This window comes from Aplidium turbinatum, chromosome 3 (genome assembly GCF_918807975.1).
Source record: "Aplidium turbinatum chromosome 3, kaAplTurb1.1, whole genome shotgun sequence".
Classification (NCBI taxonomy): domain Eukaryota; kingdom Metazoa; phylum Chordata; class Ascidiacea; order Aplousobranchia; family Polyclinidae; genus Aplidium; species Aplidium turbinatum.
Window position 1 is genome coordinate 45993146 of NC_137474.1, and position 64603 is coordinate 46057748.

Consider the following 64603-nt stretch of genomic DNA (forward strand, 5'->3'; position numbering starts at 1 on the left):
ATCTTGTTTGAAATGCCGTAACTTCTCATTGGCGCGGGCCCAAATTGTTTTTCTAAGGTTCTAGTAGCATGTGCAAGAAATTAACAACAATTTACAAATATTTCCGCATATTTTTAGTTTACTTGGTCACAACATTAAATTTTTCCTGAAAGGGGGCGATGTGTCTTGATATTTTGTGGAAACTTGACTTTGACCCAAAGTTTATAAAAGTGCTGTGCCGAGGGCAAGTTGTGCCGGGAGCTTTATTTGACATCACGCGCTGCGCTTTACTAGTTTCGAGTCGGAATTCTGGAATCCACTTAATTTGTACAAGTGCCGCAGGCTTTTAGCGTAATTCTGCGTCTCGCTTAGAAATTTAGGGGATTGTAAGCACTGAACTTTTGTAAGATCGCCTAATCGCATTCTGGTTGGTGCTTCATACGCACTTAGATTTGCCGTTATGTTACGTTGTGTGGTTGTGTAGGCTACAGAGATTGCAATGCTTAGCCTACCTTGCAGTGGCATTTTTCTACTCAACAGTAAAGTCCTTTGTAAGTAACTATACAGCCATGATTTCTGACAGTCTTTTGTTCATTCTCATTCTTAGGAAGAACTCTTTATTTTTGAATTCAAGTTGGCAATGTAGTGTAACGTTACTGAGATTGCCGGTTGAATGCTTCTGTCTAAGGTGGCTGACAACGACACTAGATTGTTGGTATCAGGAAGTACATCTTGTATTACGCCACGTGTGAAGCGATCAAGGCGGATTCAGAAACGTCACGTCATTCCATCAGAAGTGTGTAGATTGAAAAGGAAGAAGATTACCACATCAGTCTGTTTTATAGGCGAGATCAGTCACCCTTGGCGAGTGCTGCCAGACGCAATGCTAAAAATATTAAAACTTGAAAGTAGGCTAAACAGTACAGAATTATGAGAACGTTGAACTGCACTGCAGAATATTGGTTGATGACGAATACAAGACAGCAGTCGGTACAGTAGGACGACAGAGTGTTGTGTTAATTTCTGGTGGTGTGACTGCTGTCAATCATTCCGGTGTTTTTCATTTGGTGTTCTTGTTGCCTGGGTTCTGTCGTTCAACGTCAACTTATTATGTTAGAATGGAATCAATAAACAAATCAATAGCGAAGACCATCGCATCCAGATCACTCCTCGCCATAACCGTGCCCAGAAGTGTTGTCGTCCCATCGACGACTGTATATGAGCGGGCATACTAACACGCGACGTGCCGCTACAAAAGAATTGGAATACATTTTTACAAAATAAGAATTATCGTAAACTAAAACACGTGCTGTGCTATTTAAATATATCATCAGACGCTGTTCAAACATCAGGAAGCAACGTTTAAATGTTTCAATCAAGTCATATGTAAAAACAACCCTTCTGCAAACGCTAAGCTGGTGAAATCAGTCAAGCAGAACATCATAAATCTATATATTTCCCGCTTTTTCCGATATTTAGCGCAAAAGTGGTGAAAATGTTTTGTTGTTTCAAAAGTCAAGAAATTTTACTTTTAGTGCACAAAAATATCAATGCAGGCAAGTTTGTAGGTAATGTGCATGCTGAATTTGAATGCCACATAGTACCGTATTTTACGGACCATAAGGCGCAATTTAAATCCTTTTTTTCCTCATTAATTGATTGTGCGCCTTATTTATCCTGTTTGATTGCAGACTCAATGCAGAGTTTCAAATCTATTACCGTATTTTACGGACCATAAGGTGCAAGTTAAATCCTTTTTTTTCTTCATAAATTGATCGTGCGCCTGATAGCCCGGTGCGCCTTATGAATGAACAAAAAACTAATCAAAGCAATTTATTGACAGTGCGCCTTATAATCGGGTGCGCTTTATGGTTCGTAAAATACGGCAGTAGTCATTGAGATTGCAAAATGCATTTTCTGATGTTACTCTTTTAGTTTATAAAGCTTTGGCAGTGAGTTTGCTTTTTTGAACAATGGACAGTCAAACAAAGTAAGTTTAACATAGGTAATGTATTACACACAAAACAAATAACTCAAACGTTTTCGACATGTACATTGTACATGTGTCCTTATCAGGAATTAAATCTGCAATACATAAAATGAAAAATTGTTAAGACAAATTTGACTTTGCACGATAACTATAACGACACTCTGGACTGAAAAGCACAAACTGAACAAATGATACAAGAAGGATTACGAGTAAATTATACGGTGGGAAACAGATTACATGAGGTGTAAAACTACAAGCATTAGACAAACAATTAGAACACACATAAAAGGAAGGATGAGCCACAGGCAAATAACTGCCGGCTGAGAGGTGGATTGTTACTTTTGATTCTTAGGCTTCCTAAGGCCATCCCCTTTGCTCTTTGAAAGTTGTGTATAAATTTATTCGTTTGCGTGACGTAAACCAGACATACATTGGTACCGTATGTCAGCCAGGCATTTGTTAACAAGGGCCGAGAAGCACTTGAACCCAAACTTAACAACCAAAAGTGCAATTAAAAAGCACATCGCCTCTTGTAAAATGTGCACTAACAATGTCTCAATCGACCAATTTAAAATCATCTTCCGAGGCAGATCTGATTTTCAGACTACGATCATAGATATTATATCTAATCTTTAGAAGGATGTTCATTTAAAAAAAAAAAAAAATTATATACACCTTTTAAACTCGTTGTATAAAAATATCAAATTTACACTTGAAAAATCATATGGTGCGATACTATCGCTTTTTTAGATGTTGAAATTGAAAGTAAACACAATTCTTTTGACACCTGGATTTGGTGAAAACCTACCAACACTGGCTTGCTTTTAATAGGCTATATAACGCTCTATGCCCTAGCAAATAGAATTCTGGTTTAATCATGTGTCTGTTATTGTGTTCGTTTGGTGTGTTCTGATGATTGGTTGTTTTAGAAAGAAATCAAGAAATTGAAAAACAGGTTTATTTAAATAGATATCCTTCTCACTTTTTCAATAAAGTCTTAAACACCTTCATGGCTGATGAACCAAAAGACACGCATGAAGAAGTAGATTTTAGTTATTTATTAGTAGGCTATATATCATCATCATCATCGGCCATGCCTGAATAAGGCGTCGGCTACCATGAGTCTCCACAACGATCGATTGTCCATAGTTCTAATTAGGTTTTCAAAAATACCTTTTCTATAAAAATAATCATGCTTTTATTTGAGCCCATTGCGATAACATACTGTACGACGTACGTGAAACTGCGATCACATATGCGATACAACAGACGACAGGAAGCAGCAAAGTGACATATAGTCTTCGAGTCAGCTGCTTCCCTTATTTTGGCTTGGAATTTCTAGGAAAAGATTCAACAAGTTTTGCAAAAAAACTACCGGTTAGCTAAACTTATAAAAAAGACATTTTCATCCTGTGTGACATTCATCCATCCAAAAACATTTAAAGTGCACCAATATTTTTAACTAAAGTCGTCTACCTCCTTTGCTCTTTCTTCGAATGTTGTGTATAAATTTAGTTGTTTGCGTGACGCCAACCAGACATACATTGGTATGTCAACCAGGCATTTGTTAACAAGGGCTGGGGAGCACTTGAATCCAAACTTAACAACCAAAAGTGCAATTAAAGAGCACATTGCCTTTTGTGAAACATGCACTGACTATGTAATGTATCGATCGACCAATTTAAAAATCATCTCTCGAGGCAGATCTGATTTTCAGACTAAGATCATGGAAGCCTTAAGAATCAAACGCACGGTAACAATTCATATTTCATTTGGCAGTTATTCGCCTGTGGCTCATCATTCCTTTTGTGTGTATTCTAATGGTTTATCCAATACCTGTAGTTTTACACCTCATGTGATCTGTTTCCCACCGTATAATTTACTCGTAATCATTGGTTCAGAACTTCAAAGTGTTGTTACAGTTATAGTGCAAGTCAAATTTATATATCTTACAATTTTTCATTTTATGTTTATGGTAGATTTAGTTCCTGATGAGAACACATGTATGTGTCGAAAACATGTGAGTTATTATTTTATTTGTTTTGTGTGTAATACATTATGTTAAACTCGCTAAAGTTACTTTGTTTTGCCTGTCTTTTGGTCTTATTTGTGGTTTTATTTTACTTTTTATGGTTTGGTTTGTGAAACTAATATAGACATTAATTTTATAGAAGAGCTTAGATTAGCGTATTTTGTTGCTTCTGTGAGATATCAAACCATGATGGGTGAGTTTTGTGAATTCAATTGTTTCTATCTTTGTTTACAAACTTGTCAAACAAACTTTTGTGATTTTTGCTAGTGAGTTAGCTTCTGTTGCTTTTCATTTGTAGATAAATGCTTGCATAACTTTTCTTCTCGGCATGATACCTACCACTCCTACCAGGGCTGTGGAGTCAAGAGTAGGGATGCACAATACAGAATACCTGGCTATTCTAGAATAGGGTGGAGTGAATTTCACTTAATGTTTTGGATTTTAATTTAACAGTTCTGCTGCTGGAAACGAGTTAGCTCGTGCAATTGTGATGTAATTTAACGTCACATGACGTCACAATGCCGCAAAAATCATAATGTGTTGCCAGTCTGGGGGCCTGACAGGTTGCTTCAATTTTCAACCAAAAAAAACGATTTTTAACCCATTTCCCCGCCAAATTCTTAAAATTAAATAAAAGTCAAAACACCAATCAGTGTGAACAAAGCTTGAAATTCAGCAATAACTTCGAAGTCTAGAGATTCTTAGACTGGGATCATGTTGCCAGGCAACTAGTATATTGATCAATGCACATAGGTCATGTAAAAGAGCTTAGTTTTTATGCAGCATAGTAATTGAAATATTCTATTATTTTTTAAGGTTTAGACTAATATACCTATTCATTTAGAGTCACTAGACTAGACTGCTTACTGGTACTAGCTAGAAGTCCTGTACGGTAGGCTATCTAACCCTAGTCGCTAAAAAAATCCAAGCAAGCATTTTCTTATGAATATAGGCCATGACTAATTGACTATGCTATGATGTCAACAAAACTTATGAATGTAATGTAAAGGCAAACCAAGCGTGGTAGCCTATAGGTTTCATCGAAAGGAAATATGTTTGCAATCGCCTAATTGGTTAAGTTAAACTTCGGTACCGTACAGTAGCCTAGCTATCGGCCAGCAAAAATTGTCATTTTTACATCGTTTCAACGTCGCCAGACGTTGAAATCGTGTAAAAAAGGAACTTTTGCTGACCAGGTATAGGTTGCAACTGAGAAATATTTACAAAAGCCATTCGATTTGTTCAAAGAACCGAATTAGCCTAACAGTTCGTATTTACATTGATTCAATGTTTGAATACGTTGAATCACTCGGCCTATTATTTTTCTTTACATTGATTTCACGTCTGAACAGGTTGATTCAATGCAAAAAAAACTGTTTTGCTGACTGGCGCGCTTGTAAATGCAATGGTCATTTCGACGATCAATTGCAACACCGATTTGCTCCAAAATTTCAAAGTGCGTTTCAACAGTTTGGCAACCCATTTTTTCATTACCATGGCAACAAGAGAAAAAGGAGAACTCCTCTCACTTTTTCAAAACGCTGGCAGCTAAAGTGTTAAGGTGTTGTAATGTTGTCTTTGGGCCTAAAAAACAACCCCGAACATAATTTTGGTTCTCCTACCCCTAAATTGACCCTCCTACCTGAAGTCGAAGGTCACGCAAGGTCAAAATTGCTCTATCTCCACTTCTACTGGTGCTAGAAATCTGTTTAATGGCTTAAAAGATTCAGAAGACCCATATTTCTATCTGTTCTAAGAGAACTTTTTCTTCTAAATTGCTAGTAGAATTTGACTAAACAGCAAAAATATAGTTTTTGTGGTATTTTTGCTTATACAACATTATAGTTAACGAACTTCAACAGCCAAATTAGTAAATTTCAGCAATTGGTTGGATTGTTGTTTGAGAATCACAAAGCACAGGAAAATACCGACCTGCAGAACAATTTGTGAATTATCATATAGACTCAGATGGAACCGCAATTATGACAGGTAAACACCATTGCAGCATTGCCACATTAGAAGAGTTGGTGCAAAGACCTTCGCAGTAGGTCATCTGTGTCCTGCATACTAACGAACTACCTCTCAGGCATGTCTTTAAGCACTAATTGGATGGAGTCTCTTTAAACTCCGACTCGTTTTCAGGCCCAATTGGCAAAGAGCTAAATGGTTTAATGTCTGATTGGCATGGGGTTAAGTTTAAGCCATTATCTTCTATTGAATTTCCTCAAACGCCAAAAGAAGTTATGGAAAGTTTGAATTCCGATCAATTTTATGCATACCAAATTTGTTTGGCTGTCATATTTGGAAAACTTGAGAATGACTTAGCACAGTTTGAAGTAGGTGGCTTGTCACATGCAAGATGGTTGACAATTGCATGTCGTCTTTTGAGATACTACACTTCCCAAACAAAGCCGAGCCAAAATTTTAGAATTCTGGTAGAATTTGTTTAAAAGTCTACCTCCTAAGTTGGTTTGATGTCAATAGCTTAACTCTAAATAAATAAAGTAGTTGTCAACTATTTTCGCATGCTCAAACAAATCAACCAATTTCCCTGGAAGCAAGCAAGAGACATTGCATCAAAAACTTTTATATGTAATGGCTTCTCAGCTTATCCCAAAAACATTCTTCTTTCAAAGATGGCTGACGCCTGACGATGATGATACAATTCGATCGCAAGCTGTCAATATTGTGCTATCGCTACACAGAAGCAAAGATGTTGAAATGACCCCAGATGATGAAAGTGCAAAGGCAAATTCTTTTGCAGGGAGGACAGTAACTGTTTGAAAATTCATCATACCGGAGATCAATATCAACGCCGAGTTCTACCACAACATGGTAAATTTTGATGAAATTCATGTCACAGAACCTACCGCAACCAAAGTCATGAATGATGATGCAATACAAAATTTCAAAACAAACAAGCTTGAACTTGATCACCCATGCCACAATCAAGCTGTAGAGCGTCATGTGAAGCTCGTAACAGAAGCCTTCATGCATGTGGCTAGGTTCGAAAGATGCCTGGGATGGTGTGATCCGCAAAAAGATCAAATCCCGGAAGTTGATGTCCTCTTTCAACACCAAAAAGCAATTTTACTGCTGAATACGATTGCATAATAACCACTTGTTTTTTCGTTATAGTTACCAGGGGCATAGCCGGAACCAAAATATGAGGGAGGCAAAATGTTTTGTGACATTTTTTGTGTGTTTAAAAGTGCAACTGGATTTTCATTTTCAAGCAATGGGATTTTCATTAAGTGCTGCTTGACTTGAAGACCTGTCGGTGGTCCCTTCGCAGCCTTCCCGTTGTTGCTGGTTAGTTCATGCTCAATTTAAATTTTGATTGTGTAATAATTATTATTGTACGTAGTGTGACTTGACAAAAATGTATCTCTCTTTCAATAATTTTCATGCCTTTCAACCATTGAAATGTCATCTTAAATGCATCAAAACATTAGTTTCATACTTAGTTCAAACTTCAGTTCCTCATCAATGCTGCAGATAACAATATTTCGATGTTCAATACACTTATTCTCAAACAACAATCCAACCAATTGCTGAAATTTACTATTTTGGCTGTTGAAGTTCGTTAACTATATTGTTGTATAATAGGGTGGTTCAAAAAAAATCAATTTTTGAAAATGATATGGGCTACCCTGCCAAAAGTTTCCATTTCCAGAAAAAATAACTTGTGTAAAATATTTTTGAAAAATATTAATGTTTAGGGGTGCCCCAAGCCCCCTAAAGTTTTGGCGATTTCGTCATATAAGCCTAAACTTAAAATGGCTGTGTTTTGAAAACGGTTCATGGTAACATACAAGTGTTTGGGTTCATTTTAATCAGCAAAGTGAGCTCTATGATTTGGCAAAGAGTAATAGTACTACAAAGTGAATTTTCAAATTTCCGATTTTCATGTTAAATTTTGTTATGTGTTCTAAAGTTGTATTATTGCTGTACAATAGTAAGCCTATAAGTCTATTGGTTATTACCAAAGTCCACACAAGGTCTTAGGTCATATTGGATCCTCCCGCTATGACGAAATGGGTGTTAGCTGTTTAAAACAGGGATTTCATGGCTACCAACCACTCACTGTTGTCCAATTAAGGTGTTCTTTGATGCTTGAGGAAAGCGTTTGCGATGCTGAGACACAAGCTGCAAAAGGAACTGCAACTGGTCTTCACCTTTGGTCAAATGTCCAGAAAATGTTTTGCAAGGGCAACATTTCTTTCAGCATGGTCATTAGTGACAATCAGTGATCTAAAGAAATCTTTGGTCATCTGATAATCACTGTTTCCATCCCATTCTGCAACTGGAAGGTGGAGAAAGGCATATGGGATTTTCAATTTCTTGAACAGCAGCTGTGTGTTGGCTGTAGCAAATGTTGCCGATGTTTTGGTGTGTATGTTATCCAACAACATAGTATTAGTTGTAAACAACTTTTTTCTGGAGTCCTCGGTTTCCTGAGCGACCATTATTGCTTTTGCCATTCGATGTTTGATGATTGGCTGGACATCATCATCAAAAGGAGACAGACCCACCAACTCTTCAGAAAGGGGCCTCAAATGGCGAGCCATTTTTCTGTTGCGACTTTGGAGATTGACTCATTGATGGTTGCATACTCCTTCAAGCTTTTCAGAAACACAGATCACTATTGGGAGCCTTCACAGCCAATGGAGCAGTAGGCCTAATCCATGCTTTAACATAAATACAAGAAAATAAAACACACAGTTCATGAAGTCCTCTCTGTTCATGCAAAGTCAAATAGAATTGACTGCGAAACATCCACACTTTGAATGTGTAGATGACTTAAGCCATCCATCTTTCATGATGATCAGCACCAGGATATCAAAATCTAGTTACATAAGGTAATGGGGCAACAAGAAACGATAACGTTAATTCCATGACCTCAATAATCATCTCGAGATTGTCTTTCTGTGGTCAATTTTACAGTGGTAAACTCGATCATCTCTTCTCTAATACCCTTATATTATCTGCTGCATCATCCGTCAATGCATCTTTGAAATTATTTTGATCTATAAACTCCTAGGAATCTTAAAACCTTTTCAAAAGCAGGATGTCCGAGGCAGAAGATGATGGCATAATTTTATTAAAGACTGCGCCTGCAACCAGTTCTAAAACATGATGGTGACACACCAAATATAGCAGGTCTCTTCCAAGTAGCTGCTCAAGAAGGACGCAAGCTCCATTAATGCAACCAGTGTTTGTGCTAGTGGTACCAAAACACACATGGTTTCAACGTTTTCTTCAATATGCCAATCTTTAAAGGCATCAAATACTGCATGAGCTTGAGCCTCGTCTGTGCAAGATGGAAGCTTTGGTACCGACAACAGCTGTGTATCCCCTTGAAAGGTCACAAGGAAGGGAAGGCGATCGACGTGATTGTGTCCAGTTAAATCTGGAAGAAGTTTTCCATCCCAGTGAACGGTTAAAGGAGCTTTCGGAGACAAGTTTTTCATGATTTCTGTTGTAAACTGTTTTCGATGCTGACGTCTGCTGCGCCTGATGCTTGAAGTACTCGAGGTTAGGTCTTTAATGTTATGTCCCAGTCTTTGGCAGTTTCACTAACGATGTACATTGCTGCTCGATTGGAGACATTACCTCTGTCTAGGCTTGCAGATAAAGTAGGAGATAAAACCTTTTCTCTACCCTTGTGGGATAAAATGGAAACAGCAGATTACCCAGCTTATTCCTCACTCTCTGAGACAAATTCTTCAGTTGCTGAACTGCTGCTATCTTCCAGAATAGCCATTGTGGCTGATGTATCGTTGTTGCTTGTGTTGTTTTTCTACAGCATTTCGATGCCTTTTTTCTTTTGTAGTAGACTCCTATCGAGCTTGCATCCTCTGGGACATCCTCAGCCAATCATCAAAGATCAAATGGCAAAAGCAATAATAGTCGCTCAGGAAACCGAGGACTCCAGAAAAAAAAGCTACTATGTTGTTGGATAACATACACACCAAAACCTCGGCAACATTCGCCAGAGCCAACACATAACTGCTGTTCAAGAAACTGAAAATCCCATATGCCTTTCTCCACCTTCCAGTTGCATAATGGGATGGAAACAGTGATTACCAAATGGCCAAAGATTTCTTTACATCACTGATTGTCACTAATGACCATGCTGAAAGAAATGTTGCCCTTGCAAAAACATTTTCTGGACATTTGACCAAAGGTGAAGACCAGTTGCAGTTCCTTTTGCAGCTTGTGTCTCAGCATCGCAAACACTTTCCTCAAGCATCAAAGAACACCTTAATTGGGCAGTTCAGTGAGTGGTTGGTCACCATAAAATCCTTGTTTTAAACAGCTAACACCCATTTTGTCATAGTGGGGGGGACCCAATATGACCTAAGACCTTGTGTGGACTTTGGTAATAACCAATAGACTTATAGGCTTACTATTGTACAGCAATAATACAACTTTAGAACACATAACAAAATTTAACATGAAAATCGGAAATTTGAAAATTCACTTTGTAGTTCTATTACTCTTTGTCAAATCATAGAGCTCACTTTGCTGATTAAAATGAACCCAAACACTTGTATGTTAGCATGAACCGTTTTCAAAACACAGCCATTTCAAGTTTAGGCTTATATGACGAAATTGCCAAAACTTTAAGGGGCTTGGGGCACCCCTAAACATTAATATTATTCAAAAATATTTTACACAAGTTATTTTTTCTGGAAATGGAAACTTTTGGCAGGGTAGCCCATATCATTTTCAAAAATTGATTTTTTTTGAACCACCCTATTGTATAAGCAAAAATACCCCAAGACTATATTTTTGCTGTTTAGTCAAATTCTACTAGCAATAGAAGAAAAAGTTCTCTTAGAACAGATAGAAATATGGGTCTTCTGAATCTTTTAAGCCATTAAACAGATTTCTAGCACCAGTAGAAGTGGAGATAGAGCAATTTTGACCTTGCGTGACCTTCGACTTCAGGTAGGAGGGTCAATTTAGGGGTAGGAGAACCAAAATTATGTTCGGGGTTGTTTTTTAGGCCCAAAGACAACATTACAACACCTTAAATCAAAATCCAAAACATTAAGTGAAATTCACTCCACCTTATTCTAGAATGTTTAATTTCGAATCTAGAATTTCAAATCTATTTTGAAATTACACAGCAATTTTTTCCAAATAATATCGAACAAAAAGCAAAAATATTTGTACTTTATTTTGAATTGTATTAGTATCACATGTCAAACAGAGTATAACATATGATAAATCAATCAAGCATCATAGTACGATGCATCATCATATGGTCACATGGAAACGCACTGCGTGTTTGCAGTTCTGATAACTGCGCAAACCCTATGAAGGAAGAAAAAAGTCGCTTAGAACAAACAGTCCGTAAAGAAAAAAGTCGGCGCGCAAGATGAAAAATATCAACTTTACATTTGTTTAACGTCGCACACTGTTCATTTAACAGATTTATTTTCGAATCCTGATATCTGAAAAGAAACTGCAAATGCGATTCGAATACATTGAGATTCGAATCTCTAAGATTTGATATTCTGTATTGTGCATCCCTAGTCAAGAGTCATATATTTTTTACCCGACTCCACAGCCTGATGCTTCGGCTACATAGTTTGGCACTTGCCTTTAATCGCAGCTTTTACTGGGACTTGTACTTTTAAAGAAAGTACCTTAGCCTATATGAATGTATGATATATTTTGATAATGAGTATGTTGTTTATACCATCTCAGATATTTTTAAATTTTTATAAATCAATAATTTTTTTGTATAAAATTAACATTTTTAGAAACTGATGGAATTTCAGCATTTACAATCAATAATAAAGAAAACATGAACCCAGCTCAACCATGCAATCATGATGAATATAGTTATCTTGATCTGTGTCGTAGAATTATTGCAACTGGCAGAGAAAAGGGTGACCGAACAGGTGTGTCTATGTTTTCAAATAAAACTGCATATCCAAGCTATATTGAGGTTTAATATAGGATTATTTAAAGGCCTACTAAATGAAAATTTTAAACGAGAATTAAGCATTAAAATGCGTAAACTGAACATTCAAGAATACATTTCAAGAAAAATTACCGAAAAAAAAAAATGTTTTCAATGGTGCTGGCAAGGCCCAAAGTCCAATGTTTAATTTATTTTCATTTTTTTTTAAATAACCGAAAGTGCAAACACTGCTCGAGAATACGTCACAAAAGACAGCAATAACAAAAGCCACGTTACCACATCTAGGGATGGGCAAAATAGAATACCAAATATAGAATAACCGGTTGTGAAGCCTAACCGGTTTCAAAATGCATATGAAATCGGATAATTGAAACCGCTTTAACGATCGACTTCGCTCCGTCCCGTCTGGTCGCAACGAATTCGCTGCAGCGAAAGTAAAATTGTTTATTGATTTAGTGCAATGCGGCATAGGAAAAACACACGAGTTTCGTTCGCAGGCCTCGAAATTCACGGTGGACATGTCCGCCGTCACAGCATGTGATGTCCGCAGGAAATACTATCTTGATCGGTCATATTTGTCCGCCGAGAAATAACACAGGAACTAGGGATACAAATCGTCATTGCGTTACACGAACAATTGTTGCGAGAATATAATTTCCCGCGCATTCCAGAAAAAGTTAATACTGTATCCCTTAGCTTCCATTCAAGCTGGAAAACTTTCGATTTTTACGTTGCTTCAACAATTGATGACATTGAATCAGCGTAATAAAGGTGAATTCTTTGCTAAGAATCGATGGGAGTACCCGTGCTTCTACACTAATCACGCGCAACTTAGTTCAAGTCTTATGCGCACGTCTTTGAAGATCAATACTATTGAAGCTCTCATGCGCATATGCCTGGACAACCCGGACTGCGCTGATTATAACCCCGAGCCTGCCGTGATCTCGTGGAACACTGATACTATTTTGAAGAGGCGACCACATCACGGAAAGGGCAAAAAATAATTGTGTATTAAAATAGTAGCGTTAGTGTAGAAGTTTTCCGACTTCTGCCCAGAGCATTGTGACGCAAGAAGCCACACGACCTGGTTCGGTGGAAGTTAATCAGTTATGTGGCGTATTAAGCAGCTACAGGGCGCTTTTGAGTCGTCAAGCGCACGTTGTTGGTCTGATGAAAGCCTTTCAGAGTAACTTCCCTGAAATTTTAAAAAGCCTTCTAAACCGTAGCTATAGTTCTCAAATGGCGAAGAATTATCAAGATAAAGTGATTAAACATGACGATCGACGTTAAAAGTTGGGTGTCCAAGGTGAGACTTAATTTGTCCGCCGAGATAGCTCTTTAGAATGGACACGTTTGTCCGCGGTCAACAAAAGAAATGTTTCATCTGCTTCTTCAGAGAGATGTTTTTCAAGTACACGTTTAACTGCCACCAAGTTGAGATCATGTTTGACTGGTGAACATTTAGAAAGCCTAAATTTGTTACACTGCAATTTCAAGCAATTTTTGTGATGTTCATTTTTTTGTAAACTCATAAAAATCATTAAAATGTGTCGATGGTAAAAACTATCAATTATTCTAGAATAGATATCTGTATTCTATATTCGGTTTCAGTATTCTAGAATAGCTAGTTATTCTATTTTGCCCATCCCTAACCACATCTGATGTTTTGAGCAAGCTGTCTGATGTTTTGATGTTGAAATCTGATGTTTTGATGTACATACACACATAGCCTACGGTCCCCCGCAGTATCATTCCATGTCAACTCAACAGGTTTTTGGAAAAGTGCAAGCTCGACCCTCTTAGATTTTCTTGAAATTCACACTAAAGTTTCATATTGATGTATAATGAACACAAAAAAAATTCAGCTCATTATCTCAAGACGTTTAGAAATTACAGCCCTTCAAAGTCACCAAAGTCTCTCAAAATGCGTTTGCATGTAAATTTTCCTCCATGTTTGGGTCTTCACAACTTTTCATGTAAAGCATTTACAAATCTGAAATTTGGTATTCTGATTAAGAAGCAGCCCTAGTTTTCATATCTACCATCGAAATTGCTAATTTCAAATTAGTTTTAGATATAGAACCTTTCAAAAATTGAAATTTTTTACATTTGAAAAAATTACATCAATTTTTGATATCCGCTATCTCCCAAACCAATAGTCCCAGAACTACCATTTTGCATATTATTATTCTATACTAGTTGGTAATTAACCCCCATGAGACTTACACTAAAAAAATGTGAAATTAATGAAGTTTGGAGGGTGCAAAGATGAAGCGCGAGCAAAAAAGCTCAAAATGCGCCATCTTGTGGTTAATATTTGACCCTGTGGACAGTCATTCAGGAAGTTGAAACTTTCAGAAAAAAATCTTCTTTGCCTAAGCTATAAACAGTTCAAGTTTCAAATATGTAACCCAACAACTCCTTCAATAGTAAATGCAGCTGTGAAATCATGAGTTTGACCATCACATGCAAAAGTCTTGGGGCTGTGAGGTAGTGTGGCTTACTTGGCAAACATGAAAATGTTTTGAATTTTGCTGAGGACACCCTTTTAAATTGTGAAGTTGTCAGAAAAAATAACTCCTTCAAAACATTTTTGAATTTGAAATTGATTTAGGGGTGGCCCTCTCCCCCTGAAGTTCTGCGCCCTCCCCCAAAATACCAAATCTGCATATCTCAAAAACTGCTGGAGCTAGAGATACAGTTTTTGTGTCAAAAGATGCAGAAAACATGATTTCCTATCTGCTTTCTGAACAGTGATTGTGTCTATCTTGAGTAGAAAAGCAGTTATTTCAAAAAACCTGTTTTGGGTATTCCAGCACAAAGCAACGCTGAACAAGTATTTTGGTCCAAGTTATTCAATGCACAAAGTTCATAAACTAACTTGTATAGCTGGTTAGTTTCAAGGTAAAAATGAAACTAAACAAACAAGCAAGCAAACAAAGAAAAAAACAAATGAATCAGCAATAGGTAGTAGGCTAGCAGCATCACGTCAGAAGATGCTCTCAAAACTCACGAATGAGTACTGGGTTCCATTCCTGGATATTTTGTGTATAATAAGTCCTCTACAGTTGCAAGGGCATGGTGGCAGACTGTATTATACAGATTAAACACAATGGACTATGATCGAATTATGATTATTTTGCCATCACACTGCAGATGAATTGTAATGACTTGCCACAATCTTTTGTGTCCGTTACTTTGCTTCCAGTGTTTAAGTCTTATGTAAGATGTTCTGACTTGCAAATGTCAGTGTTAATTTTTTTTTTTTATTCCTGGCCGAGGATGTCCTGTGACAAATATATCTTCTACCGGTACACTTATGGAGTTATATTATTTTGCTGTACAATATTCTTTGCCTCATACTGTTGAATGTGCTTTGCTAACTACAGTACCATACTTGCTTTGTTGTGTTAATGCTCCTTTATTTTACTGTTACCAGCTCAATGCGCTATTGAGCAAAGCATTTAAAGATGATTATGCTGAAACACGGAAAAGCCATCTACCCGTTGTGATGGTTATGCATGCTATGATCTTAAAAAGTCAACAGTAAATAGCAGAGATTCACAAAAACATGAAACAATACAACTCTCCTGTTTTGACTTAGTTATAGCTGCAAGTTGTGACCTATTACTGATTCATTTGACTTTTTTTTCTTTGTTTGCTTGCTTGTTTGTTTAGTTTCATTTTTATCTTGAAACTAACCAGTTATATACAAGTTAGTTTATGAACTTTGTGTATTGAATAGCTTGGACGACAATACTTGTTCAGTGCTGTTTTGTGCTAGAATACCCAAAACATTTTTTTTTTTAAATAACTGCTTTTCTACTCAAGATAGGCACAATCACTGTTCAGAAAGCAGATAGGAAATCATGTTTTCTGCATCTTTTGACACAAAAACTGCATCTCTAGCTCCAGCAGTTTTTGAGATACGAAGATTTGGTATTTTGGGGGAGGGCGCAGAACTTCAGGGGGAGAGGGCCACCCCTAAATCAATTTCAAATTCAAAAATGTTTTGAAGGAGTTATTTTTTCTGACAACTTCACAATTTAAAAGGGTGTCCTCAGCAAAATTCAAAACATTTTCATGTTTGCCAAGTAAGCCACACTACCTCACAGCCCCAAGACTTTTGCATGTGATGGTCAAACTCATGATTTCACAGCTGCATTTACTATTGAAGGAGTTGTTGGGTTACATATTTGAAACTTGAACTGTTTATAGCTTAGGCAAAGAAGATTTTTTTCTGAAAGTTTCAACTTCCTGAATGACTGTCCACAGGGTCAAATATTAACCACAAGATGGCGCATTTTGAGCTTTTTTGCTCGCGCTTCATCTTTGCACCCTCCAAACTTCATTAATTTCACATTTTTTTAGTGTAAGTCTCATGGGGGTTAATTACCAACTAGTATAGAATAATAATATGCAAAATGGTAGTTCTGGGACTATTGGTTTGGGAGATAGCGGATATCAAAAATTGATGTAATTTTTTCAAATGTAAAAAATTTCAATTTTTGAAAGGTTCTATATCTAAAACTAATTTGAAATTAGCAATTTCGATGGTAGATATGAAAACTAGGGCTGCTTCTTAATCAGAATACCAAATTTCAGATTTGTAAATGCTTTACATGAAAAGTTGTGAAGACCCAAACAATAACATGGAGGAAAATTTACATGCGAACGCATTTTGAGGGACCTTGCTGACTTTGAAGGGCTGTAATTTCTAAACGTCTTGAAATAATGAACTGAAATTTTTTTTGTGTTTATTATACATCAATATGAAACTTTAGTGTGAATTTCAAGAAAATCTAAGAGGGTCGAGCTTGCACACGCTGTTGAGTTGACATGGAATGACCCCGCAGTAACAATTATTGCGAGATCAGCTGATTGCTAGTCTCCAGTGACACAGACTGTACCGTCGCACGCTTCGCTGCTCAAGCCCAATCTCGTTTTGAAAGCTCTTACAAAAGCATGCGCGCAATGGTGGTCAGACCGCAATGGGGCAAAATTTTATTGAAAATCGTTTTATGGTAGCATGTTAAACAGAAAGAACGTGGAAAATCGCCAAGTCAGGTTTTTCCTTTAGTATCCCTTTATGCCAAATGAGTTGCACCATGTATTGTGGATTTTAATGAAATTTAGTATACTAATAAATGTCACAGAAATATGAAGAATGCAAAAAAAAATTTCAATGTTAGTGGAGTTATAGTCATTTGAAAAATCGCCATTTTTGCATTTACCGCTTCAGCGATTTTACCCCATTTTGTATATTTCTCATTTCTTAGTTTGTCATACAAAATTGCCAGTTAAAGACAGTTTAAGATCCAAGGAATTCAAAAATGCAAATCAAAAAGTTGTCAGAGAACAGCTTGATATGATTACCGTATATACTCGAGTCGAGTATAGGTCGAGATTTTCGCAAGTGATTTTCACCTCACAAAGACATGTTAGACTTATACATGGGACAACCTGTTGTCTCCAGTTCGGCAGCATTCAAAACTAACGTATTTTTGCTGCGGCAAAACCATTGCCGACTTAAATTACGGATTGTGAACCGAAGTAAAAGTTGTGAATACGTTTATTTGCAGTGATTCAAACCTAATTTTCAAATTTAATGATTTCTTTGTCAATTCCTAACTTTATACATTTGTTGAGCAATATGCAAACCTCACGAGACAAAATAGCAAAAAGAGCTGTTTTAAGCGATCAACTTTTTGATTTTTTCGTGTAGGATATAATCGCTCTTATTACGTAACATTCGATGATCGTTGAAGTTCATGTCAAACCTTAGCGGCCGCATAAAACAATGATGTCAGGTTGGCCAGGTGATAATAGAGGTAAGAAACGTCGTTAATGCAGGCAATATCTGCGACCAAGACCATTAAATACAGGAAAGCCAAGTGCTAATTTCCATGTGTTTATGAGCGAATTTCGATTCTCGTGTGTCTGATAACAAAACAATGCGTTCTGTTGAATCATAATTGATCTCACAGCGGGAAGACCTCGTTCAAAATAGCGCGTCCAATTTAGTTGGTTTACTTAATATTGCCGTGAATAGTTACGTGACTATTTCAGCAGCGTAAGCTACTGTACGATCCACTTTGAAATTTCCTCATCTTATGTCAATACCAATACTTAAATGAACCATCGAATGGTAGTGCCAGGAATAAGCTATTCGACTTATGCATAGGAGAAGGAAATATCACCGATTTTCAGGTCAAAAGTAGGGGTTCGACTTATACACGAGATTGACCTATACTCGAGTAAATACGGTAAGGTTTCTATTTGCTTTATGCATTTTTTGGCGGCCAAGTTTAAGGGCCTATAAAAATGATGGGAAAAAAACTTAAGAACTGAAATTCATATGTTTTATACTTATACCAATTCTCTTTCATGTCAAATGAAAAGTATGAATTAATTTTAATACCAACTATGACGAAAAGTAAATTTTCTGGTTTGCAAATTTTGTACTTTTTTACACTTATTGTCTATTGTTGTTGAGGACATCACAATTTACATATTGCTTATAATGACAATGGAAATGAAGCTGGTGAATGAATTGATAAGGCATACTGCACTCTCTTTAATGTAGATGAAATGATTCTCAAATATCAAGAACAGGAAACTTCACTTTGTCACTTATTCACTTCACACATGAATTAAAGGCTAAATCATCAACAATAGTTAAAGTACTAGGTGTAAACTTTATTGAAAAATTGTGCTAACATCACATCAAGCATCCTATTTTATTGACTAGTCTAAGCTTGTTCAGAATACAGGCTTACTGATCCCACGGCAAACCAAGTATTTTGCGGCGTACCAGTTGTGAAAGACTGACAATATATTATATGTCAAAAAATTAGTAACTGGTATAAAGTTGCTATTTATTTTTACCAAATAAAATTTTGATGAGTTGATGACAAGTTTTCTTAACGTTGTATTTAAACAAAGCTAAGACTTGTTGTACATTGTTTTGAGCTAATTTAATATTGCTCCGCCTGTAGGAACTGGAACAAAGTCAATCTTTGGAGCACAGATGCGTTTCGATCTCCGTACCAGCTTTCCTCTTCTCACGACAAAGAGAGTGTTTTGGAGAGGACTAGCTGAGGAGTTGTTGTGGTTTATCAAAGGAAGCACAAACGCCAATGAACTATCCGAAAAAAGTTAGTTGTAAAACCAATCTAAAATGTCATTAATGTTCTACAATTTTTCATGTCCCATTCAAACTTCGCTTGTATCATCTTGTCTGCTTATGCTTAGTAGTTGAAGCCTTGAAGTGGTCATAGGTGCAAAGATTTCGTGCCTATTTTTAAGTATGCCTTTACAATTGTCTTTTTCAAAACAGCCGCATGCTTTAGATGTGTTTAAATTGGCAACTTTTGTGAACCATGTGCACATAGCCAACCGCTTATTATTAGCTGCTATTTCATTGCATGCATGCTTCCTCCATGCAGGAGTTCACATCTGGGATGCTAATGGATCCAGAGACTTTTTGGACAACCTCGGTTTCACTGACAGAGAAGTCGGGGATCTTGGTCCAGTCTATGGTTTCCAGTGGAGACACTTTGGTGCAGAGTATGTGGACATGCACACTGATTATACTGGGAAGGTAAATAGAGGGATTATTGTTCACCTGCAATCAGCAATCTCGCTCTGCGCTTTCAACGTAGCAAGATTTTACAACGTTGAGTCGTTGAGTTTCAAGTTGTTGTTTTTTCAAGTTTTTCAGTAACTTTTTGTTGTTATGAGCTATATTCTATTTTAAAGCTTCTATTTTATGTCAAATACCAAAGTTTCAGTGCAAAGATTTTTGTAATTAACGCCGTTTATATGAAGCAATGCTTTAATACTGCAACTTACTAACATTTCCTTATACTCATTTAATCGGAATGGCCCGTTTCGGTGAGTCCGATCCCTTAACGGGAGATTTTTTAAATTTTTTTTTTAAATTATTGGGTACCGTAGCCTAATTATCATTGCCGTTTTAGGGTTAGGGGTTAGGAACTCACCGAATCGGACTCACCGAATAGTAGCAGACCCCATTTAATAGCAAACGTTGTTTTATTGATGTTTCAAAAGCACATCATCTTTGTGATGGATTTGTTCAGCCTCGATATATTGTCATCATTTTCCATGTAATCTTTGTTCTTGTTAAGCTTTTTAAACCTTGCAGGGTGTAGATCAACTGGCGAAGGTGATAGACACGATCAGGAAGAACCCTGATGACAGGAGGATCATCATGACTGCTTGGAATGCCGCTGATGTCCACAAGATGGCTCTCCCACCCTGCCACGCGCTCTGTCAAGTACGATCGGTTACTTTTTCTCTACTCTAATTTTTTTGGAATAGTTTTCGGGCAGATTAACCTTCTTGTTCCGCAAATATATATACAAACTGCGCTAAACTACAGATTGAAAATACCTTTTAATCAAACAATAAATGCAGACAAATAACCGAATTATTGCTTCGTTTTACATTATCGTGTATTTAAAACTTTACTTAAATACAAATAGTTGATTGGTCGTACAAACCTTGAAAATTGCGAGTGGAATGTTGCACATAGCTCGAAGCTGCAGGTTTTCGTCTGACTTTCGGAAGGAGCTAATGTCTGTAAAATAAACGTAAATGTGGTGAAGTATTTATAGTAGAAGAAAAACAAACTGTAAATTTAGCCATCAGAAGAATTCAAATTAACGAAGAAGTTTTAATTACGTTAATTTGAATTTTTCTGGTTACCCAAAGTTACATTTCATTTTTCTTCTACTATAAATACTTCACCACATTTATGCTTATTTTATTCTGACGTTAGCTCCTGAAGGGAGTCAGACGAAAACCTGCAGTTTCGAGCTTTGTGCATTGTGCAACCTTCTGCTCTCGACTGCCGACTTCCACAAATGAACTTATCACTTGTACACGTTGTGCTCATATTTACTTTGTAGTTTTGTGACTTGCCTCGCCACACCGAGGCTCTCATAGGCTCTTATATACCTTGGAATCGTGCGTCTTCATATTTATTGCATCCACATTAGGGTGGGTAAACAAAAAACTTTTTTTTTCCAAAACATGGCGACAACCCCCTCAGATTATGAGGTTGGTCCTAGAAACTCCCCAAAAAAAAATTTGAGCAGGTTTGTTCAAGTATTCGCCAAGCAATGGCCCTTTGAAATTTTCAGTATAGCAACATGTTAAACCATATGGGAAAACGTGTGGTAAAAAAAAAATTTTTTTGGGGGGCTTTTAAGTGATTTTTTTATCTCTATGCCCTTGCTAACATCTAAAATAATCATTTCTGACTGAAATTACCACATATCATATCTGGTATCAATCGATGTTTAAAAGATACAAGAAAAGTTTAATTTGATCAAAAAATAGTAGCAATATTATGCCTATTTTTGTAAGGGCAATCTTAGTTGAAAGCCTGAACACCGCGTCAAGGTGTTGCCCATCATCCAGGTTTCTTTTATTTGCTGTTAGATCAGACAAACGAAATTGAACTAAACTCCCAATCCGTCAATAATTACATCTTGGAAGATGACAATGTGGCCTTTTTGAAATCTGGATAATCCCGCCTTGCCCTTTCTACACAATGAAGACTTACATTTCTTTCTTCTGCATCATGGGTTAAAATCCCTTTGTACTCTTCCATAATTCTCACTTCTCAGTCTGCCACATCGTTTACAACTTTGATACTCTTTATCACTTTTTCCAATGTTTTATAATTCTGAAACTCCGGCCATCTTTCTACTGCATACTTCAAGAAACCAATGTCTCCCATACTGAATTGTAGCCTATGAAACAATAAAGCAGATCTTGCACCAACAATGTCATGCAATTTTGTGTCAGCAGAGACCGAAGGAAAGACTGGCTTTTGTGGAGCCAAATGAACACCATAATTTTTTTGGTATATAGTTGTGATACAGCTTGTAAGCATTAAGCAAGTATTTCTTTATCCTCCGTGGAAAACTGATGTGAGCATAAAGCGAATGGTACCAGCTCTTCTGTCAAATACCACATGTGGCCCGTGAAGGGAAAGCTTGTACGGTGGCATTTGCAATTCCTGACAATTCAGTTATAAAGGTATACTTAAAGTCTCAATCATTTTCTTATAAAAAAGGTAAATCATTGACAGCCGCTTCAGAAGCAATGGGACACACTGGAACCAATAAGGAGCATAAAAAATAGCAACAAATTTTCAGAATTGTTGAAGACTTTGCAAAATGTGTGGCTCCAAGTCTAGTTGGTTTCGCAACAACAGAATCTTCAATGCGTAAATAGGTGTTGACATCCACACAACTACCAAAAAAATCATGATGTTCATTGTTCATTTGGCTCCACAAAAGCCACTGTTTCCTTCGGTCTCTGTAGACACAAAATTGCATGAATTTGTTGGTGCAAGATGTGATTTATTGTTTCATAGGCTACAATTCAGTATGGGAGACATTGGTTTCTTGAAGTATGCAGTAGAAACATGGCCGGAGTTTCAGAATTATAAAACATTGGAAAAAGTGATAAAGAGTATCAAAGTTGTAAACGATGTGGCAGACCGAGAAGTGAGAATTATGGAAGAGTACAAAGAGATTTTAACCCATGATGCAGAAGAAAGAAATGTAGTTCTTCATTGTGTAGAAAGATAAAGATAGATAGATGGATGGATGGACGGATGGACAATGTACATAGCAAAACTGTTGAAATGATTACAATTAAAAAAAAGAAAATGATGAAAGCATCACAACAGCGGGAGGCTGCGAAGTGACCATTCAAGGTCTTCAAGTCAAGCAGCCACCCCTTGAATTATCAATGATAACTTAATTATAATAGGGTAGGTGAGGTAGGTGTGAGGTACAAGTAGCACCTTTGAACCCTGGGCAGTCGCCATGGATTGTTACACCATGGGTCTCGGGGAACACTGGTCTTGATCACACACCAAACTAACAAGTGGGTCCACGTCCCACCTCATGGGCAACAACCTCGACTGGTTGGCTAAATCTTGTTAGAAATCCTGCTGCCTTGCAGGAAATACTTTTTTAAGTAAAGGCTAGGCCCACCGCCAATAACTGTGGTTAGCGTCAGGAAGGGCATCCGTCTGGAAAATCTATGCTCCAAAATATTATTTAAATGCAACAAAAGCTAAGCTGCGCGGAAACAATCGGCCACCCCCATAGTGGGGAATAGGGTGTACCATTTTGCAAAAAGTTTTTAAAAATTTGTGCGGCTATGTATTACGGGTTTCCACTTCTGTTAAAAAGTATTTTGGTAGAGTTTCAGAATTTTCCAGCCAAAACTGTGGTTCTGCCGCCATTTTGAAAAAATGGCGGCCAGATAAGATATCATGAAAATCTACAGCCTTAAACTGGCGTAATGTGATCATATAATATGTCGATTACGGGGTTTTTGGGGTCACAGAACTCGAATTTGGAGTCAAAAATGCTCTACGACAACAATTTTGTAAAGTAAATTTTGACATATAGATGTGACCACACTGTTTTGGACTGCAGATTTACATAAAAACAGCATCTTATTGTCATTTAAACCTTGAAATGCATGTATGCATAAACTTTTCTAGTCGGTGTGATTATATGAGGGGAAAATTAACATGGGGGAAAAGAGGGGAAAATTAACACTAGTCAGAATGAGGGGAAAATTAACATGTACTTTCTCGTGTACTTTCACATCCAATGAAAACCTACTAACTAGCCTACAGTAGCCTGTAGCCTAGTTAGTTAGTTACTAACCTACCTACTTACTAACTAATGGACGGCAGAAGAGTACCCCACGGCAGACTAAAAGATTCGAAAAACCGAAGTGAACTCTCCCAACTGGGTAAATGTTGTACTTCTACACGACGAAGATCATCATTAGCTACTTTGACTCGAAGAGTATAGCTAGTGATCGTACGCAAGTTACAAGATTCAGATCCGTTATGTCACTGAATGAGACGGCCGGTGAAGCACACCGGTCATTGGCACAAAGACCAAAAAGAAAGTACTTCCTCATTGGGAACACTAGCAAAAGACTAGGTGTTTCTAAGCTTCCTAAAAGCTCCGACGTTCTTGCTAGGCTGTTGTTCCTCAGAGACGAAAGTCACAGAACGATCAACCAATCCATCGTGATAGCAAGAGAGGAAATTCGCCAGGCATCTGAGGAATTTGTATGAAACTTGGTATCAACTGGAACTTGATTCCAGGCCTGAGAGGAATAATAGTGATTCATTTAAAAAACGTTTGCATGATATGGAAGAAAATCTCAAGGATCCTATGGATATTTGAAAGACTACTCGGTCAATTCTCATGCATTCTGGTATCATTGACTGGGGACAGATCTGGAACATCTGAAAAATCAGCTCCAGCGAGGTCAAGTAGGTTGCGCATTGGGCAGAGATGCTCTGTAGAAGAGACGGGACAGCTAGAGAAAAACGACACAGCGCAGCTTGTGAAAGGAAACAGAAAGAGGATGTTGCTGACAATCTGAAAACAGTAAAGTTGGACTTAAGTACAGATAAAAAAACAGAAAGTGACAGTGATAACTGGAAAACTCCTGAAAAGAAGAGAAAGAAAATGGATATTATGTCGCCTACAGCTTTAACAGCTGGTCGACTTGGATTGAGCTATAGGCAAAGAACAATGTCACTTTCTGTTTTTTTATCTGTACTTAAGTCCAACTTTACTGTTTTCAGATTGTCAGCAACATCCTCTTTCTGTGGCTGCTGTGGTTCAAGCGTCCGGCATACAAGTCGAAAATACTAATATCTCAGCCACAACAGCTCATAGACTAGCTAATAAGACTAGGTCCTCTCATTCCCAAAATGTCAGAAATGAGTTCCAGGCCCCTGATTTGGCAATAATTCACTGGGACTGTAACATTCTGAAAATGAGAAAAAATTTCATCAGAACAGTGCTGTGTATATGTGTCTGGCGTTAGTTTTGATAATGAAGGTAATGCAGAAATAAAGCAGCTGCTGGGAGTGCCTGAGCTACCAGACGGCACCGGATCATCTCAGGAACAGGCCGTAATAAAGTTGGTGGAAGACTGGAGAGTAAAAGGTGCCATTGGTGGTAGGTGTTTGATACGACTGCTTCCAATTTAGGGAAGTGGCAAGGTGCTTGTATATTGCTGGAGGCAGCAATTGGGAAAGCAATTCGGAACTTACTGATCAAAAGTGGCAACAAATACCAGTATCAGAATGGAAAAATTTCAGTGATTAGACTATAAGAAACTAACGTAAGGGTGGTCAACGGTAGGCTATTGCGGAACGTGGGGTTAAGTTAATCGCTCATTTTATTGACAAGTGTTCTGACAAGAGCCACCGGCAAGCTATCTTGCTTGTCGTGAGAAGGCACAGAGAACAGTTCTCAGATTACAAAAAAGCTACCTTAGCCAAACTGAATTGTTAAAGAAATGCATGAAGAATTCAGTGAACTGAGTGTTTGCATAACTCTGGTAGGCTATTGTGTAGATGAAATACTGGGAAGTGAAATCAATCAGGACTGAAGAAACAGGGATGGATCATGTTGAGAGTGATTAACTCAATTTGTTTGTAAATGAATCGTGTTGTTATTTCAAAAGTTTGACAATATTTCAAGATTATTCATTCTGGGGTGAGGTATTCTTGGTCAGGTTGTGTCCATTGTCCATGCCTGTAGAATTTCACCATAAATTTCAAGTGGTAAAATTTCACTTTCCAAAATTGTTGTCGTAGAGTATTTTTGACTCCAAATTCGTGTTCTGTGACCCCAAAAACCCCGTAATCGACATATTATATGATCACATTACGCCAGTTTAAGGCTGTAGATTTTCATGATATCTTATATGACCGCCATTTTTTCAAAATGGCGGCAGAACCACAGTTTTGGCGGGAAAATTCTGAAACTCTACCAAAATACATTTTAACAGAAGTGGAAACCCGTAATGCATAGCCGCACTAATTTCTAAAAACTTTTTGCAAAATGGTACACCCTAGTGGGGAACAAACCGACGATGGATTATGATGATGATGATGAATAGGCTAATTGAGAAAAAGACATAATAATAAATAAATAATAGTGAAGCTGTCCAAGATGATAAGAAATTAAAAAAAATCAGGTAGGCCAACGTAGCCTGTGTTACATTTGCAAGTCAGATTAGTAATTTAGCATTTGCCTAATATGTGTCAATAATTTTCTTTTTGTACATTCTTTTAAAAGTTGGTAAGGAGGATTTGCGAATTTCGTCTGGTTTGTTATTCCAAATTTTTGCGCCAGAGTATTTTATTGAGCGTTGTAGTTTTGTGGTTGTGTATCGATAATAATAGTAATCTAGGTTGGTCGAGTTTCGAGTAGTAAAGTGGTGAATTTTGTTGCATTTTTTAAAGTAGTTTTGAAAAGAGTCGGGTAATGAGTTAAAACTAAACTGGTACATAAATTTAGAAATTATCAAAGTTGTACAGATCTTTTAACTTAAGGATATTGAGTTGTTTATAAAAAGGTGTGACATGGTCAGCCCATTTGCCTTTCACAACAGCTTTGACTGCCTTATTTTGCAAAACACCAAGCTTTCCAATATGTGTTTTGTATGACGACCCCCAAATTGTCAGTCCGTATATCAGTTAAGGATGCACGAGAGAATAGTAAAGCTGAAGCATGGCTTTGGTTGATAAACAATGTTTCAATTTAGAGAGTATGCCAACAGATTTGGAGAGTTTGGAAGATAGAAGGGCAAGGCGGGATTATCCAGATTTCAAAAAGGCCGCATTGTCATCCTCCAAGATGTAATTATTGACGTATTGGGAGTTTCAAATAAAAGAAACCTGGATGATGGGCAACACCTTGACGCGGTGTTCAGGCTTTCAACTAAGATTGCCCTTACAAAAATAGGCATAATATTGCTACTATTTTTCGATCAAATTAAACTTTTCTTGTATCTTTTAAACATCGATTGATACCAGATATGTGGTGATTTCAATCAGAAATGATTATTTTAGATGTTAGCAAGGGCATTGAGATAAAAAAAATCACTTAAAAGCCCCCCAAAAAAAAAGTTTTTTTTTACCATACGTTTTTCCATATGGCCTATCATGTTGCTATACTGAAAATTTCAAAGGGCCATTGCTTGGCGAATACTTGAACAAACCTGCTCAAATTTTTTTTTGGGGAGTTTCTAGGACCAACCTCATTAAATCTGAGGGGGTTGTCGCCATGTTTTGGAAGAAAAAGTTTTTTTTATTCCACATGAATTCATAGTTTTGATGTTATGCACACCTCTTTGTGTCGTCACAGTTCTACGTATGCGACGGGGAGCTCTCCTGTCAGCTGTACCAGCGCTCGGGGGACATGGGGTTAGGGGTCCCATTCAACATCGCAAGCTACTCATTGCTCACCTACATGATCGCTCATATCACCGGTGGGTCGCCTCGTTTTGTGATATATATATTACATTTTTCAGTGGATGTGATGTAATTTTGTAAATAATTTCATGTCTTGCTGATTCGAATAAAGAGGAACTGCTTGGGTTAATTTTGAACTTAGAAAGATAAACTTTGAAAGCTACTGTACCTCAATTCAGCGAAAGATTGGTTCGGTACGGTACGTTGCTTGATGAATTAGCTCAATGTATGACGTCACCATGGTTCTCAGGTTTGAAGCCAGGAGACTTCGTTCACTCACTAGGTGATGCTCATGTGTACGTCAATCACATTGAACCACTGCAGGAGCAACTGAAGCGTGAACCCCGCCCCTTCCCCACCCTCAGGTTCAACAGGGAGGTGGAAAGCATCGATGACTTCAAGTTCGAAGACTTTGTCTTGGAAGGTTACAAGCCCCACGGGAAAATCGCCATGAAAATGGCTGTTTGACGGTTTTCTGCGTGAAATGTTCCAAGAATGCACAAGATTTCAAGGCAGAAAAAAACGCCTTAACTAAATGTTCCAAGTACAACTGAAAGCATATTTTTCTATCTGGTCTAATGAGTTTCATAAAATTTCTCCATTTTGTAAGAGAAATTTACCAGAATTAAGAACTTGTGTTTTAGATTGAGTATCGTTTTGATGTTTTGTAGCTATATTTTTACCCTAACTTATCATCTGCTTCACCAGCATTGTACTATAGTTTCTGTATACAACCAGCGGTGGGATGGCGCAACGGATAAGGCGTTGGCTTTCCAATAATGCAAACCTGGTTCGACTCCCGGCTTAAGCTGGTTGTTGAAAACACCGCTCACCTCTACCCAGGGTGTAATAAATTGGGTGGGCGTAATTGCTGCAGGAAAGGCGGCCGAGAGAAAGGAACTAGCCACCTACTCTTGTTAGTGCCGATGGCTTAGTATAAGGGACCGTTCAAATATTACGTAACGCTATCGAGAGGGAGGGGAGGTTTATGAAAAGCGTTACGTTAGCGTCACATCGGGGGGGGGAGGGGGTTCAAGAAAAACGTTACGTAACGCTTACGAGTACGGTAGTTTATTTGTGCTGGCTGGTACCGTCGTTTGGATACTAAATCAAGCTGAGATCATATCCAACAGCACCTATTCAGCACCAACAAAATCTCTATCAAGTATCAACTACCGTACTGTAATTCCGTAATTCCATACAGGTTCTAAGTGCTTAAAACCTCGCATTGCGAAATTGCAAGGCAGCATTCTTACATCACAAAGCTTGCTTTGATGTGAGTGAACAACATCAGGGTTGCCAGATGGCCTTTTTTAGGCCAAATTCCAAAAATCTGGCCTTTTTAAATTGCAGTTGGCTTAAAAAAATTGATGCAATTAAGGCCAAAAAATCTTACCTTATTTTGCCCTTTTTATGGCTGCAAATTTTGACCGGTTTAGAAAGTATTATTTTAAGTAAATTGCAAATAAAAGTATCACTTATCATCACTTAAAGCCTGAACTATATCCGTTTTAATTACTAAGTAGACATAGACAGTAGTGAATGTGTTAGCTGTGGACAGGGTGGTTCTATTGAGTTGAACCGGGTGGGCTACTAAACGTTTTCAGTAGGTACATAACGTTTTAATTCCAAAAAAAGAATATAGCTAAAATTTCATGTCTCAAACGTAAGCTTTAGGTGCATACAAACCAAGATATTTTATCAGCACGTGTTTCCACGTCATAATTTTAATATAAACTGGCAAAACGAGCTTTGTAATGGAAAAGCGTCACGTGGGGGAGGGGGGGTTGACAAAAACGTTACGTTGGCGTCACATGGGAGAGGGGGGGGTCAAAAATTCGGAAAAACAACGTTACGTAATATTTGAACGCTCCCTAATGAAAACCTTATCTTATACCCGACACTTGAATCAAGTATGGGAAGACCTTTACCTTTTATATACAACCCAGGCAGCAAAATTATTCATTTTTTGTAGATTCAACGTCTGCAGACGTTAAATCAATGTAAAAACGACGCATTATGCAGTCTGGAAGCAGCTATACGCAAGGGATAAACCTGTCGATTGCATGTGAGCTGCAACCACAATCCTGCCAAAACCCGCTGGTGCTTTTAGCTGACTCGTTGCTTGTGGTGATGCCATGCGTGATCTATAATTCCTTCATACAGGTTGCAACATTCATCCACTGCATGAGCAGCTTGTTTTTGACGTCATTGAGAACTTACTTTACCAAGCTACCTTATAAACAACGTTTCTTTGTAGTTTCAATGCGGAATCTGTTGTTCATTACGTATATTGGTTCACTGCCATTGCTTATTATTTACCTGATAACTACTGTATAATGTATATGCCTTATTGCCTTACGTCATTCTGCAATTACAATGCTCTTGGAAAAGAGCAGGCAGTCCGCTGCCAACAGGGTTGCCATCAAGGTTGCTGGTAGGATATTTTGGGCCCGGTACTAATGAGATCTTTGGGCCCCAAGTGAAGATACTTTTAGGAAAAACGCATTGCGGTATGTCCAACGAATACGAGGTGGTTTCTGTTAAGTTCCCGGATCGAAAAGTAACCTCTCTAACCCCCCCCCCCCCCCCCCTGGCTGCCAAACTACTGCGCGGTGCTTTTCACGATTGCAGTCTATTGTTGGTAACTTGTTCGGCATAATGGTGGGCATGATGTTAGTCTAAATTACTTCACAAATGTAGAGATAAATTAATAATCATGCTTCTAAAAGCGAAGCTCAATCTATTGCATGTTATTGAAAGTTAGACGCCTCTTTGCTCATACCGAAGCTATCGATGACGTATTGCAGACAATCATATTCGCAGTTTCGCCTCCACACGACTGTATTTTGTATACCGCTGAAAACAATGCATATCCACTGAATAACCTACATAGAGGTTGTGACTCCATTGTCCAAAGTTTCTCTGCCTCTTCGAGATGATGTTATTTTAACGCCCAGGAAACGGTTAAGCCGTCTCCATGACTACTTGCCACCCGATCTACGTTTGCGGAAGGAGAACATTTAATGCATGACACTTTCTGCAACACTCTTGCCCAACTTAATAATTGTTGCATGGTGCTTTACAGAAACTATCAACGAGAATTTTACTTCCCAGCGCATGTTTGTTCTTTACAATAAAAGTTTCATCATAAATAATTTGACAATCGACTCTTTGTGTAGAAGACGATTTTCGGGTAATGACATTTGTCCATGATCCAACAGATTTGTTTAAATTCTCAGACTTATGTAGCCTATGGTGGAGCATGTTTTTTACAGTTTACTACGATATTTGGCGTTGCAGCAACGGGTGTCAGTTGTACCGAACGGCTTCAGAAAACTGACTTCCAAGCCTCTAAATTGTAAAATAACTTCTTGGTGATTGCAGACAGGGCAACCACAAGATGTTAAGAATGGCTGAGATGTTTTCGTCAGTTAGCACGACAGCTCGACAATTGATAAAGTTTGTCATGCTGACCACGTCAGTGCAACGTGCAAGATCATTTGTGTGAATTTTTGATGCTATCTACATTATGAGATTAGGATTAGGTTCGTTTAAAAAATATCGTTTTTTATAGCGTTTTTACCTTCCCTAGCGCTACGAGCATTGCAAGCACGAACTGCAGCAGCGCTGAATTGTTAACAAGCCCAGATGGTCCTCCATTGCCACCCTATTAGTGTACTTCGATCATTGACTGGATTAAAGAAAAGCCAACTTTTACAACAAATTAGTTTATTTAAATATTAAAACACTTTTGATACGGAAGCAACGACAAAACAAGCTTTGGTGGATATAAGATTTTGCAGCGGGGTAATAATGCGAAATTTATTTGAATAAGCGCCACAGACAGGAAAAGTATCGCAAGATCATGACATTAAACCACCAACCGTTGCATTCTATGACCGCATAAGCAGTGTCAGAAGTTACGTAAAATTGTCTGTTAAATTTGGCCAAAATACGAAAACAAACGTGCGATAAATAAGTGACAATGGAAGGCCACACGCCGAGATCGATCAAGTGAATCGCGACAACGTCACGTGATGCGTCAGATCTGTAGGCTAAGCAGCAAAATACAAACTATCTCTACAAGCCTACCGTGTAATGCGGGAAAAGAATTGACTATGATTTCTGTGGCTTCGGCAAAAAGCAAAATTAAACAAAAAGAAAATTAGAGAAATAAATAGATCACAGCTGGAGATAGAAATAACTTCGCATAAACTCTTTCGACAAAAAATCAAAACCGGAAGCTGAGCTGAAAGAGCATCAGTTCTGGGACATCTCCTCCAGCAAGCCGTCAAGTTTCCGCTTCGTTGCGTCCACGGAATGGTCGAAGTCCTTGCGCTTCTTCACAAGCTGAAACATGGCAAACTTATTGAGACTGTGGAAGAGTCAAGACATTTCTAGGAACAATGTCGCAACTTCCAAGATCATTCTCAGACTGAGAAGCCTGCAGAAGGTGCTGCACAATAGCGAGGAATTCAACGTTGACAAAGATCACTGATGAATAAGCTGCACGACAACACCATCGACTCCACGTGGATTCGATATTGAACATGCGTGGCAGACTGGCGGTGGTAACAAAGATGCATCGAGGAACCAAAATATCACAAGATGCAGAATTAATAACAACATTATCTAACGTAGGCTACATTGCAAGGCGCTACGCTGGGCAGCTACTTCTCGCTAAAACATTTCAACAAATAATAATTCTGGCCGTATAGATGGCAACCTACCTCATTGAAGTGCTTCAAGGTGTCAACCACCTCGTCTTTGGCGGAACTGCAAAAGTAAGCGATATCGAACCAGCTATTCATGACACATAATACAAACAATTAATTTTAGACAAGGTATCCTCAACATCATATTATTGCCTGTCAGGAGTGGCAGGTGCATTTCGTTCTTCGAGTTTCGCTTGACTGGCATGCGACTTCAAATTGGTAGCTACAGAGACAGCAAATCAGTCGTTGTTTACATCATAAAGCGTTTTTACGTAAAACACGACTGATTTGCTGTGTGGATACATGATGGAATCAGTTTTGGCAACGCACAAATATTTAACGACACATCAACCATTAAAAGTTGAGTCAAACACAACATCAGAGCATACTCCAAGTCTCTGATATCATTGAAAGGTGCAAGATAAGTAGACCACAGTTCAGTTGCATACTCATGAACACCGGATAGACACGTCTTCAACACATGTCGAGTGCATGCACGACACACAAGCGACACAACATAGCCGTCGCATACGTACTCACCATTCACCAACACAGGCGGAAGCTAAGAACACACTAAATTAAATAAGTTAAAGGAACTAAAGGTGTTGTCTTCAGCGACATATTGAACATGCCACTTGCTCAAGTCCTCGATTTGGTTAAAACCACAAGCAGAACTACCGGATGTCTACTGTGGAGATGGCGATGTTAAACTGGATGGATGAGAAGTGAACTGGCTGGTGTTGAGGCAGATAGCCATGCAAGGCTTATGGGAAGGTATCCTGCAACTGCAGATTGATCTATCTGCAATGATTGAACCTCGTTGTTTGCCAACATACGGACACACCGCGCATTAACCAAGTCGTTATCTTAATGATACAAAAAGCATCTCAGAGACGGATATCCACTACACCAGATTGCCTGTTCTCCTATAGTCTCGTAACAATATCCACATCTATGTGTCACAATAAGGTAGTTACCTCAGTTGGGTCTTGTACCAAACCTTGGTTGGATTTTCGGTTTGTGACGACGCGTCACGCATGGATGACTACAAAACCAAATAAACGTTGATCAAAATATGGTTCACTCAACAAAGAATGGGCGGGCAAGATAGTGGCATGTTCCTGCACGCTTAATTATTAGACACAAAACAAACGATAACTAACAACTGTTACAAGGCAGGAATTGAACCCAGCATCTGATGATCTCATAGGTGATAGCCACCATGCCACAAGATGGCTGGGTTACCGCTTCAATGAAAGATATCTTACTACTGTTCACACCAGCATCTAACGCTTCGGTGATGAAACCAGAGGGCTTGGCGGCGATGTTTATGACGACACATACAGTAAACAAAGCACTCGACAATTCGTGAACAAAGCACAAGTTGGTTCACACGAAGAAAAGCGTGATGCTTTAATTGCACAACGCAAAGGCGCTTTGCTGTCCAGATTATAACAATTCTCGGGTGAAATATGGAGGGCCTGCTTTAGATATCTTCGTCTTGACATTTCTACTTAGTTTCTTGCAAATTATAACAGAAGTGCAGCAAAAAAGTCTCATCCTCAATTACTTACATGCCTGATAGACGAGTGGAACTTGGCGGGGCTCGATTGCTTCATTTCCTGAAACAATCAACTCAATTAGCATACTTGTGACGTCACATGAACGATGTGTGGATGAATATTTTAAGTGTTATTGCCATGACGTCACAGATGCAGCGAGAGAAACTTTAAAAGCGTTTATTATTTTGAGGAAGATGACACGAATGGCATTGACGGGTCGTTCCTTTTGCAAACTTTGTCTGGTGTAGTCTGTACGGAAGGGGAGATTGTGCAGAAAAGAAACACATTCCCTGCTTTGCAACATTGCATAAAACAACACACCAGTCTCACCATTATCCTAGTGAGCCGGTTCACTTCTTCGGTCAGTAAATCGTTCTTGTTTCGCAGACGTTCGTTTTCCAACGCCATCCTGCAAAGACAAGTCACTGAAATTATGACAAAAATCTTGAGCAATCAGCAAAGAAATGCAGCAAATTAGTAATTCGTGTGCAACTGTGCATGTATTGCACGAAATATGAACCTAAACAGAGCTTTCCAAATATACACTGCTGCATGCCGAAGAGACAGCCAAAGATAAGAGTTGTGCGTCTTCGGTGCTTCAGTTCTGACGATACAAAGAAACACAAAGATGATTATTACGTCTATACTACGTCACAAGGACTAATACAGCACCACGTTTATTGAGACATTTTAAAATTGCGCTCCAACGTCTTCGTTATGTTCAAGTACATTCTGATTGTAGAGAGAAAATTAAATCATGACATGAATCAAACATCGCGAAACGTGGTTGCAGCCAATCTCACTTGGATTTCGTTTCCTCCTCAACCTTCAACGAACCATAAAGCTCCTCCAATGTCAGCCGGACTGTCTTGTATTCCTTGGTCATCTCCTCCAGCTTGGTGGCAAGGTCGCCGCCAGATGACGCTGTTTCATTGAACTTGATGATGTCATCCGAGGCGACTGACGTAACAAAACAAATTGTCGTCACAAAGCATGACGTCAAGAAGTTGTATCGCTCATTTTAAGCTTTAAGCAGTTTCCATGCCAACTGTGCGTCGGAGCATTCAGACAAGTCAACCAATCGATGCCACATGACGGCTGATGCATGTACTTAAGAGGCTGATTTGTAAAATTCAACATCAGAGAAGTCTAACTTCTGCTCAACCATGCGAATCCATAAACTGCGATATTATACAGTTTGCGTATCTCAACAACGTCACATACTCTTGAATCTTGGTTTAAAACGCTGCCATCGTAATTTTATTTGCAAAATAATGCCATTATCAGATTAATATGTGCTTTCAGTGTGACAAAGCTTTCACAAAAGAGGGAAGTTAGAAAATTATGAGAAAGCAATAATTTATTGGACAACAATTGAAAAACTTGTCAACAACTACATTACGGTGCAGACAACTAACTTCTGTTTTTTAGCGGACTGGAATGTAAGGCGTGACATTCGACCTCTGACCTTTCCGTAACCTCAGGGTGACATCTATCGTCAGAGGCAACTGAAAAAAATCAAAATTTCATAAAGCTTGTCACAAAACATAGGATTGTTATCAAAGTTGCGTTGCAAAGCAAATTGTAACATCACAGAATATGGGAAGCTCCCAGACAAAGCCAGTGACGTAAATACTGGCGAGGGCAAGGATGAAGCAAGAAGAGATGATCAGCTAGAGGTGCCATAGCGTTAAAGAGCAGCGTGGAGCGGAATTATTATGTCAACAAAACGTTGAAATGCGGAAAACAAAGAACAATCGTTTGGCAAGTGTCCTTTCACAGCCTTGAGGAACGCTCCATTAACCACGCAACAATCAACCAACAGTGGCTCATACAACGCAACAAACCTCCATTGTGGAGCTTCTGAGCGACGACGTTCGGGCGGTCCGGGGTGTGGGTCTGGCTTAGTTTGAACACCCGACGTTCTGTGAGGAAGAAATTTTGTCACAAACTACGAAAAGTGAGCAGATGTATGTGTAGCCATGATTACTCACCTTGGTAACCAATCATTGAGAAACAAGTTTGACGTAATAAATGTCTGTTATTGTTGTCACATAATCAGACTAAACGTAGCTAGGGTGAGATACGTATATAATTGAAATGAACAAGCAAACATAACACGGCAACCTCACCTTGTACATGTGAGTTATTTGGATCAGTGCTGCACATGGAGTAGTCTGCCATCATGGCTGTGCTGTTCAAGCTTGGAAGATCCTGTGCAATTAGTGGGAAGATAAATACAAGATACGATCCATTTAAGACAATGAGAAAAACAATAAGATAAATATTAGGGCTGGTTGAAACAAAAATATTTCGAAAATGTTTCGAAATATTACGTTTCGTTTCGAAGCGAAATCTCTTGTCTCAATTTCGTTTTGAAATAATTTCTGAGTGAAGAACTTCGTTTCACTTCGAAGTCCAAGCCATTTCGGTTCGTTCTGCGTTCGAAACGAAATATACAAGAATTTAGGAATTTAAAAAGTGCCAAACGCTCGTACTTTAAACATAAAATGAATTCGCATAATGTATTTCAAAGGTTAGACGAAAATCGCAATTCACAAAGTGCGAAAATCTAAGCTTACGAGAAGCTCCTTTTTTCTCTTTATTATATTTACCTCAGCCCGGTTTCCATTTTACATTAGTGTTCCTCACTTTCACTTTCAAACTTTCTTTTTCAACTCACTTTCCAATGGTGGCTAAATTGGCACAAATTTTGTTGGCTATACCAGCCACTTCCACCACAAGCGAGCTTTTGTGGTCTGCTGCTGGTAACATTGTGGAACAGAACATCCTTGAACACACCAAGGATTTGTGACATGCTCTTTCTCATGACAAGCTCTTTCTCAGAGAGACGATCAGGAACTTCATTGGACACGTGCCTTGTTCGCATGATTTTATAAGCTCCGTTCACTGTGCCGGTGTGCCCATTCATCTTCTTGTCGTTTCAAACAGCCCGGTCTTTTACCAGATTTGGTTGGTCACGTTTCTGCAATCCAGTGTTTTGTTCGAAGGAGAACAGACCGTTGGCTGTCGACCTCTTTTCCTGATGCTACACTTTTGTTTGCAAAAAAAATGCTTAATGTCTCATTGACTTCTAAAGTAACGGCCTGCTAGTTGTAAAATATTTCGTTTCGTAATTACGAAATACTTCATTTCGACCAAAAATTATTTGTCTTGATTTCGTTTCCGAGAAACAAATTTTAAGAAGGATCTCGTTTTGTTTCGACTTGAAAAAGTTCGTTTCGAACCGCCATAATAAACATCATGTGTGACATCACAAGTCCTGCGGTGATGCGTGAAGGAATGGTGTTGAAATGCAACCGGATCTCGGTAATTCGTCCTTCAGGTTATCAAGATGGCTGATTGAAACAACATGGCAAAGAAAGCCGAGAAGTAGCGCGATCGCATTGTTGCGTCATTTGACGCAAGTTTAATTGGAAGGCTTGTTATTGGAATTGATGTATATATGAGATGAAATACTTCGCAGGTTACAAGTCAAAAACATAAACAAACATGCAGATATACCTCTCGTTGAGACGCTGTGGGAACTTAACATTGTGGCTTTTGCTCAAAGTTAAGCAAATTATCAACCCACGGAATCCACTATTTATAATCTTATATCCTATCCGATTCTGAACGAGGTTTGGGAGAAACTGCTAATTATGTGCCCTGAAGCAATCATTACGGTTTCAATTAGCAAATGCCATCGCTACAGCGAATTGACAGAATAACTTTTACAATTATTGAGTCATATTATGATGAATGAAAGACCAAAGACCAAATATGTGAACGCTGGTTACAATTTCACGTTGAGATTGGATTCTCGCTGACAAGAGTCTGATGCTTGCGGCATGGGCTTCTTTCGCTGAGTTGGTATTAACGTGGTCAAAAGAGCATATCAACAACACAGGTTGGTGGTGAGGTCATGCGCAATGACGTCATCATAACGTCATTACACCAAGATTAAACAAAAATGTTTGCAAAACATTGACAAGGAAATAAGCAATGACGTCATCACTTACGTCTATATCTCCCAATGATGGTTCATCACTGTCGACTGCTGAAGAATCTGAAACTTTCACAACACTTGAATTAACTCCACAACGTTCTGGAAAAATATCAAGCGATGCGGACATTGCTAGAAACTATACAAAATCATCTCGTCAAAAACAATGACACACGATAAGGCGCAGCCATTGTGACGTCGATATGATGATGTCATGACCTTGAAACAACAATCAAATTTGTCACTTTTGCTGAGATGATGAAGCAGCAAGATAGGAGATTGTTGGGATTATATTTCTTGGATGCACAAGTTCTTGGGTGGAATTGCCCAGGTGTCAATGATCAACAATATTGACACTGAATAGTTTCCCAATCCTGATGGAAAGTATGAGGACAATGCAACCTCACCACTCACCCAACGTACTGCTGCGGCTTCTCTGATCGATCTCCATGTTTGACACCGCGTGATCTTTGACATCATTCCCTTGCATCACATCATCATCAGTGTTTCCGCCGTCAGTAAATGACAGATCCGGCGCTTTTCTGACTGGGGAAACACTGTCGCTGTCGGTCGAAGAGCGAATTCTCTGCCGCTCGGCGACGCCATACTTCTCCTCAGGGGCGTAGTTTCCTTCCCGCTTTCTGGGGGGAGAAATTTATAATGAACCACCCTTCTCTAGCAAGAAAAATCGGTTGTTTTTACATTGATTTATCGTTTGAAGACGTTGAACCAATGTAAAAAGACGGATTTTACCAGCTGAGTTCACAAAACTTGATGACATCCAACGATGGCCATACTACGTTAAATTTAGAGCAACAGTGACTATGAACAGTGGAGGCAAAAATCGACATTGACTGCAGCAGTGCGCTCCGGTGCACCTCGATACAGCTGCGTTGACAATGTTTGCTTTCAAAGCGCTGGGAGCAACGTATATCTTTCTGCTTTGAATGCAGCGCCATATGAAACACATTAATTATTATTTGCAGGTCTACATTAAGTGCAATGCTTTTCATCAAACCAGTTGTAAATCTTAAAGTTCGGAAATCGCAATGGCGACATGTTCCCATTAAAGTGTTTTTGAGGTGATGGAATGCAAAATAAACAGGAGATCACGTGACCTGTGGCGCCACCCTTGTTTGCAAATCACCATCCCGCTGCTTACAGCCACACTGATTTGGGACGTAGCAATGTGGATTGTAGCTGCAGAGAACGAGATAGGGTGAAGTTCTGTTTAATACTCAACATCTTGTTAAGGCATGTCATGGAGGGGCATATAACGCTGTGGAATGCCAACCACATCCTTAGCATGCCAACGATGACATCCTCATTCAATTGAGATGTAATTCGGATCAGTGAAGGCACTGTAAGCGAAATCACATTGAACGCGTCGCCAACCAACCCGTTATCTTTGTTGCTATTATCAACATGAGTGTTGTATTATGAAGCCTCTACCATCAAAGCAATGGATACCGCGCCATTAAGTTAATGGTCACCTTCCAACAATTGACACAAATTTCATCAGTGAAAATATAAGGACGTCACCACAATGCCATCAAATCAATGAAATCGGTTATAGGAAAATTGTTCGTAAGCAATTGTTCGTAAACTGTTTTTTGTAAAATAAAATCCGTAAAACAATTCTTCGTAAAGCATTTCTTCGTATATATATATACATCAAATTTTAACTGCATGCACGAAAAAATGCTTTAGGAAGAATTGTTTTACAAAGAATTAATTTTACGAACAATTGTTTTACGAACAATTGCTTACGAACAATTGCTTTACGAACAATTGCTTAAGAACAATTTGTCGGACACCAATGAAATCTACTCGTCCCAATTCATCGTTAATGCTTAATTGCTTATTCGTAATTAGGACGTGAGATTGTGGGAATGATTCATAACATTATGTGAATTAAATCGTCATAAATATTGAAACTTTAACAGTTTGGGTCGTTATTTAAATAAAGCAAACTGTAAACAAAAAAAAAGATTGCATGAAATTCATCTCAATTCATTCGCTTCCTTGCATGGGCAGTTTATGCAGTAGGAAGGCATTGGTCTTCCTGGTTCACCCAATCTTCCACTCAAAAACCTCACACGACGAAAACCTAAACTTAATCATAAAATTGTCGGCTGCATAGCCGAGTGGTGAGAGCCCTGATACGGCACTCAAAAAGGCGCCGGTTCGAAACCGCTCAAGAGTATGTGGTTGTGTCTTTGTAAGGACACTGATTAACATGCCTGAATGTGGACACGAAGATTGGCTTCCTTGCCTTCCCATCCACTTAATTTAAATCTTCAACCACCGGGCACGACAAAAAAAAAAACATGAAACCTTTGCATTGAAATACGTTTATACAACATTGATCACAATTCTCTGGCACGGTTATACTCCGTAGCTATTACATCCTCCGATACCAACACTGGAAATAAAACAGTTGTCACCAAAGGGCAGAGTTTTGCCGAAAAGTTATCTTTTGCATAAGCCATAACTTCAACGTCTGGCAATGATGAAACTATAAAAAACTATGACTCCTGCCACTCGTCGTCTCAAGTTCAGCGCTCTCGGTTCTTCACCTTGTATTACTTTCATGACGCCTCCCTCCCCCCCATTTGTATGTATGAAAAACAAAATTTCCGCCACCCGGTACTTACACCCTCCACTGTCCAAAGTTGACGACATTTGGATTCTCCAAAATGTCACGGTACCGATTGTTCAGCCTCCACTTGTCCTTTCTGCGGGCGATGTCGGAGGCCAGGGAATCCCCTGCAAAGCACAGGTCAAAGGTTAAAGATTAAGTTTGCTTTATCTCGGCTGTACAAGGTTAAAATATGAGATTCTTGGGTCTTTGTGGGGTACAGTTATGTTTCAAATTCATGGTAAAATTCCATGTATAACATGGAACTAATTGTTTTTAAACATCTTGAAATGTATATGACAATGACAGTAAAATACATGGTCAGTCAAAACTTGGATTTTCTGTCAACATTTTGATATGGAGTGAGGTGGTACCGTATGGGCATGTTTTAAGAAGGGATGAAGATGATGTTTTGAGAAGAGCACTGGAGTTGCAAGTGGAGGGTTGTAGAAAACAAGGAAGACCCAAGGAAACGTGGAAAAGGAAAGTTGAGGAGGAAAGCAGCAAGGTGGGCTTGACAAGAGAGGACGCGTTAGACAGATCGATGTGGAGGCAGGGTGTGAAGGCGATTGCGGCACTTGGAGGTGCATCCGGCCACCCTCAGTAACGGGTCATCACCGGATTAAAACTGGACTACTACTACTACATGCAGGCGATGCTAGAAAATGCAACTATTCCTCTTTGCAACGTACTAACGTAGTGGCCAAACTTAAGAAATTTTGTATCCCATATGTGCATCAACACATCCTGGCAACCCTGCATCGCGAAGAAAGTTCATCGACTTAGAAACAACGTTAACCACGTGACACCAAGCAGGAAACATTTATCTCACCCGATTCCATGTTGGTCTCCTCACTGATGTCAGTTATCAAGTGCTGTGACGAAACAATGATCATACAGTTGCTTCACTATATTCACAATTATGAATCAAAAATCGTAATCGTAAGGTGATTGTGCTTCTGTAATACCGCCCTGTGAAAATACTACGATGGTACAGGTCCTCAATGCTGTGGGACTGGGATAAGGACAAAGGTGGGGTTATACAGAATCAAATTCATCCTTTCAAAACTAAGTTCTATGCGAAAATGAAACAAATACAAAGGAATTTTGGATCAAAGTAAATGTATATTTTGAAATAATTCTGTAGTTAACGTCATCGTCACCTGATGAAGATGAATGGCTTCGGAAGCTCGTCGGCGCTGACGACTTCTCGGATTGTTCATCATTTTCTCCGGGGAGGCAGGGACACTTGATCTTCTCGTCATTTTGCTCACATAATCTCTCTCTTCATTAGGCTCATCTTCTTGCTCCAGAACTTCTTCTGGAGGAGCACCATCATCATCATCATCCTGCTTCTGTGAGATCTGCTTTGTTCTCTGTCGTGGTGGACGCATCACTGGACGCGCGATGCGAGGACTTCCGTGTTTGGCGAGCCCTCCAGTGGTTTGTTTAGATCTACAGAGAAATGACGTGAAACATTGTTTTTTGTTCGTGTTACTCTATAGGCTATTAAAAAAAATAGTGATTTTTAAGTTCAAAAATAATGCGTTTTGAAATTGTTACAAGACAAAATTATTGATTTACTTCACCGGGTTTAGAACAAAATTTGACAGAACGTAACATTTGTATTGGGGGGCATTGCGACAAACTATTTTGAGTCTAAATTTAAAACAAAAACAATTCGACAACTAACCGACTTTAGGATAAATCATGAAATTTCTGCCATTTCAATTTACACGATTTTTCTAAAGCAACTTATCGGCAGCACCTGTTGTGGCAGTAAAATGTATCAAAACGTCTGTATTGCTTTGTAGTGACACATTCAAATGTAACATCGAAATAATGTCAAGCAATAAAAAAACCATAACCAAATTTACTGTCCAGCCCACGCAAATATAGAGGAAGTAGGTCAACACGATTCAATCCTTTTTTACATTGATTCAACATTTGCAAACTTTGAATCAACGTAAAAATCGACTGATTTTCTGCATGAGATTGTGTCAAAGCAAACCACATAATTTCGAGTTGCAACGTCAATCCATCATTTGTAGACGTTGAAACAACACAACGTTTGGAAGTTCAGTGGGCAGGGAACAGGATGCGAGTTAATTGTTAACAACTGTACCGGCAGTAATGAACCAGGATGCACCATTGCTATGATTAGTTTATTGCGCTGCTCAAGTTGGCTTGCTCCACTGCACCAAGACTGTCTGTCAGCCTCAGCATCGTGGGATCACATTCCACCCTACATGTCAATGGACTATTGCTGATCATTGATTACCATTCAGAAATATCAAAATCTATCCTATTTATATTGATTAAACATCTGCAAATGTTGATTCATGGTGCATTCCTGGTGTCACCATGGGCAGGTTATCAATGTCTGTGGGGGCGCGGGAGTTTGAACGCTCTCGACTATGTTGTGAGGGAATGCTGATGTGAGGTCCGGAATGGCCCGTTTAAGTGAGTCCGATTCGGTGAGTCCGATCCTTTAACGGGGGATTTTTTCAATTTTTTTTTTAAATTATTGGGTACCGTAGCCTAATTATCATTGCCGTTTTAGGGTTAGGGGTTAGAGGTTAGGAACTCACCGAATCGGACTCACCGAATAGTAGCAGACCCTGTGAGGTCGGTGCGGTGATAACAACATGAAGTACGAAAAGATCTTTATTTTCGCAACTGTTTCAGCAGACAACCGTCCTGCTGAGTTTGGTGAGACGCAGCTGTTTAAACTTTAACAGTTTTACAAGATAACCTTCGGACTTTAATCTAAAGAACCAAATCCGTAAAAGCTCGCGATCAAATGTTCATATCCTCATGCAAACCAAACGCTAATTATATTAAGAAATCAATTGAAGGTAAAAATTTCAACACAATTTGCATCGAAATGGCATTAACGAAAATCTACACCCAAGTTGCTGCATTGCGACACGATCATGCAGGGCATACGCTCACAGGTGGTGTCGTTCAACGATAAACGATTTCTTCAAACTATTTTGCAAGAATAGATATGCACTAGGGTGCATCATTTCCCCCTCATTTAGGAATTTTAACTTGTACCATTGAGAAATGGTGACTATTCCAGGTCAGATTCAACCAAGAAAATATGTGTTATATTCCTCCCCTAGGGGGGGGTCCGGTGACCCCACATTTTGATCCCACATTAAGACCCCACATTTTGATCTCAATGGCACAAATTGAATTTCCAAAATGAGGGGGAAATGATGCACCCTAACTAGTGCAAAGTCATCCTTTAAATTGCATCAACACATCAAGCTGTGATACAATCGTCACGTCTTTGAAATAATCAACATCGATAGTGTTCATTTGATGAGAAAGAGTACCAGTGGCAAACAGCTGTCAAGCAATTTCCACTGGAGCTCCATCAGTGTTCAAACCAAGTTATGAAATCATTTACCCGTGAAGGTTCACTCCATTCAGCGCGGTAAGGTCACATGCTTCTTCGCCAGCCAATGGAGTCTCGCGATCACTGCACAACCAAATTAAAGTTTCAAGATTCAGTTCAATACAACACATGCAGGTGGTCGGGCAAAATCAATGAAAATCTGATAATAGCAAACCAATCAATAAAACCTAAAACGCGCCAAGCTTATCAAAGACACTATAGGAAGCAGTAGAAAACATTGTTGTAGCTTTTCGGTCTAAATATACGATAATTTCTCAAGGGAGATGAACTACACGTGAAAACAAAATGCTTTGAAGTTTTTATACAAATTTCAGATTTAATTTCATTCCATCACGAAGTTGCACAGCTTCCCACTTTTATGCCCGACAAGCAAAGCAGAATAATGCTCAGCTGGATAACATAGTTGCAATGCAAATCTGACGCTGTTCACAATAAGCAAACAAGATTGGAACTGGAAATCATGCAACCGGCGCAGCTTGATCGAAAGAGTAAATCCATCCAAGTTGTTTTTAGATTTAAAAACTTGCTGGCAACAGTGCATGCATGATCATCAAATTGATTGCTTCAAACTTGGAAATGTCACATCACACCAGATGCATAACCCCAATCTTGCATTACAAAGGTTACTTCTCAATTCGACTTTTTTACGCCTTATTGCAAACTTGATTTCAACAAAAAAACAAATTGGTTCACAACTAACTTCAATACTCCTACATTGCCGATAAAAAGTAAAATAGTAGACCATCTAATGTGATGGATGAGCCAAAAGCGGATGTAGTTTCGTATCTCTTCATTTAAAATTTCATTTCAAACCACAGCATACGCACAAAACGTAGAGAGGATTTCACACTGCAAGACGCCTCCTACCTGCTTCCTGCTCCGTTCATCTTCGATATGAGCCTCCCCTCCTGGTACATCTTCTTCCTCTCAGCACGGATTTTTGAGGAGGAGGTTACCTTAAAATTAATGTAAAATCAAAATGAAGACGCCGGAAGCCAGTCAAGCAACTATTTGTACACTGCGGTTATGCCGATCGTAAAAAGAATTGACAGCGATAAACAACGATGTTTCGCCAATGAGGCTGGACTCGTCAGTATCGCCGTATCGCATCACTGATTCATGTCATAGTAGACTATCGCGTTAAAATCTAACATGCTTGACTACTTGTGTTGAATTATAGTATAATAATTACCTCTCCAGAGAAAGCCATTTTGTTGAAGCCTTTGTTGAGGTTCATTGCAGAATCCAAGTCTTTCGACCACTTCCCGTCTCCACGACGGTTCTGTTTCGTAACAGATTGCGTCGAGAACTTTCGAGAAGGTTTCACGTAATCGGATGCCCCGTTTATGGGTGCTCGGGATGTGGAGTTGTACATCCGGTTATTGGGAATCACAGATGGCTCCTCATCTCCTTGTGACGTAATCCTTTTCACGTAGTCCATCGCGTTAGACGCCGAGATCTTTGTGGAAGACTTTGGAGGTAGAGGAATCTTTTTCTGTCTGACCGCGGTCCGGCTCTGGGAAATTCTACTGGTTCTGTCGTAAGTTCGTTTGCCGCAATCCGCCGTCAACGACTCAGTGGGAACCTGTTTCGATTTACTTCTTTTCGAGAATAAAAGTTTTGTTTTTGTTGAGATTTTAGACTTCCGGGCGTCAGTGACACTGCTGCAAGTACTCGATGTTTCAGAGGGCTGCCGGTCAACACTTTGTTGCTGTATATACGAAGGTAGATCGTTTTCTAGCAATCTACCATCAATGAGATGCAGGTCAGCTAAACAATTGTTGTCTGTTGTAGAGGTTAGTTCCAGGGGTTTTTCTGTTAAAAAACAAAACATTTTTATAAACGCAACAATTCTACATGTATGCATAACTAGTATTGTGTCAAACATCATAACTATAAAGAAAAGCCACTCTGGTGTAACGGTCCAGGAATTACTGGGGTCTGGAAGCTACTGCCAGACCAAAAGTGACCAAACGAGCTTACCAGATTTGATGGTTGTAGCAAGTTCAACAAAAATAAGATGAAAGTTAAAACAAAATCTTGTGACAAAAATCATTGTTGTGTTTGAATAAACAAATTGTTTGAAACGAGACATCGCTAAGAATGCTTGAACCATGGCGGTCTTCAATACAGGTCTCAATAATATGATACATCATGCAAACTTTCAATTTGTTTCAAGGCAAACTCGTTTACGCTTGATAGCAGGCACAGTTGCAAGAGTAAGCTGCTTGTCTGAGTTGTAGTTGATAAACACAGTGAAAGAATATTTTACTGAACTTTGTAGTAGTAAAGTACAGTACTATCTTTTTGCCACTGGCAACATGCAAAATATTAGACAACCTGGCAACATCGGTACAAGTTAAAATTTTTGTACAGTAGCACCATGAAAGATAGAACCGAAGTTACCAGCTGTTTTCGTCATATTCGATGAATTTTGCGTACCATCGTGTGCAAAGACAAGGTACTAATCGACAAAATGCAAGAACAACATAATGATAACATATTTAATTACTTAAGATATCGTTCAAACATAAGATACCTGCAAAATCTTTAAACCTTCCCACATTGCTAGTCACTTTATCAGTCATAGTTTTACACTATATTTAGCACTCTAAGTCTAAAATACGCAAAAATGTTTGTTTGCATTATACGTTTCTGCCTCTTTGCAAGTTTTCGCAAATCAATTTCGGAACAGTATGCTTACATTCGAAACAGTATGCTTACATTCGGAACAGTATGCTTACATTCGGAACAGTATGCTTACATTCGGCAGCAATAATTTTCTTAACTAGACCTACTACAGCGGAGTAATGTCGACTGTCGTTTACGCTGCCCGGCGTAAACGAGACAAAAAGCGAAAATTTTGGAACTGACTCATTGCTCTCAAAGTCTCAAACTGACGTATGCTTTTTCAGCTAAGATTCATCACTGCACATGACTTTTTAATGGGTTAGAAATTAATCATTTTTCAAAAAAAAAAAACGTTTTCCAATCCTGGTTACCCCTGAAGCGGGTGCTAAAAACTTTCTCAACAACTCAGCATTGTCCAAAGAATTCTACAATTTAGAATACGTAGAATAGATGCGTTTGCCACCTCACTTTATTGTTTTAACATCAGTTGATAGCCCAGCAGTTGACCGTGGCATCGGTTTGGCCTTTCATTCTGTAGAGGACAATTCATCTGATGTTGCACAATTCGTTCCCCTTCCTTACCAAAACTTTCATTTTGTGACGTATTCACCGCAATCTAGCTCGAACTCGTAACATTCGTCCCCAGTTCATATTTGAACTGATATTATTTCAGCTTATCTGGCCAAGGTGGAATCCAGGTCCCAAATTAGCGTACCACTGCTCACTGCACCGGTGATCCTTAAGGTACCTAACCTCAACTGAAAGTTAATGGTAACTAATTCAATGGGAGACTGAACGTTTCTTCACAACGCAACCACATAACTGCATTGACGACGAAGATCGTTGAGCATTTAAACTGTTACAAGTTCTATCTCGTTGAACATCAGTTTGCAAATGGAAACAAGCAGCGTGGGAGGATTACCGTTAAAATCGCAACAAGTGTTTAGAGTAGATGTGATCTAATTTTTTTACCTTTGTTTAATTGAATTGCGAGATTAAGTTGGAGCCATTTGAATTTGTTTGAATCAAATTAAAATGGCGTCTTACGCTGAAAATTGAACAAAACAATAGATGAGAATCCATGACGTTGGATTACCGCAATTAGCCGAAGAAACCGCGCGGACATTATTCAAGCCAGACTTGTCAAACTGTGTCTAGTGTATTCACGCACAATGGCTTCCTGACGTTTTGGGTCAGTGTTTGTTACAGGATTTTACAAATTCCGCCGTCAAAGTTCGCTCAATGCCGTTAACTTAATCCAGCATTCATTCCCACAGAGCTTGGCCTAGAATGATCGTGGTAACTCTCCTTCAACGGAAGTCAACGCATGAATTTTCAATCAGATATATTCAGAGCAGAAGCACAGTTTCAAAATTTAAAACACTAAAATGCTACTTTTACTGGAATCGAAAATTACATTTGAAAACTGAAGATGCGAACGATAGAGCGAAACGGATGAGTCAATAGCAACAACTGGTGTTTGGGATGGAAATCAGACTTCTTTGAAGCACAATGGTGAGAGGAAATTATGCAGACACGATTTGATCATGCAGACACGATTTGTTTGAGAACAAAATTATTTATAATGACCGACGACTTGATCTAATTGAAACAAACAAACGACGTAGTACAGTTATTAAGTTTACCAGCATTCGTTTTCCAATGCTGAGTTAATTGCCACTAAATCCGAAATTTGTTAGAAATTTTTAGTGCACTATGCGCCATGCGGGTCTGTTACTATTCGGTGAGTCCGATTCGGTGAGTTCCTAACCTCTAACCCCAAAACGGCAATGATAATTAGGCTACGGTACCCGATAATTTAAAAAAAATTGAAAAAATCACCAAATAGGGATCGGACTCACCACATCGGACTCACCGAAACGGGCCATTCCGGCGCCATGCGGTGCGTATATTTTTGCTGTAATAAATTATTATTAGTTGATTTTCCTCTGGTTTTGTTTAATTCCTTGATGCGACAGATTCTCCACTTGCCTCGTCTGAACCGATGAGGTCATTTAAACATTTCACGTTTCATTTTATACGAATTATGGCTGGCACAGTTTCTGCTTTGTCGTTGCATTGTCTTACATATGTTTTTTTTCTCTATTAGAAACGGACTAAGATTCAATATTCCGGGTTTAAGTCCAAATCAAATTGGAAACAGTGAACTATTTAAGGGACCCGTCACTTAATGTAAGCATGATATATAGCAAATAATTTATTAGACGTAAATATTAAAAAGCACCAGTTTGACACCGCTCAAGAGCATGCGACTGTGTCTTTGTCAAGACACTTAAAGACTTGCCCGATAGGTGGGAACAACAGATTCCTTGCCTTACCGTTCATTTAATGTAAATTTTCAACTACCAGACGTAAGACTGGATAAAACTTCATCAGAAATATCGGCAATGGGATCAATGGGTTCATCCCTCTCTAAACTACGTTTCATCGACCAATGAGACTAACCTTTAATATTAGATCTGGCACCTGGTTTCAACGGCGAGGGATCAACAGAGCAAAGCGATACAATCTCACAGTTATCTTCTTGAGGAGAGTTTCCACTTGACGTATCAAAATTATTCACAGTTTTGTTCGTTGTAAGATTCCCGTTGACAGCGTCGTCTGCACTGGCGACTATTGTTGCGTCATCAGCGTCGTTCGCGTTCAGATCGACAACAGAGCTCTCCAAGTCAGTCGGTTTGGGAAATGTTAGTTTGTGATTGTCAGGAGGGTTGCTCAGTGGATTGCTGCGATTCTCTAAGATTTTGGCACCAGGAGGGAGCAAAGAAGACTTGGGACGGTTGAGAGAGTACTGAGGAAGTTTAGAAGCAGCTGTTCCTCCCTGCACTTTAGTAGACCTGAAAATAATCAAATAGATTACAACGATAAATTTGAAGTGGGAAAGCGCAGGAATAAATATTATATAAACATTACCGTTACCAAGAACAAGAAGAATTCTAATCAATTACCAATCAAAACGTTTGATTTGACAGAAACATTTTAAACTTCACATCTAAAGCACATTCTTTGAACGTCTGAACAATATTCACATGATACAAGCATCGCGAATGTACCAGGGCGCGATGTACACTGCAGAATGCAGATGAACAAAGATGCCTGTCCATTGTTAGCCTGGTCAATCACAATAAAGAATGCAAAGGTGCAACTAGGATATACAGTATAATTAATTTTGTTGTAGAACATAGAAAAGTAGGCAATATTTTTGTATTGAAAAAATCTCAAACAAATCTACGCACCTCCCCTGCGGTATGCGAGACTTGACAGCCATGGCCTGGAATCCCTACGAAATCAACATGGCCCAAATAATCTGTAAAATTAAGGCTGTGATCAGTCAAAAATGAGGAAATACTAGCAAGTGTAAACATCCTGTGCCTATCCACCAAACTTAACGGGCTTTAGACTTTCACGGAAAACAAACAAAATATTTAAGCTCAAATTTTTGACTAGATGGAAATCAGGCTGAGGTAAACCATAGCAGTGATGCTGCTTCAAAACTATGTATCCATACTCAGTGGTGCTTGAAATAAACAATGGTTAAGAGGATGCTGCCGCTGGTTTAAAACAAAGTGTTTGATACTATATTGCTGGAAACAAAAAGAAGAATGGAAAAGCCAAACGCAAACAGCAACACACTAAATGTGTTTGGATAATAGAAATTTGCTGGAAATTTTTATATAAAAAAATATACATATAATATATATATAAAGTTCACATTGATGAAATTTATAACATATTTTTTTAAGTAAAAAAATGTGGCAAAATTAAAACTCACCCATCATGAGACCACTAATAGTTAGCCTACACACAACAATAAACGGCAACTTCTATGATGAAGAATAAAACTACCGGTATTTATGGTAACTTCTTTTGTGAAATGCAAGGTAGCATAAAACTAAATTTTGAACATTGGTTTGTAAGTCTAATCGTTTTCTGTCAACCTTTAAATTTGTGCCAAATGAACTAAAATAATCTAACATATAACATAATAACTTAACAACATCATTATTATAGACCTACTGACAATTACCAATATTTAAAACTTAACACCATTATAATATAAAAGAAACAGTTTTAACTTTCAATTAAATCTGCAACGTTCATTCCCTGGCTCTTTGAACACACCAACTCCATCAAATGAACTGAAAGGTGTTCACTGTCCAGCTGTGACTGACAACTTCAATCACTAGGATATAGAAATGTCTTGCATCTTCATGTATATGGGGTCCATTACAAACACAAAATTCATAAAGTGGCATTAAATCAAGCTAAACTGGCTTCCAAATAAATAAATAACAGACTGCTTGGTAGTCTACTTCTTATTCTGACATTTTAAGAGAGCCACTATATGAGCAAATGCCTATCTCAAAGGAAGATTTGAAGATTTATCAATTCTTGTCAATATTGACTTAAACTCCCTCAAAACTTTTACCAATATAATTTTATTTGAATTCAAAAATCAACGCCGAGAACAAACACAAGAAGTTTGTATTGAAGTCGCCAAACCACATCCTGAACATTGCCTGTCAATCAAAGTGCTGTCTGTGCATCGAAATATTGTGTGCTCACTTTAGTTATACCATAAAAACATCACTTCGCTTTCAATTAAAAACACTGCCTTAAACAACAAAGCTTTGAGTTTTCTGCAAATGCACTGCATTAAAAGGTGATCAATCTGTGGAGTAGACCAACTACTTTGACAACAAATCAAAAATATACATATGACTAAAGCTTTGTAACATAACAATTTACACTCCAATAACTAAATATGACTGAAACAACTAGCGGTACCGTAAACACTTTATTGAGTAGTCATTTAAAAAATATGTAACAAATTCATGGAAACTATTATTCAATAAAATAAATCGAAGCAGCACAATTCGGCACTTCAAATGAAAACCCAATACATTTTGAAATGCCCCAGGAGAGCACTTGAGATGGAAAGCTTGTGACAAAAGGATGTGAATCTTTTGTTCAGATAAGCCTCATTATCGGAGGCACTTAAAAGCCAAACCAAGAACCAATTTGTTACAGGAAAGTTAAGTAGTCAATGATATAAGCCAGCACGGCCTTCTCACAGTCGGCTACGACCTACTGTGCAGGTACCGTATTTATTAAAACAAAGTTCAAGTTAATTAAAACGTCCATGAGCACAGCCAGGTACTCACAACAAAGCAAATATCTTGACTTTGACTTGAAGCTCCCACTCTCTTCTTCAAGTGTTTGCGAGTCCCAATTACAAAACTTAAAAATGTAACAAAATCTCTGTTGAAAACAAGGAAATTATTTCTTGGATTATGCATAGTTGGTTGGACAGCTGGAATGTCATCCCTCATCTTCAATGATTATGGTATAAGCTATAAATGAGACATTTGATACTTTGATAGTATCCGGTCAACAACACACTTCCATGAGAGTGTCGCTGTTGAGATGTTATTAAATAGGAAAACCATTATTATTCTAATACAAAAAGAATCACTTTTACATTAACACTTTGTGGTCGAATTGTTGTAGAGTTTGTCTAACCAAAAAATTTTCATTCATAGCTTTGTCACGCCAGTGCTAGAAACACTTGAGCATAGGTGGTGATTTTAAGTTGTTATCACACAAAATGCCAAATCCAATATAGAGTTTTTTTTCAATTTTTGGTTGTTTTTGTTTCTGCCAATTCAGTTGCTAGCTTTGACTAAGCAGCACAACTTTCTGCCAAGGGAGAAAGTTTGTTGAACAGTTTAAAAAAAGGCTGAAGCTGCAAGAGGTTTTTCTCTCAAACTCAAAAGTCCATTTTCTAACCATGCAATTGCCGGAGCTGGTCTGCTACTGTTCGGTGAGTTCCTAACCTCTAACCCTAAAACGGCAATGATAATTAGGCTACGGTACCCAATAATAAAAAAAAAAATTGAAAAGTCACCAAATAGGGATTGGACTCACCGAAACGGGCCATTCCGTGCCAGATCAGTCTGTTCTAATAAACCAACGTTGATAATTCTCCTGTGAGACTCAAGTCTAGTCTAAACATAGCATTTACTTTTTTCAACCTATTGGTTGAGGTTAGCTGCCTTGCATTTGTAATTACAGTGTTATAGCAACTGAATGTGTAAAAAGTAAAATGAAATACTTATTGTTATAATAAACACTTCTAACAAAAAAGTTATATAATACGTACAGACAAAAATAGAAAATTGCATGTTACTTCAACGTATCAATCATTTTATTGCATTAAAATCTGAAATCCCAAACCAAATCCCACCAAATGATAAGTGAAACTATTGATTATTACTAACTGAAAAAGTAAAAAGGATATGCTTCTCGCTTGTATATTTTATTCATTTAAACAAAAACTTGTATATTTTTGTCATTGTCTTTGGCAAAATGTTATACAGCCAAGGAAATAAGTCGCATGACAAATGATCATTGATTTAAATGAAATATATTTTAGGCTGCAATGTTCAAAAGTGCAGGAAAGGAAGCAAAGACAAGCCCAGGCAGGCAAAGAAAAAAAAGCAACTGTAATCCCATGCTAGAATCTCCTTGAACCACAATACTGATATTACATATTCTTAACAACAATAAACGTTTTTTCTTACCTAATTTAGTTGAATACATCAATCAATGTGATTAACCCATTTTGTTTTCATTATAAAAATACTGGCCGGAAAACAAACAACAAACCATGCTCATTGCTCATATCACAACACGGAAGCAACACACATATCACAACAATGAGTCCGATTCGGTGAGTTCGATCCCTTAACGGGGGATTTTTTCAATTTTTTTTTTAAATTATTGGGTAGGCCTACCGTAGCCTAATTATCATTGTCGTTTTAGAGTGAGGGGTTTGGGGTTAGAGGTTAGGAACTCACCGAATCGGACTCACCGAATAGTAGCAAACCCATCACAACACAATCCTAGTGCAATGTGTCATAGATCACAAGTAGTACTTGAAGTACTTTATGTTGATGCATCTCCATTCTCCAACAATATCAAAATTAAATCAGAACATTCTAGTACACCTTACCTACCTAACAGTGAATGGAGAGACCTTGCGAGACCAACCCAATTCATAGTCCTTTCCAATACCCACACTCCATCCGGAACAGAACTACCTTGGAAGAAATGGGTGAAGCTCAATCGGCTGCGGACTGGGGTGGCCGTTTCAACAGCAACATGTTCCTATGGGGCCTCGTCGATTCACCATCTTGTGCATGTGGCTCAGATTCTCAGACTGCACACTACATTATCTACCATTGTCCTGTATATCGACCCCAGGATAGATATGTGGACCTCACGACGCTCGATGAACACACAATCCATTGGCTGCTGCGCCTGGAACCTGGATGTTGCAATGTGATCTGCAGCGGCATCAAACGCAAGAAGATTGTACAAGAGCAATCATAATGTAGGCTATTAAACATAGAATTGCAAACATCCGTCCCGGTAACTCAGCGGTTACTCACCTGACACAAGATCAAGCGGCGCTGGTTCGGCTCTCAGCGGCAGGGTTGCCAACCTTGCGGTTTTCACGCCCAATTGGGCTGGTTTTCATCCTGAGTTGCGGGATTTTTTTGAAGGTTGCGGTTTTTTGGGCTAGTTTGAGTAATGTGTCTCAAAACAACGTGAGAATGCTAAAACTTATTAAAAGGAGAGAATGTAGCCGAAGTTCAAATGTACTGTAGTTAGGTTGAGGTAGGTTGTATAGAATGCTGTAAGTTGCTGCTCTAGTGCTGTCATGTCAGCCATTAAATTGGTCTCATAAAGAAGGCAAGTTTATTTTGTGCTTGTGAGATGCATAAATTACATAATGTTTTATTATTTTTCTACTTTCATTAAGAAAGTTCACATAAAAGTTCAGTAGGCCTACAAAGCTTTACTAAACTCTGTTGTGTTCATAGCAAGGCATTGTTTACCATGGGAAAGTGGGCAAAATAAGGCCATCTCTGAAATTGTTAGACAAGTTTGACGTGAATATGTATGATCATAAACGTGTAGGTAATGTGTAATTGGTCAAAATTGGACATACTGTGCCTGCTGTGCTGACCTGTGTTTAGTAAAGTTACATATTGGTTAATTGTTATGTTGTTTGCACTGTAATTATCTTAATTCTTACACATTGATTGTTCTTTTTTTGCAGGTACAGTATGCTAATTTCAGCGTAAATTATTAGATCTAGATATGTTAGACATTAGTATATATGATTGAATTGAGTCTATCAAAAATATTTTGGAAGTTTAATTGCATTATGACGTCAAAAAAGCCTTTGGGCTGGTTTTGGGCGGGTTCAGTGATCAGTTTGGGCGGGAAATATTTTCAAAGGTTGGCAACCCTGCTCAGCGGGACCTAGGGGATGGAATATTGGAATAATTCCCTGGCAATAATACTTCAATTCAACAACAATCGGAAAACTTCACTCTGTCAATCTCAGTAACAGGTTCTGTGTCAAAAGCTTTTAAATACAAATATGCGAAACTACGATGAATGCGTCGGCTACATAGCTGAAAACCCTGGAACGGCCATCGAAAGGGCGCCGGTTTGACACCGCTCAAGAGCATGCGGCTGTGTCTGTGGCAGGACACTTAAAGCCATGCCTGAAGGTGGACATGAAGATTGGGTTCCTTGCCTTCCCGTCCACTTAATCTAAATCTTCAACCACCGGGTGTAAGCCTGGATACAACAAACAAAAACAAAACGAGAAATAACATATCAAAGGCTTTGACAGTCCGAGGATAAAGATTTAAAACCAAACCAAAGTTGAAGTACATTGGAATGACAAAATCAATCAATCAAGTTCATTTCGGCATAGCTCCACATTCATTTTCAATGTACACATCAGGAGATATAACAAATCCCTTTTTTTATATGGAAACTACACCATGGAGGCACCGAAAAAATCATGCGGTTATCTAAGTCAAGTTGCCCCCGCAATGTTGGTGCTTCACAAAAAACCATGTTGGTGCTTTCAACATCAAACATAGGATATTAAATTATTATTAATTAGGCCTACCATATTTTCATCGACAAAAAAGAAGATACATTTTGCTAGCAAGTAAAATGCAAATAGAATTTTAAGTTTGAAGAATCGTTTACATTTTTTTGGATAAGCTTAAATATTCGCATATGCAGCAAACGTTAGAGCAAAAAAAAATATGAAAAAACAAGCAAATTCATTTGACAAACTTTGCCCATGAATATATTACAGTTCCCTTAAACATCGCTACTTAGTGATATGACCTGATTTGTTATTTTTCTAACTTTTGATAATAGAATGAATGTTTTAAAAATCATATGATGACATCTTTTTTATTCCCTTTCCCAGGTAACACTATCACAATGATAATATTAATAAAGACGAAGAAAATTTGACCCAGAAAATTTCAGTCACACTGTTTGCCATTTGTTACGGTAACAGTCTGACTGAACGTTTTTTAACTTATTTTTTCTGATTTTCAGTATGTACTTTTCTAAGGAAGCAAAAAGCTGTTTGTCGTCGGTCTACTAGGATAATGACAACTCAGCAAGTGCTTCAACTCAGCAAGTGCTTCAACTCAGCAAGAACATTTCAGCTACTGCTAAGTCTGGATTGAGATTTATGTGCTCACGTTGGACTTGCTTGGTCATCGCTTGTCAAACTTATTTTGCTGACTTGAGACATTCCAAGTTTGGCTTGCTCAGTAAGAAATTTTCTATATAATACAGTATCTCTTAAAAATTTGTTTGATTTCTCAGTTTTGCTAGTTTAATAGCCTACAATATGTCACAATGAACGTACCGTATATGTACCGTATGATATACACAAGATGCTCAAATTTCTTGCAGAATCTATGAATGCGCATGTTGTATTGGTACAAAAAGTTTTAGAAATGCACATAAGCCGTCGCCAAAAAGTCACCAAACAATAATATCCTAAGGAAAATATAAGCAAGAAAATTCAATGGCAAAAAAGAGGATATTCGAGCCTTTTTGAGTGTCCTTGGAGGACAGTTCATGTTTCTTGAAAAAAGAAGACAAATCCTCATAAAAGAGGACATATGGATGGTAACCCTATTATTAATGTCAGTCATGAAATACTGTACTGTAGCTTGTTGCAAAGTTCCCTCAAGAGAGCATCCATAAACGCACAAATCTATTTTTCATACCTTCATTTTTTTCCAAGTTTTATTGAAAAAATGCAATATGCAACCATGCACCAGAAAATTGTACAAGGTAAAGTATCAGTCAAATATCTCCACGTTTATTCAACCATTCGGCTGGGATCACTAACTGCGATCAGCTGTTACTGTAGCCTACATACTTAGTAAATTCACCGACTTCATTGCACCAGCACTTCTTCTTTCCCCCAAACCGATTCCAAGTGCATGAGTAATTCAACTTACGTTACCGGTACTTGAAGGAAACCTCAAGGAAACGTAACTTCGCCCTCCCTGACCCTGGCAAGCCTCGCTTTCCTTTTAAACTTCCTGAAACCTCGAAATTGAGCCAATCCAAACTTTCATCTCAAAATCTTCAAAATTATCTCAATTTCGGGACGAAATTTGCTATTGGGCAACACTAAAGTGAAGAACAATAACAAAGCTTCCAATTTTAAATACAAGTTGCGCATATTGATTGATTGTTTGAATCTCAAAATCCTCGGACTGGGAAAGCTTCTTGCAGAGTTTAATCCTGGCAGTTTCAAACAATAGGCTATAAATTTCTTGGTCATGTAATAGGAAAGCAAAAAGTGGAGCATCTCTCTTTAACTGGTAAATTTTTTGGAAAGCGGGCACCTGGCAGACAAAGACATCTGAAGCAATATCATCCATGCAACATACATAAGGAATATTTGGTCTAATTAATTATTCATCTGAGGCCGTCGATGCCTGGTTCAGACAAGGCAATTGAAGAAGAAGAAGTTTCGCATACTTGTAGAGCAGTGTTTCTCAAACTTTTTCCAATCGCGTACCGCTCATTTGTTTTTTAATACACTGCGTACCATCTGGCTGGTATTTATTAGTTACCGCATTACTATACCATAACACCTATGAATAGCAAGAAAATACAATTTAATGCGATGGATGCAACTGTTTCCTCTGCACAAGCATGTCTATCCGAGGTACAACCTTACTCACAGCACATCGGAAATCATGTCCAGGCGCAGTTAGACGATTTCGGGTCTTGGACTCAATAGCCAAGCCCGAGAACCCTTGCTCACACTCCCATGTAGAAGGGAAAACGAGTAACTGAGGGACAGCATTTCGGGCCAATGTTGGGTAAGTGGAACCCATGATTAGCCAGAAATCTATAGGAGAGCATTCCTTCTGCTTTGCTTTTTCTGTCTCGTCAACTTGAATATCAATTACCGTATCTCTTCTTGTTCTCCCGTTCCTACAGGTAGAAGAGCTGGATCGATGCAGAATGGATTGACAGCGTAGGTGCAACTTACTAAATCTGGGAAATAATGCATTTTATTAATGCCGTTCTGAGCAGCTTAAGGTGATCACCATTTTCTTGAGATAATTTATGACTGGGGTCCACTGGAAGAGTGGTAAGGAGTTTGAACATTCCGTAGCCTACTGTTTGCTCTCCACGTTTTTAGTCCAGATATCTAGTTTACGAATGAATGCTTCCAGCTTTGTAATATTGTTGTTCGATCCTTGGAACGAAAGATTCACAAAGTTAAGAGCCTGGAAAATATCCGACAAGTAGGCCAGCCGTGAGATAAACTCAACGTTCTCCAAATCATCTTTAAAGTCGTGGTTTTTCTTTCAGTAATTCATGCCTACGTTCAAAGACCCTAATTGTCACATTTCCACGGGAAAGCCAGCGGACCTCTGTGTGGAAAAGGAGACACTTATGATCAGAACCGAGATCTTCACAGAGCCTTGCAAAAAGCCGAGTATTCAGAGCTGATGTTTTTATGAAATTCACAATTTTAATGATTTTGCTCAAGCATGACATTAAATCAGAAGGGAGCACTTTGGCACAAAGTGCATGAAAACCCTTTGAAAATCGTTTGCATGAAAACCTTTTCTAACGTTGAAGTAATTGTGACATCATGTATTTGCAGTGGTTTTGGCTACTGCAAAGTGCGGCAAATTGTATAGAGTAGACTAAATAAGTTACAACAAAAAACAGCCGAACTCTTTGCGTACCACTTAAAAAGCTCTCGCATACCACTAGTGGTAGCCTACGCGTACCACAGTTTGAGAACCACTGTTGTAGAGGCTTCGAATCACTGAAACACTGAAGCACTTCCTTGAGTAAAATTTGATTTTTGCAAGATGATGATGTTGTTTTTGCTTGTTTGTTTATATTTTTTTCTGTCATTGTTTTGTACCGTCAAATCGTTACACTTTTGTTAAGTCGTGCAAGGCCTGGTGCGTTGCGCTTCAAAATGGCTTCGCCCGTGATAGCTAGGATTTCTTTTTGGGGTTTTCTTTGCCTGCCTTGCTCTGAGCTAAGCGCATTAAGAAGTGTTTCCCTCACGACCATTAGCACTCTTGTTAACGCACCATGGCCGATCTTCATGGCAAGTGTCTATTTATACAAATTTTGAAAATATCAGCTCAAGCTATGTTGGCTAATACAGCTATAGCCTGGATATATGTTACTGTTACATGTTATTGTTTTTATTTGTAAATTTTTATTTCCTTTTTATTTATCTGTAGCGCCCTGCGTTTCACCTTAGGTCTTTTCAACTTTTCTTAAATGCCTGTTACCGCCTTGAAATTATCGTTCTGTTGCATATATGTAATGTCACCCAGTAAGTCAAGGAATTCATGTAGTTTGGCAAGTGTGCTTTGGGCTTCTTAAAGTATGATTAGGAATCTGCTTGCCTCTTAAGAAATCGTATGCCAATCAGCTAAACGCATTCTTGCAACCAGCACTTTCAATCACATATGCGTAATTTTTCGCCTTTTCAACGTTTTAGCTTACAGATGCTTCATTCCTCAGCGACTATGTATATCGCGTTTTGGCCGACCATTCGACAGACAGAGAATTTTACTTTTGGTGTAAGAAGTATGTCAGAGTATGGTATAATTTTGGTGCAGCTCACTATAATATGATTTTGGTACAGTAGTGATATTAATTCTGGCTCCGTCAGTCAACGTTCAGTGTGAGTTTCCTGAGTTGGACTTATGATTGGCTTAACAACTGACTGGCTTAACAAGGATTACGTTCTGTTGTGGAAAGACGATTGCAATCTTTTAAGTTATGTGGTGACAATAAAATCATACTTGTAATAAAGAAGTACAGACCTCGTTCTCGGATCATTTCTGCCACATTGTTGTGCCCGAAATGTCGCTGTAGACTAGTAAGCTTATTAGGCTACAGCTAGGTATGGGCGGATAAGTTAAGTTGCCCGTTGTCCGCTACATATCTTAATGATTTCTGAAGGTGTTGCGATCGTGCCAACATTCTAACTTAATTAGGCTACTTATTTCGGTCCCAAGCACGTTTTAACGTTCACGTTATGTCGCTTCTATCTTTTCTACTTTTAGACCCTTGTTATATTGACGTGTATTGTTTTAGTTGTGACGGTCAGAAATAAAAAAACAATTGAACTGAACTGACCAGGGATATCTTGACACTAGCCTACGGGATGCCTGTCCAACTACTGTAGCCTACCTGTCTACATCCAGTGCTGTATTCGTAGGGTATATACGGTGGTATACGCAGTATACTCTCTGCGTTTTCGAGCAATTATAGTATACCCTCTGGTTTCCAAATAGAGTGCCTACCGTATGCTATCCTTAGGCTACTGATTCTTGACAACTACTAACTAACTACTTAACCCTTTGAGGACCAATGGTAGGCTATACGGGTGTACAATGGTACATGATGGGTGTACCGTACCATGAACCCGTTCTGAGAGTTTTATCATTCAATCAATTCATTCAGAGCATAGTTAGCAGAATGCAAATCGAGACTTTGTGCTAATGCCGACACAATGGTCAGCTACTGGTTGATATTGCTAACTTTGTAACCTGAAAAAATGATAGAAGGAAATTTGGGTCATGGAAAAGCGGAGGTGAGAAGAATTTGTAGACGCTTTGACATTGATGAAATACAGTCAATCCAAGGGTTAGGAGACTTTGGTGAAAAAGTTGAAATTGTGCCCAATAATTTAAAGCCTCTCTTGACAGCTATTTCAACTATCCTTGTTCTACAGCAGAATGTGAACGTGGTTTCAGTTTATTGAACGATATTATCACATCTTCAAGAGCATCTTTTCTTATTGATAATGTGAGCTGTTCGATGTTTACTAAACTTAATTGCAATAGACCAGCACCTGTGGCTCAACTTAGCCTAGGCTACTGCTAAAAATGTGTAAGATCCAGGCTGCCAAACCACCGATCAGCTAAGAATACTAAATCCCAAATTTTTAAAGAGGATAAAGATGTAGATTCTTCTCGGCAGGATGTTTGGAATGTCGGCCTATTCATAAAAAATAAACAATTTTGTAGGGGAGACTAGGGAAAGTTGGGCCATTTTTCACATTTTTGAACGTAGATCACTCAACTCTAATTCGATTGTAGAACGCTATGCAATTTATTCTAAGTTTTTCAGGAAAAAATGTATTAAGGTTTAAAAAACGGTAACTTTTCGGCCCAAAGTGCCCCCACCCCTGGAGTACATTGGGCCGTGCACGGGGCACGTTGGGCCGGTATCCAGAACAATAAAGAAATAACCATACTAAGTCAGTGTTAACTGCAAATGATGAATTAATATCATAAATGGACACTGTCCCGAAATACTTTTCCGAAAGGACACTTGCCCGAAAATAAAGTGTATTTTATATGCAATGTTCCTTCAGGGAAGTGCAATTGCGGGCAAATGTCCTTTCGGGCAAGTATCATTTTGAACAAGTGTCCTTTCGGGAAAGCGTCTTTTGGATAATTGTGTACAGGTTCTCATAATTACAACAAACATTTTCAAACAAACAATGCAGAAATAGGTCGAAAATTATTGACGAATAAACAATATAAACATTCATTTCCAACATTTGAAATAAAAACTAAAACGAAGTAGCCTAACATTTAAAAAATGAAACGAAACACTGTCAGCTTTGGGTGCTTCGGTCCCAATCTGGACACACAAATTTGCATGGATTGTCGGTACACAATAAGGCGCCAAAGTTTTACAAGTAGGACTAGAACTTGTAGATGCCACGCCATTACTTTCACAATTAGCACAACCTAAGCATCGGCAGTTTACCCACTGTTCTCTGGATCGATTATTTTCATAAGGTTTATGACAAATACAACATCTCCAATCAAGGTTTTTGGAACCATCAGTTGTCTTCGGAAAATACAATTATCGATGACGGTCTTGTTAGATGAATGATATCCTCTTCATTCGGATCCGGACGACCAGTGACACCAGCTGGTAAGAAATCCTCTTCCGTGAAAATATTCCGATTTAATGGACAAATTCCTGATACTGCCCATCCAGACAAAATATTGGATGGAGTCATTGCTTTGTTGTAGGCCGTATAGACTGCCTCCTGAATATCCAATACAGTGAAGTGCCTACCAATATTACTTGAGGACCTCATCCAATCATCTACATATTTATTGTAAGTGCTTTTAAAGGATTTAAAAACCGATCTATATAAAGGTTGCAGCCTGTGTGAGGTTGCAGCGTTCACACTATATTGCTTGTGTTATTGCGCGAGATAACTAGCCGCCTAATTTATACATACATTCTTTCTGTTTTGATCACAACATTTGAATGGGGTAAGTTGGGCCACCGGCACAAGTTAACTTTTCACAGTGGCCCAACTTACCCCAACAGCAGACATATTGTTTTGTACAACTTGCCAGATTGATCTATGAAAGATTCGACAGAATGGAGTAGCCTACCATAAACTGACACTTAACCCCTGGCGATATAAATATATATCAGCCACAAATATAGCACTTTCAGTTGCAGTTCTGCATGCTTACGTTTCAAGTAGATAATTTTTCAAAATAACACAAAAAAGTAAACGCTGACCGCAATCAACTTCACCTCACCATTGTATGATCTGAGAACGAAGCGGCATCACATGACGCCATCACGTGACATACAGCGATTGTGTATCGCAAGATATATGGGTGGCCCTACGTGCCCCACCGGCCCAACTTCCCCCAGTCTCCCCTACCCCTAGTCCAATTTTGATGTTGATAATTCATGTTATGGTAGAGTAAAGATTAGTATTTTGCAAGTTGTGTATTTATCATTTTATCAAATCTGAGACTGCAAGTTATGGTAGCCACTTTAACAAGTCGAAATTCTGCCACTGAAATTGATTAGAATGCAACCGCCAACCAATCACAAGCTACGGTTTAAGTGACGTAAAAAATGGCAAAAAGAAGATGATAGAAAGCAAATTAAGTGATGGATTTTTTGTCAACTGGTTGGCTTAGGGGTTAGGGCTAGAAAGTAGTCATTTCATTGACGCGGGTTCGATTCCCACTACTGTTATTGCTCTTTTTCTTCTGTAATTACCGAATAAAGTTCAAAACAAGCATTAACTCTCTGGATGAGTGCTAGAAGGATCACAATTGGACGGTAGCCTCTTATAACATGTTCTGATTGGTTGACGGTTGCATTGTAGTCATTCGCAGTGGCAGAATTTCGACTTGTTAAAGTGGCTACCGCAAGTTATACCCTGTGCTTTTTTTACGAATACAGCACTGTCTACAATCGTATTGCACAATGCCGTGTTACTGCATGAGAATGTTTGTTTTGCACTGGCTGTTTTCACTTGATCGTTTCATTTATGTGGTATTTGTCATGTTTTTACAAAAGTAGGATTAATATTTCATAAGTTTATTGCCTATTACACACAAAAAAGTTACATGAAGAACGGACAAAAAAATAAACGACAATTGCCGTAGCCTATTGTGCATTAACTTGGCGAGCATGTACACAAAACAAAAATAATGCACATCAATATTATTGGACAATTAGATATTATAACTACAAACTGTAGCCTAGCCACAATCAAGTGATGACATAAATTCTAACATTCGCAGCCTTGCGTGAACCACCACTCGTAAGCTTGCGAACTGTTGGAGTCATCTTCGCGGGTTTCTCGCGCCTGGGAGCGTTCAAACGTTTTAGTTCATTTTAGACGAAACAATACGAAGTTTTTACAATCCATTCAAAGTTAGAGGCTATAGTTGCCCATGGGACAAGCTTCATTAGCTTGCAAGCCGAATGACTGCGGCATTTTTAACAGCTCGAACAAACGCAGAGCTTAGGTTTGATAAGGTGAACATTTTCATAGAATAAACGTTTGAACGCTCCTGTAGCCTAGCCCAGGGCTTCCCAAACTTTTTTGCTCGCGACCCCTTTTAATCTCCTGAAATTTTTCGCGACCCCTTAGCCTACGATTAAAAGCGACGAACAGTACGAAATATACATTTGTGATATTTATTGAAAAGCTTAGATCAAACGAAATTCAAAAACAATTTACTGGCACTCAGCTCAGTTTGTTTTTATTTTTTATTTATTTCTGACCATCACAACGAAGCCTATGCGTAGCCTACTGGAAACAAAACGAAAAGCAAACACAAAAAACACATTCAGTGTGATGGGTGTGACTGCTTTCTGGCACAAAGCAAGTCCAGTCGTGGCTCAGTGTTAGTTAAAGCAGGTCTCAAGACGGTTTCGATGTTGCTTGGGCTGGAACGGTTGGCGAAGTGAGAACATTTCAGATAAATCATATTGAAATTTTGGTTTCCAGATGTTCGATTTTTTGATGAACGCATAAATTTTAGATTTCAATGCAAAATATTGATGTTTTCTCCTGGGAGGGTCAAATTAAATTCGTTTAGTTTTTCAAGCAAATCTGACATTTGACATAATTTCAAAAGCTAGATGTTATTGCGAAAATGGTGGACCAAGACTGACTTTTATTCTGTTGGAAAAATCACGATTTCGGTTTTCAACATTCCTAATTGGCTAGCCATTCACGATGCAGTAAAAGATTTTTTAACTCCGATTCCATTTCACCCCATAAATTTTCAAAAATATGGGCAGCCTAATGAGTGCGCGATTCTTAATAAAGTTAATAACTGTCACAGCATCTCGCACAGAAGTGTTAATATGCAGTACCTTGTGCAAATTGGTACACTTTCTGCGACCCCTGAAGTTCGTTATGCGACCCCTTGAGGGGTCGCGACCCCCAGTTTGGGAAGCCCTGGCCTAGCCTACCCTACGCGGCACAAGCTATAACCCACAGCTTCATTTTGCCTGTAACTGCTTGCAGTAGCTTATCCTACAATGTGGCCTGTTATGGCCAGTAGAAAGGTGAGTCTCGTGCTTGAATCGAGAGA

At 38.5% G+C, this 64603-nt stretch overlaps 2 protein-coding genes and 1 pseudogene across 5 annotated transcripts; 1 reads left to right on the plus strand and 2 right to left on the minus strand.

Annotated features, from left to right (window-relative positions):
* Positions 1–4129: 4129 nt before the first annotated feature.
* Positions 4130–29077, plus strand: LOC145766576 (thymidylate synthase-like). The gene is made up of 7 exons (XM_082578294.1): positions 4130–4194; positions 11780–11920; positions 18942–19100; positions 19392–19546; positions 20111–20242; positions 27189–27312; positions 27546–29077. The coding sequence occupies exons 1-7, from the start codon at positions 4188–4190 to the stop codon at positions 27761–27763; spliced, it is 936 nt and encodes a 311-aa protein (XP_082434420.1). The 5' UTR covers positions 4130–4187; the 3' UTR covers positions 27764–29077.
* Positions 29078–31016: 1939 nt separating this feature from the next.
* On the minus strand, positions 31017–53376 carry LOC145767045 (uncharacterized). Of its 4 annotated transcripts, XM_082578780.1 has the most exons (22): positions 53321–53376; positions 52230–52309; positions 51467–51542; positions 49538–49608; positions 48747–49138; positions 44842–45464; positions 44517–44605; positions 43641–43712; positions 41386–41677; positions 41055–41097; positions 40239–40350; positions 37996–38222; positions 37598–37650; positions 35708–35789; positions 35423–35500; positions 34994–35083; positions 34379–34535; positions 33906–33984; positions 33588–33635; positions 32991–33058; positions 32029–32074; positions 31017–31648 (listed from the first exon to the last, which is right to left on the minus strand). In XM_082578780.1, exons 4-22 carry the CDS (start codon positions 49567–49569, stop codon positions 31559–31561), a joined length of 2673 nt encoding a protein of 890 aa, XP_082434906.1. In that variant the 5' UTR covers positions 49570–49608; positions 51467–51542; positions 52230–52309; positions 53321–53376; the 3' UTR covers positions 31017–31558. The 4 variants fall into 4 exon arrangements, with proteins under 4 accessions (XP_082434906.1, XP_082434908.1, XP_082434907.1 ...); XM_082578782.1 differs by lacking the exons at positions 52230–52309; positions 53321–53376 and having other exon boundaries at positions 37598–37644; positions 51467–51562; XM_082578781.1 differs by lacking the exons at positions 51467–51542; positions 52230–52309; positions 53321–53376 and adding an exon at positions 50074–50223.
* Positions 53377–57337: 3961 nt separating this feature from the next.
* Positions 57338–57836, minus strand: LOC145766182 (zinc finger BED domain-containing protein 5-like; annotated as a pseudogene).
* Positions 57837–64603: the final 6767 nt, after the last annotated feature.

What these genes read in the sequence shown, in the direction of transcription:
- LOC145766576 (XM_082578294.1), top strand. An exon ending in AGAAAAGGGTGACCGAACAG is followed by an intron (nt 11,921 to 18,941) that starts GTGTGTCTATGT and finishes CTCCGCCTGTAG; the next exon opens with GAACTGGAACAAAGTCAATC. An exon ending in CATGATCGCTCATATCACCG is followed by an intron (nt 27,313 to 27,545) that starts GTGGGTCGCCTC and finishes CATGGTTCTCAG; the next exon opens with GTTTGAAGCCAGGAGACTTC.
- LOC145767045 (XM_082578780.1), bottom strand. Translation starts at nt 49,569, where the DNA reads ATGGCTGTCAAGTCTCGCATACCGCAGGGGAG. An exon ending in TCAGAAGCTCCACAATGGAG is followed by an intron (nt 35,084 to 35,422) that starts GTTTGTTGCGTT and finishes GATTTTTTTCAG; the next exon opens with TTGCCTCTGACGATAGATGT. An exon ending in GAGGAGGAAACGAAATCCAA is followed by an intron (nt 33,985 to 34,378) that starts GTGAGATTGGCT and finishes TTGTCTTTGCAG; the next exon opens with GATGGCGTTGGAAAACGAAC.